At 40.4% G+C, this 72,089-nt stretch overlaps 1 protein-coding gene across 1 annotated transcript; it reads right to left on the bottom strand.

Annotated features, from left to right (window-relative positions):
- Positions 1-38,357: 38,357 nt before the first annotated feature.
- On the bottom strand, positions 38,358-71,333 carry LOC126455894 (glutathione S-transferase 1-1-like). Its single transcript, XM_050091652.1, has 6 exons — positions 71,316-71,333; positions 65,489-65,641; positions 49,399-49,457; positions 40,108-40,246; positions 38,776-38,937; positions 38,358-38,498 (listed from the first exon to the last, which is right to left on the bottom strand). The coding sequence occupies exons 1-6, from the start codon at positions 71,331-71,333 to the stop codon at positions 38,358-38,360; spliced, it is 672 nt and encodes a 223-aa protein (XP_049947609.1).
- Between the last annotated feature and the right edge of the window lie 756 nt (positions 71,334-72,089).

Genomic DNA, 72,089 nt, shown 5'->3' with positions numbered 1-72,089 from the left:
TACACAACAGGAGATACTTCAAATAATTTTTTCATTCTTTTTTTTGCTTCTGATTCATTCACCTGATATACATGTAGTACACGAACTAGGACAAGTTATATCAATACTCACTGGGAAACATTCGCTTAGTAATCTTCTACAGACAATGGTATATAACTGAAAAACAAAAATGAAAGTAATGATCCGATTTCGAACATGGGGCTCAAAATTACGGTGTCGTGATACTAGCGACTCAGTCACCATGTCGTCGGAGGATATCACCTGGTTAAATCCAGATACAGTACCTCGAAAAAACCTCGGGAACTCTGACCGTCGTTTTTTAAAAACCGACCAAGTATCTAGGATAAGCCGAGACACATGCTCGCCTAATTTGACCCCTCTTCCAAAGAACGATGTTTCTGGGAAATTGGGTTATGACACTTGCCGTGTTCTCCACGTGAGGAATTTCGTGTAATACATGCTGTGCGTGCACATGCTGATCAGTGGCAGGAAGGTGGTGTAAAAATTAAGTCTTCTCATTGTGTCCCCCCTCTCTGGGTGACACATCAGGAGACCAGGCAGACCACTGGAGGGTCCTCACTTTCCTCAAGATGTGTATGGTGTAAAATGCAGTATGGGGTCTTGCATTATCCTGCTGGAGTATGCTACTTCTGTACTCCAACCATGAAAGCTATGATAACAGGGTTTACCGTTCTTACCGCAGACTGTCGCGCATTCAGCCTTCCCTACGACTATGACGAAATCAATGCTGATGTCATAGCCAGTAGCTCCCAACACTACTTGGAGAGTAATACACCTCGAGAACCGCTGCTTCCAGTGATGTTTTAGTGGGTCGTCTACGGAGACGTTTGCGTCGTTATGGTTGCCATAAAAAAGTCTCTGTCGTCTGTGGTATGGTGTCAGCGGTAAACGATGCTTGGCAACAATGGATCTAAATCCAGCTTCCAGTAATCCGTTCCCGACCGTTCGTGGTGACATTCTGTCCGTAATATTTTCCTGTATATTACCCAGTTCACTTATCTTCTCGTCAGAGCCAGCCGAAAAATCCCACGGCCCTTTCGTCGTGATTCCTTCTGGAATGTCGCGTGCCTACTCTTTTCAGCACACTGTTGTCTTGAGCCCATTTTGTCACCACTCATTGTACTGTGACTGCAGTATACCTGTACGATGTCTGTTGTGTTGGTCACATGCCGCTCATACCAATGATGCCACCTTTCTGAACGTCCGAAAGACTGTGATGAGCTACTCGTACACGTCCTTTGGGCATGGTGTGAAGAAGCGATCCCCACCTGAAAAGTTGCAGTGCCATTAGACACTCGCAATATCACGTATTCTCGTCGTTCTTCATATCGGGAATGGTATTTTTTAAAATAAGCTTGCGTCACTTTGAGATATGATACTGGGATACAATAGTGGAATATCGGTTTGGGAGCATTGGGTCAAGGGGATACGACATGGCGTCGCCTGTGTTACACCAAATTACCATGCATCGTTCCGTCGGACAAGCATGCATGTCCGAAATAACAGACACTGCCGCGATTAAGGTTTTTGTGAAATACGTGAAATGCATTCGCTGTTGCGAATATGAACAAAGTAACAGTTGCATAATGGTGTGACGTATTTCACGCTTATCGCGAGCGATTGCCTTACCATTAGACTGTCCGAGCGCGACTCAGTACCAAGCTCAAATTTTCATACGTCATCAACCATGTCTCTATAGCCTGTACTGGTACATCCATTACGTACATTCCCATGCAGAGGAGACATTTTCCTTGAACTCAGCTTGTCCTGTGTCCCGGACAAATGCATTATTGCCGTGCCTGTGTTGTTCCGAATTAAGATGTAATGTTCCTTCTGACTTGCATATACGACAATATGGTGTCTACCCGCCGACACCCGGCAAGTGACTTTCAAGTAAAATGTTTCCCCTGTATGGAAATATACATAATGAACGTAAGAGTACTAGTCGTAGATACACTTGTAAGAGTCGAAGGACATGAAAGGTAAGCAGTAGTTGAGAAGGGAGAGAAACAGCACTGTATCCTATCCTCGAGGTTATTTAGTCCGTCCGTTGAGCAGGCTGTGAAGGAAACCAAGGAAAATTCTCGAAATTCACTGATGACTTGTATCAGATCGACGTTCCTTAATCTGCCATCAACCTGTCTCTCAAGCCAAACTGTAGAAGTTGATCAGTTTTCGTTGAGCTGCGTTGTACTCAACAGCTTTATGACGATTATTATTAATACAATTGAAACATCACTTTGCACTTTCGTGGCTGAATCTAAGTAATTGTCACTATCATCACTAGAATTACTTATATATGTTCATTTGTATGCGCATTTTTGCATTGGTATTGTGTGTTTTTAACATAAAAGAAAACAAGTAAATGTGTTATAATATCTTTCCACTGTCTGTAGCACAATTGTTTTACATGTATACAGAGTATATGTTGTGTAAACACAACAGAAAAAGGATCTGTGAGCACTAGAGATTTTTGTGTTTATATTTCTAATCATCTTTGCAATCAAAGACACCAACTACTTTATGTTTTGTTTTTGTGAGTGTTGGCAATATTAGTTTTCACATGTTCCCCGTAATCATGATGCTATTTCTGCTGAATGTAGTGTTTACAAAGTGTATGTGATGTTGAATGTGATACAATCGCGACAGAAAAAGGAGCCTTTGACCACTGGAAGTATTTTTACGTTTATATTTTTTTTCATATTTGCGGTTAAATATCTCCACGAACTTTGATTCATGTACTAAAACAAAGTTTTTTCGTCTTCTGCTACTACCCAGTGCTGCAGGTTACACCTAAGTCGTACTCCCAGTACACACACATCATAGTAATTCATGTCAATCCTCATGGTATTGAACGTGGAAACTTGTGAATCAAGAAATAAAATAAATCTTGATTTCTAACGGTAAACGTGTGTTTCAGTTGTTATCAGTAATAATTACGGTGAAGCCTAACTTAAAATGTTCGTCTTTAATGTTGATCACTAACTATAATCACAAGCTCTTTTCTGGAAAATAAAACGAGAAAGAAGTAAACTTATCACGTAAATAAATTTGCACACCGAAACAATTTTAGGGTAATTTTAGTACTGAAAAACATCATAGTACGATGGTTAAACTAATTTTACAATGCGATAATGCAGTAATAAATTTAACTCTTCATTCATAGGGTATGGTTCAATGATTTCAAAGACTGGTATGACTATATTGCATCATTGCGCTATGAGAGGAGGCTAGTTGTATGAGGAAATTGCGCCCATTTATTGCAGGGCGTGAAATTAAAAAGAATGGAAACTCACATGGAGCGGTGTTCTTTAATACAGGATTCTAGTAAGATGCCTGCTGTAGAGGGTCAGAAAGGATCAGAACACAGTACTTGTAGCTGTTTAAGAAGTTTCTTGGAAGTGGCTGCAGTTCGTCTGGAAGAGATCTGGTTCGTACTTGTTTAACTTTTTGTCTATGGAAACCATCTGAGAACAGTGATTTGTTCGGCTGCTACTGTTTTTCACTTCAGCAAACTAAAATTTTTTGTGAAGGAGGGAATGAGTAAATTCTTTTGTATATCAGATGCTTTTCTTATAACCTCCCAGAATCTTAAATTCTCTTCTTAGCGTAGATAACAGTGAAGAAAGGAAACTAAGTAAATGCATAATTTTTGTGAATATTTATGGATATTTACGTAAAATTTATCCAGTGAAGTTCAGCCAACAATCTATGATAGCATAGCAATCTACAAAAACAGAATTACAAAAGACTTTACTGGATTTCTTGACTTCTGGGTGAAGTAAGTTTGCTCTCTCCAGACTAGTCAAGCTTTTCAACAGCATGTTGCTCTCTACACATGTCACGTGTCTGTGTGAAGTAACTGAATGATGTTGAGGTACTCCCGTAACCAGCAAGATCTCCAGATCTGTTCCCAATAGAACTTGTGTGGAACCAGATTCGACGACAACACTATCCCAATGCCAGAATCCAGTATGTCAACGATCAGTTAACAAAATTGTAGTCCAGATTGCCTCAGAAGAGGATACATCTTTGCCAACCAAATCTGTGCTGGTATCTAAGCCAGAGAGGTCACTTCGTTATACCAACAACTGAGTTCATACTGTAAAGTTCTTTACTAATATTTTGTAAACACTGATACAAAGGCACATACCTTCTCAACCCATGAAGTTTCATTTTGCTGTCTTCTCCCTTTCAAGATACTTCACTTTATTGGTCAGGCAGTTCAGTTTGGCAGATAAGATGTGACCTTATGTTTTAAAAGTTCTATTACACTTTTGCCTCTTTAGGAAAAATGATCTTCTGAGATTGCTGAAAGAACCATGGCTATTATATTTAATTTGTTCATTTAACATGTTTTCAGAAAATGTTTCTCTGTGCAACAGATTTTTTTTTTGTTTGTTCTAAGAGATCACGTTTTCTAGCAGTGTTTTTTGTCTAGAGTTCTATTAGACCGTTTTGTACGTCACTGGTGTGTCTGTTCATGTACATTTGGTTAGCTACTCAGGATCTGAAAAGTGTTTAGACGTGAAAGCATCAGTGTGCTTTTCACAGAGTGTATGAAAAATTCTTCCAGTTTGAACTATGTCAAATACAGGTCAACTGTTACTCTGATTTATACATTGTGACATTTCATAATGATGCTTCTTATTAAGTTAGCAGTATTTTGTGACGCTCTGTGTAATCATGGAAAATCGTAAGAATATTAAAGTTTGTTTGTGTATTCTCAGAGTCAACAATGAGTCTTATTGGTGAGTAATGTTTGGGGGCTTTGGTTGTGTCTTGAATTTGGGATTAGTTGCATTCATTAGTTGCAACTTCTTGTTTTCGTAAGAGGAAGTTACAATGATTAATCATTTCCTGTGTGGTTTTTCTGGAATATACTGGTACGGCACAGGTTTTGGCTGGAATTATGCATTGTCTGAAGCCTGTCCAAGTGTAGGATTTGAATAAACCTTTGCTTTATTAAATAATTTACAGTGTCCAAGTGTGTGCATAAATAAACTCAACAAACCCTTGCACTCACCCTCTTACGACAATTAACTTTAGATAACAACTGACATAAGAAACCAAAAATAAGCAATCATCCCAGAATAACAAAATAACAATATCTCCAAAAACAGGCAATATGAACATACAACAAAAACATATCCTATGATATTTGTATACATGATATATACAAATGACCTTTCAAGGGTGCACCAGAACACAAAAGCAACAATCAGAATAGCTGAAAGGAATAATCCACAGCAAAGTAAAATCAACACTTTAACCATATCCTGGGCAGAGAACAGATAGACTAGCAGTCTATATCGTTACATAACCCATTACAAAATCCACAAAGACAGTGCAGAACAAACAATGTGGTTACCAGAGTGTATTGAATTTTAAAACTCAAGAAAAACTATGATCCACTCTGGTGGCACATTGGTCTCACTATGCAAGTACACTGCAATAGAATTATGACAAAATCAAAACTTTCCATAGCCTTACTGTGCTTATTTACTTGAAAGAAACTATGCAGGGTTGAAAGTCAGTAATCCTGGCACCTGGAGGACACAGTAGTTTAATCATTAAGACAACTCACAACTACCAGTGCCAAGAAAGTGAAATTATGGCATATTCCTAACCACAAGTACTTTATATGCTCTGCTCTGTATCATATTAGTGGAAACTCTCCTCCATCCTTGCTCTCTGTATGTCAGCTGCCATCTCAGCTGGATGGCAAAAGAAAAACACTGTCTGCTGCCTAAGCCCCATGATGACTGTAACAGTTGATCATACCCCATGTTGACCATTGCAACCTAACTGCTTTCAGCCTGCACAATGTTGATGGAACCACATCAGTCCACTTCTCCAGGGTGTGCATGCTTTCATCAGTGTCCTCATTCTGGCAGACTACTCTGCCGCCCATCAGCAGCCAGAGAGGCACCTGACAGCACTTCGCACGCCATACTGGTGACATCCTGCATAGTGCACCACAGCAAATAACTCGAACATGCCCCTTCAGTGGTGGAAAGCGGCAATGTGTTGCGATATGTAGCGATATGTTGGATCAACGTTCAGTTCATTAATGTTGTTTCGTCGTAGTCATCTATACGAAGGACGTCACTGGAGTTTCATGAATCAGCTAGTTAGTTAATTACATGTTCCATAGATAATTTGAATGATTCTTTTGTCTAAATGATGTAAATTAAGTAGATTTACAGGTATGCATGATACATAATTAGTGTTAACATCAGTGAAGACACTTTTTAGTCTTACTCGTGCTGCTACACTGAAAAATATTTCTTTTTCATCAAAGGCTGCCAATTTTAAATAGGAATCTGTCCATGGAATAGAAGGAGTTGTCCACGAGAAAAATATTGGTTAGAATTAAAACTTGCTATGCAACTTGTCAGATATTTAATACTACTGGGCAAATAATCAAAAATGTTTGTTTCTGCATACTGACCTCCTTTCTGAGCCACTGATGGCTTTAATAACGGATAATAAATGTCGTTTCTTCATTTAATGATGTAGGTATGGATATCACTATTCTTCTCAAATTGTGATGGATTATTTATGACTAATTTTATGAGAGAATATGTAGTATGTACTGTGATGATCAGGTAAAATGTCCAAATCATTGAAGAGAAGCCTTAATAATAATATCATCATGTTCATTAAGTTAATGTTTCAACTGTTTCAACACTCTCACTACTGACTGGCACATCGTTTTACTTTTCTTGTAGGATAATTGCATTCATAATATGCGCTAAGACAAGCCCGCTGGTTAGCCGTGTGGTCTAACGCCCTGCTTTCTGGGAGGGAAGGTGTGCCAGTCCCCGTAACGAATCGACACGGAGGATTAGTGTCGGGGTCCGGTGTGCCGGCAAGTCTGTAGATGGTTTTTAAGGCGGTTTTCCATCTGCCTCGGCGAATGCGGACTGGTTCCCCGTATTCCGCCTCAGTTACACTATGTCGGCGATTGCTGCGCAAACACTTTCTCCACGTTCACGTAGACCAAAATCACTCTACCATGCAAACATTGGGGTTACACTCGTCTGGTGTGAGACGTTTCCAGGGGCGTCAACCGGGGTCCGAACCGCACAATAACCATGGACTCCATGTGGGACGGCAGTGAGGTGAGTGGACTGCTGTAACCTGTTGTCTGGTTGTGAACCACTGAGCTCTACTGCCTGGACGAAGTCTTTCTGTGTCCCCAGTTCCATACAATACAATGCAACACAATGTGCTAAGACAATCTCTTCATTATGGTTCACGTTGGCCATACCTCCAACTTTCTTAAGGCTCACGGTGAAGTTTTTTATGTTATGGTGATGGAACTTTGGTTTGATGTTCTGCTTAAGGTCTTTGTTCAGTAATGTTTATCTATGTTTGCAAAATTACTATGTTCTTCAGTTGTAGACATCAACAAATTTCTGCTACCTTATGGAACTTCTGTCACTTTGTGATGATTCCATAACACAATTAAGTCGACTAAATAAAATTCCTAATGGCTTATTGAAATCACTTGACCGTAACAATAGACGAATCTGCCAAAATTTTGAGACTAGGCACAAATTTGATGCAGCAATAACTCTATGCAGCATTTATTGAAGAATATCGCTATGAAGAAATCCATTGCTACATTAAAAATGGACATTAAAGAACTCAGCTAACGCCAAACTCAGTACATCAAACATCCAGAATCATTACTCGCCAACTAGAATCATTGTTGACTCTGAGAATACACCAACATTCAGTCTTTCCCAGCTATTAAATAATATCCTTACGATATTTTCCACATTCAGATCCACATATTCGATAAAACATATACAAGAGCTATCATATATAGGATACAAATATTCCAAGGCAAGCCAGATTTGCCTCATATAATGACACTGTTAATTTGTTCACAAATTATCTGTCAATGCAACAACCGAAATTATTGGGAAGAAACTTATTAAGCTAAAAATTAACCTTTTCAGAGATTTTAGAGTTGCTCAGTTTACTTAAACTGATGCTGTCCCATAAACATTTCTCATTTTATTGTCAGATGTACCAACAGAAAGAAATCTTAGATATAGGTAACACGTCAAGCTAGCAGACTGACTTAATAATAAACCACTTAGAAAATTAACTGCTAATGGTAGAAATAAACTTTCTGAAAAAATAAATTATTACAGGGGATATATTGACGATAACCTTCTCCTGTTTTATGGAACAACAGATCAAAGAACTTCTTACAGTGTACAGTTCACTTCATAATAAAATTAACTTTACAACAGAACATGAAACAATCTCTTCCATAAATTTCTTAGGGATGACAACTATTAATGAGGAACAGGAACACAAGTGTTACTTTTACTGGACACCAACCTACACGAATACCAGAGTACACAAATCATCACACCATCCAAACACACAGGTATGCTCCATTGAAAACCTTTAAAACTGAAAGCACTAACATAAGACGTCGACAAAATCGGAGCAGTTGCAATGAATAATGAGTACCAAGTAAACAGACTGACAAAACTTACAGTAAAGACAACGGAACCATCCAGCATCTCACACATTGAAGACATCAAGAATAGCCGCCATAGTGCTTGAAAAACGCATTTGAGTATGGGAATCATTTCCCGTATCATATCGTGCAAGATGTATACAAAAACAAAGTTGTGACCTGAAGCAGAAAAAGTTATGTTACAAACAGACCTATAGTGTTCACAGTCGTAGGTTTTCACCAACCACTTCTAATGGATAAAGTAATATATAAAAGTTACAACCTTTTTACAACTTAAGGATTAATCTGAAGTCAGCAGACACAAACAGTTCTGCTAACGGCGTCTATATACAAATAATAATGTAACATCTTTGTATCAACTTAGAAGCAGTAATATCCACTTACGTTTGGAAATTTAAAATCTTTGAATTTGTATATTCTTTGAATTGTTTGAAGTTTCGTTGCAAATGTGCTGAGGTATATAAAGTGTGTGTAGGTATTAAATATGCCTACTAATTCCGTGCTTAAGGATTATGTAACCACTGGTGGGAATAATAAACAACTTTTCAGTTTTGTCTTGGTTTTATAAAAATAGTAGCCACCTTGTAATATACCTAGGTACTCCAATAGGTACAGTAACAACCTGTTTTCAAAACGTCAAGTGGCCAACTGGCTTGCGGAGGCTTGTAAATATTTGCAATTGTAGTGCCAACCATCTCTACAGCCAGAACAAAGGCATTTGCTATTCTGTCTTGATAACTTGCTTTGTATTCAGTGAGATGAGATTTGATATGTACTTCAACGCCGCATTGTTTATGATTTATGACCCCAACCATAACATACCCATATAAGCTTCCTCTTCTGTAATGATCCGTGTCATCCTCGGCGTGAGTTTTCTATATCAATATATCGTATACAGCACTTTCCAGCATCAGGCGTAAGATATATTGCCTGTTAGCAGATGAAATTGACTCATTGTGCAAGTGACATCTCCGTAAGTTGCTACCACTGGGAACTGAAAGGTGTTCTGTGCTTAGTTGGTCCTGAAAAACCTGTTCATAGATAGGTCTTGTTGCATACTTGTTGCTGAGTGCCATGTGTTGACGATGACATGAATGTGTGTTGGAGTAGCACGTTGTATGTGGGGCTGCCTGAGTGCTAAACTAAAAATAGATTACCGTTGTTCTGCAGACACTCATAAATAATTTCAGTAACTTAGAGAAGAGTTGTGCTAAAACAAAATATTTTCATACTTGTACCACACAAATAATTTCGGGATGAATCTCAGCTGAACATAAGAAAGGAGTGTGGAATATTCTGGCTGTTGTACAAAGTCATATACCCAATAAATGGAGCTAGATGCATGTAACTTCAATCTAATTTGGTGATTCAATGGACCTACACCGGGGTCTGACAATTTCTGTGACTAATTTGAGTATATTTAGCGATTTAGCGTTTGACTTTACGTTTTACATGAACCTGGCAGCCTTTTTATTACCGTATTAGAGGATGCTGGGGTATATTAACAGGATATACTTAAGGTGACATATCATGTCGAAAACAGTGCTGAGTGCCAGAGTTTCACATAAATTAATACAATAAACACACCTGAACAGAAGACTGGGAGTAAGAAAGTAGCCTCTGCTATCTATAGCAAAGTATGTGTTAGTGCCAGTGGCGTTTAGAAACAGCCGAAGCTGCTAAAACGAAGCAATGCTGCAGGGCCCTATATAAACCCTATCACATTAGCGGCAGAGTTGACCCCTCCTTCGATCATAACAAACTGTAGATCCAGTGAACATAAAACTTTACTGAGTAGTTGAAAGAAAGCATAAGTCACACTCGTCCACAAGAAGGATTGAAGGAGTGTCACAAAACTATCGTCCAATACCTCTGATATCCATCTACCGCGGAATCTTAGAACGAAAGTAATGAGGTATCTCGAACAGAAAGACCTACTATGGGCCTATCAAAAAGAATTTAGAAAATATTGGTCATACGATACACAATTTGTCTTTTCTTACTTGACATCCTAAAAGCCATGGACAGAGAAAATAGAATGAAATATATCTCCTATTCCGAAAAGCATATGACTCAGCACCACCTATTATCGAAAGTACGATCATATGGGATGTCATACGAAATTTGTGATAGGTTTGACGATTTCTACATAGAGAGGATGGAGTGTGTTATCTGGGTTGGAGAGTCATTGACAAATATAGAAGTAATTTCAGACGAAACCCTGTGCTGTTTATGCCGTGTATTACTGATGACCTGACAGACAATATTAGTAGTAGACACGTACTTTTTGCAGACGATGCAATCATCTACACTACTGGCCATTAAAATTGCTACACCAAGAAGAAATGCAGATGATAAACGGGTATTCATTGGACAAATATATTATACTAGAAGTGACATCTGATTACATTTTCAAGCTGTTTGGGCGCATAGATCCTGAGAAATTATTACCGGTACCCAGAACAACCACTTCTGACCGTAATAACGGCCTTGATAGGCCTGGGCATTGAGTCAAACTGAGCTTGGATGGCGTGTACAGGTACAGCTGCCCATGCAGCCTTAACACGATACCACAGTTTATCAGGAGTAGTGACTGACGTATTGTGACGAGTCATTTGCTCGGCCACTATTGACAAGACTTTTTCAATTGGTGAGAGATCTGGAGACTGTGCTGGCCAGGGCAGCAATCGAACATTTTCTGTATCCAGAAAGGCCCGTACAGTACCTACAAAATGCGGTCGTGCATTATCCTGCTTAAGTGTAGGGTTTCGCAGGGATCGAATGAAGGGTAGAGCCACGAGTCGTAACACATCTGAAATGTAACGTCCACTGTTCAAAGTGCCGTCAATGCGAACAAGAGGTGACCAAGACGTGTAATCAATGGCACCCCATACCATCACGCCGGGTGATACGCCAGTATGGCGATGACGAATACACGCTTCCAATGTGCGTTCACCGCGATGTCGCCAAACACGGATGCGACCATCATGATGCTGTAAACAGTACCTGGATTCTTCCGAAAAAATGACGTTTTGCCATTCGTGCACCCAGGGTCGGTGTTGAGTACACCATCGCAGGCGCTCCTGTCTGTGATGCAGCGTAAAGGGTAACCGCAGCCGTAGTCTCTGAGCTGATAGTCCATGCTGCTGCAAGCGTCGTCGAACTGTTCATGCAGATGGTTGTTGTCTTGCAATCGTCCAGATCTGCTGACTCAGGGAACGGAACGTGGCTGCACGATCCGTTACAGCCATGCGGATAAGATGCCTGTCATCTCGACTGCTAGAGCTACGAAGCCGTTGGGATCCAGCTCGGTGTTCCGTATTACCCTCCTGAACCCACCGATTCCATATTCTGCTAACAGTCATTGGATCTCGACCAACGCGAGCAGTACTGTCGCGATACAATAAACCGCAATCGCGATAGGCTACAATCCGACCTTTATCAAAGTCGGAAACGTGATGGTACGCATTTCTGGTACTTACACGAGGCATCACAACAACGTTTCAATAGGCAACACTGGACAACTGCTGCTCGTGTATGAGAAATCAGTTGGAAACTTCCCTCATGTCAGTATGTTTTAGGTTTCGCCACCGGCGCCAACCTTGTGTGAATGGTCTGAAAAGCTGATCATTTGCATATCACAGCATCTTCTTTCTGTCGGTCAAATTTCGCGTCTGTAGCACACCATCTTTTGGTGTAGCAATTTTAATGGCCAGTAGTGTATAATACGGTAATAGTGCCTTGACTGATATTCAGTCATATCTTGATAATATTGCAGAATGATTTAAGCAATAGGAAACTTCCTTTAAATATTCGTAAATGTAACACATTGTAAGGTGTCATGCAGATCCAACAACTTCCTTGAAAACCCTGACATGATAGCAAATCCAACAATATGTCTCATAACACCGAATAAATCCAGACATTAAATTAACCAAAGTAATACGATCAACGAGTGAGCAAATGGAATACCACAGACTAACACAAGAACGCCTAAATGCATGTCATACCTTCCCACCGTGAAACAGACGCAGTTCCGAGGGGAAAAACGAGAACGGAACCCGAGAGCAGAGTCGTGAAGGCTAGGAGGCCCTACGATAAGGGTCGGACACCCACGTCGCCAGCCGACCGCCAAGACCACCCCCAGCCCATGTTAAAAGATAGAGCCCTCCAGAAGAACAGTATAGATCTTACAATAACACTAAAATGGCCACACCAGCTGCAAGTTTTAGCGTGAGACTATACGCGTGTCTGTTACATTGCAAACATTAAAAACATTGCCCCCCACGAAAAGTATAACGTTTCTCATTGGATGGACAGAATTTTTGTAGGCGGAGCTTAAGGTTAACATTGAGACCCTGATTGGTCAGTTGAAAACACAGCCAGATAGCTTCTTTTCTTATACCAATTTTGGTAAAATGTAGTCAGGAGTAGTTAGAGAGAGTTGCTTCCGAGACGGCGAGGTGTGTGGAGCTGCGCCGCCCGCCGCCCCCTAGCAACGACAAGGTAATGAAGGCACACGATGCGGCATAAGAGCACATAAGGCTTCACTCAGAACTGCAGAAGTCTCATCTGTTACACCCCCTTTTTACGTAATAATTGTGTCAATCGTCAATGAAACTTCGTGGTATTAACATTTGCTACGAGAAGTTAAAAATCTGAAACGCGATGATTTTACTGTTATATAATTATTGAGAAGCCACATCAGCCACTGTAATTACAACAAGTTAAATAAGATATAAAAATAATTGAGGGTCACTGTAGACCATTTTTGATAGTTTTCTCTTTTATGAAACTTAATTTAAACCTAGATTATAGATGTGATATGGCGTAGGTCATCCTTTGATCCATTATAGAAGTTGAAAACCCATTCAGGGAATATTCGTTCACATTTTTGTTGAACACAGTTCGTTTTTATCATCCTGTACTAAAATATTTCCTTTTATCAATAGTGCAATTTATAAACAATGTTTTGTGAGTAGAATAAAAATTCCAATGGTAAACTTAACTGCTTTTTCGACGTTATTTTACCAGCTAACTAAAAATAGGAAAGCCTTGAACCCCTTCCACTAAATTTAGTTAGTATTGAGATTCTTTTACAGGGAGTGCAGTGGAGCTGATGCTGAAATCATTAAGTATTTGATTATATCATCGCTAGTCTCACTGAACTCTTCTGAACTCTACATGTCATGTGTGGTCTGGCGTCTCCTTACCAGCAGCAGGTCCCAGGTTCAAACTAGTCAATTCCCTAAAAAACACGCTCAGAGCGTCGTTGCGCGAAAGTTGTAGGGAGACAGGACTTAGAACAAACAGACACCACACAGAATGTTAGAGAATGGCGACCCTGCCAGGATGGTAAAATACCATGAGTGAAGGTCGACCACATGCCCTAATAGGTCAGAAAAATATCCTGTTGAAAAATTTTCGTAACATAAATTTTTTCTGAAAGGCATAAATAGTCGAAAACAGTATCTGGAGCGATAGATAGTAAGAAAGTATTCAACTGAAAGTGAGACATTCTAGCAGAGACAATAGCATAATTAAGTTATGAATTTTAATATTGTTAGAATTAAGTTTTCTCTCCAATGCAAGCGCACAGGTGGCGGATACATCGTTGACAAGTTGGTTCTGACCCAACAAGTAAGTCAATGGATTGTCAGTCTTGGGTATAATAAGCGTCAAGTCGTGTGAGCAAAAAGTGTATGAAACGCGTGAGATCGTATGAGCGCAGGTTAACGCGTAGTTGTTGTTGTTGTTATTGTGGTCTTCAGTTCTGAGACTGGTTTGATGCAGCTCTCCATGCTACTCTATCCTGTGCAAGCTTCTTCATCTCCCAGTACCTACTGCACCCTAAATCCTTCTGAATCTGCGTAGTGTATTCATCTCTTGGTCCCCCTCTACGATTTTTACCCTCCACGCTGCCCTCCAATACTAAATTGGTGATCCCTCGAGGTCTCAGAACATGTCCTACGAACCGATCCCTTCTTCTAGTCAAGTTGTGCCACAGGTTCCTCTTCTCCCCAATTCTACTCAATACCTCCTCATTAGTTATGTGATCTACCCATCTTATCTTCAGTATTCTTCTGTAGCACCACATTTCGAAAGCTTCTATTCTCTTCTTGTCTAAACTATTTATCGTCCACGTTTCACTTCCATACATGGCTACACTCGATGCAAATACTTTCAGAAACGACTTCCTGACATTTAAATCTATACTCGATGTTAACAAATTTTTCTTCTTCAGAAACGCTTTACTTGCCATTGCCAGTCTACATTTTATACCCCTCTTCTTCCACCATCTTCAGTTATTTTGCTCCCCAAATAGCAAAACTCCTTTACTACTTCAAGTGTTTCATTTCCTAATGTAATTCCCTCAGCATCACCCGACTTAATTCGACTACATTCCATTATCCTCGTTTTGATTTTGTTGATGTTCATCTTATACCCTACTTTCAAGACACTGTCCATTCCGCTCAACTGCTCTTCCAAGTCACTTGCTGTCTCTGACAGAATTACAATGTCATCAGCGAACCCCAAAGTTTTTATTTTTGCTCCATGGTTTTTAATACCTACTCCGAACTTTTCTTTTGTTTCCTTTATTGCTTGCGAAGTAGGGCGCGTGAATTGCTTTTAAAACAGAAAATAAGGGAATCGGAAAGACTAGCAGTGGCAGATCGAGACCTTGACCGAATTGAGGTAGAGACCCAGCATGAAGATGGACAGAGAATAGAGGACAGTACAACAGACGATGCAGTACCGCAAGAAATAGGACAGATAACGCACCATACCGAGGATAGTGTATATCAAGGCACAGAAAACATAGGTCAGCATACGACAGAGGAGCAGGAAAGGAGGGAGACAGTCGATGAGGATTCTAACTTGCGTCTTGAATACGTAGAAACCATAGTACAAGTAACCAGAGCTCCCTCACAACACAGTACAAGGAATTCGAGCAGAAACATGTCACCGCACAGTCCAATGCAATCGGTTGCAAACCAATACTTGGGCGAAAATACAGAGCGTAGGACGTCGGAATAAAACGCAATAGGACCCACCAACCTGGTAGAATTATTACAACAAATTACGGAAACCATGACAAGGCAAAATAAAGAAATAGCGAACCGAATTCAAATTCAGAATGCAGAAACCACGAGACAAATGCGTGAGATAAAAGAACAAAACAAAAAAATTCAGTTACATCTAAGTCATATTGAAGACGAGGCAAAATAATCTCGAGAAGTGATAGGAAACTTAATAACTGGTCACAATCAAATGAGAACAGACACTGACAAGTTACAAGTGGACGTACAAACATTGCGTGATGACATTCAGGACGAGATCAAAACATCACGTAACAACACCCAGGGAGAAGTCAAGAAACTAGACAAACAGATAAACGTAATTACTAGACAAGCAGCAGGTGCAACGTGTGAAATTGTTGAAAACAGTGTGATACACAAACGTATCACAAAAGCAGCGCTGTAAAGATAAGATAATTGCATAGTCACAATACGAGCGCAAACGAAGCAACAATTTCAGAAATTGCGAACAGAGTTGTTGCAAACCATTGAAGAGCGTAGTGAACAGAATCGAAAAGGCACCGAGTCTGCAACGACATCCGTATCTGTAACAGCACCGGAAAAACAAGCAATTAACGAAGATATCATGCATTTGCGATTCCAATCACAAGCGGAAAGTAACATACGTGAAATCAGACAGCCTGCACGGCAACAAACACGTTTCGAAACTCTTGATGAACAAACGGCACCACAAACACATGCGGAACCACAATTTTATGTTTCAAGACAGTTTGTATCGTGCAATGAAGCAGCAAGGTTAGCCAGACAAGATACCGAAGCAATACGTGACAATGGAAATCCGGGTCTCGAAGAGTACAGTGCAATGCATTCAGCTACACGTTCACAACCGATGGAAGAAAATTATTGCGTACCACTTCAACGATACCACGCAAGGGTAGGCGAAAGTTACAGTGGACAATATCCAATGGATCTACCACAACCTGAAAGAACGACGAGAGAAATGATAAGAAACAAAAGTGGCGAAGAATCGCGAATATCATATGGAACCATGACGAAGTACGACAACGATCATTTCCTCACAGTCAGAAAATTTCAACACTTTCGAGAAGGAAACTCGTTACATCCACGAACTTTTATTGATCAATTCCGAGTAGGATTACTAGAACACTGGACGCTAGCACACAAATTAGACTTTATATGTGCACACATATCAGGAACAGTCGCAGAAACCACGCAGAATGTTGCAGCGACATGCCGATCGTACGAAGATTTCAGAGAGAAGTTTCTCTCACGATATTGGTCCAGCGAAGCACAGAACAGAGTGAAGTACAAATTATTATAGATCCCATATTTTGAAAATTTAGGAGAGAAGAGTCCCGTGACATTTTTCGAAGTAACGGCAAAGAAAAATCAATGCTTAGATGTACCATACAGTGACGGGGAGTTGATTAAATTATGCGCGATGAAGTTGCCATTGAAATACCTGCAGTCATTAGTAGGTCGTGGAGGCAATGACGTCGAAGCATTTAAAGGAATTTCAAGTTTATATTTTCGGAAGATGACGCAAGAAATAGACGAAGCGCACGTGAAAACGAAAGCAAAAAGCATTGGAATCCACAAGACACAATACGAAGAAACAACGAACCACGTGATAACTTCGCACCAAGAAACGACAACAGATTTCAAGAAAGAAATGGTTATGGATTTAGAAGAGAATATGGCAATAGCTGTAATTCACCCAAGAACGGCAACAACTATTACAGAGGGAATAATGACAACCGGAACGGGTACTGGAGAACCAATAGACCGACAAGTTATCAACAAAGAAACCAGTATCAACAAGATGAATAAGAAAAGAGAATACAGATAGAAGAGACCACCAAACCCCGAAAAACGTTCGAATTGATAGCTATGCGTCCAAGCGAAAAAGAATGACGCACCGACCCAGGATAATTACAGCACCTTGAACAGATAAGTAAATACCTTATCACGAGAAGAGAAGAAGGAAGAAACAAAACCGCAGGGACCAGACGAAAACAAAGACAGGAAAATAACAATATCGTGTTGGGACGAAATTAATTGGGAGAATACTGATGAGGAAAATGAATTACCAGAGGCATGCACAACGAATGCAGGTTGAAAGGATGAAGTAATGAGTATTGCAGAGCTATTTGAGATGGAAACCAGGGAAAGCGAATTCAATGAGGATAATGCGCAGTCGACAGAGGTTGAAAACAAGTTACTAATAGGCACACAGCCCAACGTATATAATGAAGTTATGAAGCGATAATTAGAGCATTTAATGAGATAATGTGGAAGTAGCGACGAAGAAGGAGAAGATAAACGAAGATGAGAAAAAAGTAGAGGATGTTGAAGAAAGCGTAAATGAAGGAAGAAATAGAGAAGAGGAAATAAAAGAGAGAGAAGTAGCAGTCGAAGCTTATCCTACAGAAAGTTCGAATTCACAGGGGAAAGTCCTGAAAAGACTCATGTATGATTCGGTGGAAGATTCGTTGATGCAAGAAGAAGAAGAACAAAACCAACCCTTTCAAGTTCAACCAATTGTGAAGACCACGGTAAAACCTATCCCAGTCAATATTGTAATTGATAGCGGAAGTGAACTGACCGCGATCTCAGAAAATTTATTCATGCAGTGTAATGCCAATGAGGAATTCCCAGTTCTGAAAACACGTAAGATTAAAGTAAGAGGTCCTATTAGAAACAATGCTGCGGAAGTTACGAGACAAACAAGGTTAACTCTTTCATGCCAAGGTCAAAAGATCGAAGCCAACTTCGTGATTATACCTAAACTAACTGTAGATTTGGTTATAGGTACAGATTTTTTCAATGAGAGACGAGCGATTATAGATATGGGGAAAGGTAGCCTAACATTCGGGAATGTCACACTTCTCTTTGAGCAAAAGCTAAAATTAGAAGAAATACCAGTTATAAACAAACAATTAAGAATGATGCGAGATAAAGAGGATGAAGAATGAGAATGGTATGCACAAAAGGGGGAATAGCCTCAATTCAGGTTAGAAGTCCATAAAAAATCGACGAAAAATTGCAAGAAGGTCAAGATATTTCGGAACACAGTAAAAGAGAATTAGAGGGTATTTTACGGGATAAAGCAGAGGTATTTTTACCTAAGACTGGCAGTATTAAACACTTTCAGTACAAGTTTGAAGTAATACAGCACAAACCATTTAGAGTGCCACCCTATACAATCCCATTAAGGTATAGGAATAAAGTAGTCCAGTAGATTTCTAAAATGTTAGATGATGATATTATTGAACCTGCTACCTCCACATATAACAGCCCGCTCCATATTCTACAAAAACGAGATGGGAACATCAGGTTAGTGCTTGATTCCAGACAGATCAACACAATCATAATCACTGAGACAGGTGGCCCAGAAAAATTGGAGGAATTGATACAAAACTGCCACAGTGCTAAGATATTTTCATCAACTCATTAACGGAGTAGTTTCTGGCAAGTAGAATTGGCGCCAGAATGTAGAAAATTTACAGCATTTATCGTATTCGGTAGATGTTACCAATTTAAAAGTTTGCCATTTGGTTTAAACATATCATCAGCAGCGTTTATTAGGGGATTTAATACTATACTCAGTTCTGAAATTTTACAAAAAATTACTTGTTATTTATGATGTGATTATAGCAGAACCCGCTTGGGAACATCACAACGACACATTAAATCAGTTTTTACAGATCATGAAAGAGCATGGAGTTACAGTAAAAATAACAAAATCCAAATTTGGAAGGCGAGAGGTCAAATTTCCAGGACACATAATTTCAGAGAAAGGGGTAATGCCCGACCCAAAAAAACTAACGGCAATCTAAGAATTCTGTACACCATATAATAAGTAAACTCTCAGAGGATTTCTAGGTCTCACCGGATTCTATAAATAATTTGTTTGGATCCACTCTCTCGCAACACCACGTCTATGTGCATTGACTGGAAAAAACACACCATGGGTATGGGATCAGCAAGCCGATGAAGAATTTTTGAAAGTGAAAAACGCACTAACAACAGCACCGATTTTAGCACATGCTGATCTAACACAAATTTTTGTATGGCCACTAATAGCGCGAAAACAGGTTTAGGAGTTGTTTTATTCCAAGAATACGAACACGCAGGGCTAAGATCATATAGAACAATTGCATTTGCCAGTCGTGTACTCACAAAAAGAGAGAAAAACTATTCAGTCGTGGAGCTGGAAGCATTGGCCATTGTATGGGGCTTCCAACGTTTTCGATACTTCCTATTCGGAAGAAAAACAAAAGTATACACTGACCACAAAGCATTAGAATTTCTGTTATCCGCCAAACTAACTCATGGGAGTTTAGCCGGATGGATGTTAATACTACAAGAATTTGACTTCACTATTACACTATGTATTAGCAGATACTTTATCACGATGTCCACAGGGTGCATCCAATAACATAGGTTTGGAAGCAGCAGAAGACCAGTTTACAACGTACTATATGAAATAAGTACCTTTCGAAAACTACATTACGACAACATTGAAAAACATAGGCAAAGGACAGGACAAGGATCCCGAAATACTAGGAATCAAACACAAGTGGAGAAGTAAGGATTTTCCAGACATTCGACAGCACGATCTCCTAAAAAATAATGTTTTACTTTTTAGACGAAATGTTGCAACGAATGAATGGTTAATTTATATCCCAGATGAACCAATTAGTAAGTACATATAGTACACACATTTAAGTAATGGCCACTTTGGACTAAAGAAATGCTTTTTAAAAATAAAACAAACAAGCCATTTTACTAATATGGAAAGACGAATTAGGACAGTATTAGTCAAATGCAAAAAATGTATGAGGGCTAAACACGTCACTTTCCAAATTAAACCACCTATGTTTCCAATAATCCTTAAAAAATTAAAAGAAATAGCTGCAATGGATTTGATGGGGCCCCTCCCATGCACGAAAAATGGATATATTTTCATATCTGTGGATATGGAACTTACTTCTAAATATCTTAGCTTGACACCATTAAAACGGGCAACAGGTCTTACTATAAGCAAAGCATTTAGACAAGATTTTCTCAGACAAGTAGGTCGAGTGGTACCAATAATCTCGGATAATGGCCCACAATACAAATCAATGCAATGGCAGAACACATTAAAACAACACAAAATAAAATCCATCTACATATCTAAGTACAAATCCAGCGTAAATCCAGCCGAACGATCTAGGATGGACGTAGGGACTTTATGCCGATTATATGTAGGCAATTAGACACAACACTTGGGATATATACCTTAACGATTTTCAAGAAGTAATAAACGAAATGCCACATAGCACTACACTATTACCTCCTGTCACTGTACTTCAAAATATTGAACCCCCAAACATAACCAGAGAAAATGATAGACTTCCTGTTGTAACACGTAGACAGCACAAACAAGTCATAGCAACAGCACTCTCCAACATCAGAAAGGCAGCCATTAAAAGAAAAGACAGAGGAGGTAGAACAGCAATTAAAAGAACATTCTCAGTAGGCCAGAAAGTACTTGTAAAACCACACCATCTCTCTAGCAAACAGCAACACAAAATACATAAGTCTTCCGCAGCATACAAAGGATCGGTCATAATTAGCCGAATTGCTCATGATAATGCTGTGGAACTGTTGTTGTTGTTGTGGTCTTCAGTCCTGAGACAGGTTTGATGCAGCTCTCCATGCTACTCTATCCTGTGCAAGCTTCTTCATCTTCCAGTACTTACTGAAACCTACGTCCTTCTAAATCTGAGTAGTGTATTCATCTCTTGGTGTCCCTCTAAGATTTTTACCCTCCACACTGCCCTCTAATGCTACATTTGTGATCCATTGATGCCTCAGAACATGTCCTACCAACCGGTCCCTTCTTCTTGTCAAGTTGTGCCACAAACTTCTCTTATCCCCAATTCTATTCAATACCTCCTCATTAGTTATGTGATCTACCCATCTAATCTTCAGCATTCTTCTGTAGCACCACATTTCGAAAGCTTCTATTCTCTTCTTGTCCAAACTATTTGACGTCCATGTTTCACTTCCATACATGGCTACACTCCATACGAATACTTTGAGAAACGACTTCCTGACGTTTAAATCTATACTCGATGTTAACAAATTTCTCTTCTTCAGAAACGCTTTCCTTGCCATTGCCAGTCTACATTTTATATCCTCTCTACTTCGACCATCATCAGTTATTTTGCTCCCCAAATAGCAAAACTTCTTTACTACTTTAAGTGTCTCATTTCCTAATCTAATTCCCTCAGCATAACCCGACTTAATTCGACTACATTCCATTATCCTCGTTTTGTTTTTGTTGATATTCATCTTATATCCTCCCTTCAAGACACTGTCCATTCTATTCAATTGCTCTTCCAAGTCCTTTGCTGTCTCTGACAGAATTTCAATGTCATCGGCGGGCCTCAAAGTTTTAATTTCTTCTCCATGAATTTTAATACCTACTCCGAATCTTTCTTTTGTGTCCTTTACTGCTTGCACAATATACAGATTGATTAACATCGGGGAGAGGCTACAACCCTGTCTCACTCCCTTCCCAACCGCTGCTTCCCTTTCATGTCCCTCGACTCCTATAACTGCCATCTGGTTTCTGTACAAATTGTAAATAGCCTTTTGCTCTCTGTATTTTACCCCTGCCACCTTCAGAATTTGAAAGAGAGTATTCCAGTCAACATTGTCAAAAGCTTTCTCTAAGTCTACAAATGCTAGAAACATAGGTTTGCCTTTCCTTCTAAGATAAGTCGTAAGGTCAGTATTGCCTCACGTGTTCCAACATTTCTACGGAATCCAAACTGATCTTCCCCAAGGTTGGCTTCTACTAGTTTTTCCATTCGTCTGTAAAGAATTCGCGTTAGTATTTTGCAGCCGTGACTTATTAAACTGATAGTTCGGTAATTTTCACAACTGTCAACACCTGCTTTCTTTGGGATTGGAATTATTATATTCTTCTTGACGTCTGAGGGTATTTCGCCCGTCTCATACATCTTGCTCACCAGATGGTAGAGTTTTGTCGGGACTGGCTCTCCCGAGGCCGTCAGTAGTTCTAATGGAATGTTGTCTACTCCCAGGGCCTTGTTTCGACTCAGGTCTTTCAGTGCTCTGTCAAACTCTTCACGCAGTATTGTATCTTCCGTTTCATCTTCATATACATTCTCTTCCATTTCCATAATATTGTCCTCAAGTACGTCGCCCTTGTATAGACCCTCTATATGCTCCTTCCACCTTTCTGCTTTCCCTTCTTTGCTTAGAACTGGGTTTCCATCTGAGCTCTTGATATTCATACAAGTGGTTCTCTTTTCTCCAAAGGTCTCTTTAATTTTCCTGTAGGCAGTTTCTATCTTACCCCTAGTGAGATAAGCCTCTACATCCTTACATTTGTCCTCTAGCCATCCCTGCTTAGCCATTTTGCACTTCCTGTCGATCTCATTTTTGAGACGTTTGTATTCCTTTTTGCCTGCTTCATTTACTGCATTTTTATATTTTCTCCTTTCATCAATTAAATTCAATATTTCTTCTGTTACCCAAGGATTTCTACTAGCCTTCGTCTTTTTACCTACTTGATCCTCTGCTGCCTTCACTACTTCATCCCTCAGAGCCACCCACTCTTCTTCTACTGTATTTCTTTCCCACATTTTGACAATTGTTCCCTTATGCTCTCCCTGAAACTCTGTACTACCTCTGGTTTAATCAGTTTGTCCAGATCCCATCTCCTTAAATTCCCACCTTTTTGCAGTTTCTTCAGTTTTAATCTACAGTTCATAACCAATAGATTGTGGTCAGACTCCACATCTGCCCCTGGAAATGTCTTACAATTTAATACCTGGTTCCTAAATCTCTGTCTTACCATTATATAATCTCTCTGATACCTTCTAGTATTTCCCGGATTCTTCCACGTGTACAACCTTCTTTTATGATTCTTGAACCAAGTGTTAGCTATGATTATGTTATGCTCTGTGCAAAATTCTACCAGACGGCTTCCTCTTTCATCCCTTTCCCCAATCCATATCCATGTTTCCTTCTCTCCCTTTTCCTACTCTCGAATTCCAGTCACCCATGACTATTAAATTTTCGTCTCCCTTCACTACCTGAATAATTTCTTTTATCTCATCACACATTTCATCAATTTCTTCATCATCTGCAGAGCTAGTTGGCATATAACTTGTACTATTGTAGTAGGTGTGGGTTTCGTGTCTATCTTGGCCACAATAATGCGTTCACTATGCTGTTTGTAGTAGCTTACTCGTACTCCTATTTTTTTATTCATTATTAAACCTACTCCTGCATTACCCCTATTTGATTTTGTATTTATAACCCTGTATTCACCTGACCAAAAGTCTTGTTCCTCCTGCCACCGAACTTCACTAATTCCCACTGTATCTAACTTTAACCTATCCATTTCCCTTTTTAAATTCTCTAACCTACCTGCCCGATTAAGGGACCAGACATTCCACGCTCCGATCCGCAGAACGCCAGTTTTGTTTCTCCTGGTAACGACGTCCTCTTGAGTAGTCCCTGCCCGGATATCCGAATGGGGGACTATTTTACCTCCAGAATATTTTACCCAAGAGGATGCCATCATCATTTAACCATACAGTTAAGCTGCATGCCCTCGGGAATAAATACGGCTGTAGTTTCCCCTTGCTTTCAGCCGTTCACAGTACCAGAACAGCAAGGCTGTTTTGGTTAGTGTTACAATGCCAGATCAGTCAATCATCCAGACTGTTGCCCCAATAATTAAAAATTAATAATGATAATAGTATAAAAATATTCTTCTCTTGTCGATATAAACATATTTTTGAGAGTAATGTGGAAAAATATAAAAATATAAATTAGTACTATGAACTAGCATAGAACAAGAATAACGTGGATGAACAGTAGGCAACAAAATTTAGATAAAGGAATAATTTTTGACTGACTTAGACAACGATTCAATCATTGGCTAACTTCAGTGGAAAAATTAAGTTCGAAGTGTGGTGATATGTAAGGTGTCAGGCAAATCCAACACCTTCCATGAAAACCCTGACATGATAGCAAATCCAACAGTATGTCACATAGCTCCAAATAAATCCTGACATTAAATTAACCAAAGTAATACGATCGACGAGTGAGCAAATGGAATACCACAGACTAACACAAGAATGCCTAAATGCATGTCATACCTTCCCACCGTGAAACAGACGCAGTTCCGAGGGGAGAAACGAGAACAGAAGCCGAGAGCAGAGTCGTGTAGGCTAGGAGGCCCTACGATAAGGGACAGACACCCACGTCGTCAGCCGACCGCCAAGATCACCAGGCCATGTTAAATGATAGAGTCCTCCAGAAGAACAGTATAGATCTTATGATAACATTAAAAGGGCAACACCAGCTGCAAGTTTTAGCATGAGACTATACGTGTCTCTGTTACGTTGCAAACATTAAAAACATTGCCCCCCACGAAAAGTATAACGTTTCTCATTGGATGGACAGAATTTTTGTAGGCGGAGCTTAAGGTTAACATTGAGACCCTGATTGGTCAGCTGAAAACACAGCCAGATAGCTTTTCTTCAACCAACTTCGGTAAATTGTAGTGAAGAGAAGTTAGGGAGAGTTGCTTCCGAGACGGCGAGGTGTGTAGAGCTGCGCCGCCAGCCGCCTCCTGACGCTGCCTAACCAACGACAAGGTAATGAACGCACACGATGTGGCACAAGAGCGCATAAGGCTGCACTTAGAACTGCAGAAGTCTCATCTGTTACACCCCCTTTTTGCGTAATACTAGTGTCGATCGTCAATTAAAGCTCATGGTATTCACATTTGGTATTAGAAGTTAAAATCTGAAACGCGATGATTTTTCTGTTATATATTTATTGGGAAGCCACATCAACCACTGTAATTTACAACAAGTTAAATAAGATATAAAGATAATTGAGGGTCACTGTAGACCAATTTGATAGTTGTCTCTTTTATGAAACTTAACTTAAACCTAGATTATAGATGTGATATAGCATAGGTCATCCTTCCATCCATTATAGAACTTGGAAACCAATTCAGGGAATATTCGTTCACATTTTTGTTGAACGCAGTTGGTTTTTATCATCCTGTATTAAAATATTTCCTTTTATCAATAGTGCAATTTATAAACAATGTTTTGTGAGTAGAATAAAAATTCCAATGGTAAACTTAACTGCTTTTCCGACGTTACTTTAGCAGCTAACTAAAAATAGGAAAGCCTTGAACCCCTTCCACTAAATTTAGTTAGTATTAAGATTCTTTTACAGGGAGTGCAGTGGAGCTTACACTGAAATCATTAAGTATTTGATTATATTATCGCTAGTCTTACTGAACTTTTCTGAATGTGTGGTCTGGGGTCTCCTAACCAGCAACGGGTTCCAGGTTCAAACTAGTCAATTCACTAAAAAGCACACTCAGAGCGTCATTGCGCAAAAGTTGTAGGGAGACAGGACTTAGAACAAACAGACACCACGCAGAATGTTAGAACATAAGATTTTACGAGTTATGAAACGCCAAAATGCAGTGTTGTATAACTACACTGGTGTAGAAAACTTAAGAACTAAATTAACTTTTGTGTGATATGGAACCGCCAAGTAACATATTTCTATGAAACTTGAACCATATGTAGAACGAACTGTTACAGCACAGTACAGAAGATGACTGAAATTCATGCGCAATAAAACGAACAGACGTGACACTTTCGTTCATAAACAGTATTTCACTGAAGTCATCGCAATTTATGATGGTCCCGTGGACAACACAAATGGTGGGACATGGATCAAAATAGGGTGTGTGATCACCATGGACGAGAATGAAAGTTCTGCAACGTGCTCCCACAAGGCTGTTAAGGAGTTCTGCTGGTGGGGAGTTCCATTCCTCCACCATCGCAGTTGACAAATGTTGGATGGCCGTTAGTTTATGTGGACGTACTGCAATACATCTCCCCAACGCATCTCACACGTGCTCAATGGGATTTAAGTCAAGGGAAGGGTCTGGTCAGTACGTTCGTCGAGTATCCTCTCGTTCCAACAGCTCCTCCACCTTCGCAGTTCGAAGTGGTCACGTATTGTCATCCATAGAAATAGTCAGGGCCGAATAAACCTATGGAAGACGCCCGTGGGAATGGAGTACAGTGTCACAATAAGCTTGCTCAGTCCGTGTACCGTATTCAAAGGTTTAGAGGCCAGTACACCCATGCACCATTATGTCTTCCCACACCATAATACCTGAACCATCAAAACGATCATATTCGACAAAGCCCCTGCATGTGTTTCATGTTCCAAACTCTTACTCTGTGAGGGTAAGTAATAGGCCCAGGGGAGAAGGTAGAAATGGAAGATGTATATCTCGAATACATACAGTCCTTGCCACAGAAATAAAATTATTAATATAATAGGTAACCACTTTCCTTAAAAAAACACATACAGACACACACACACACACACACACACACACACACACACACACACACACACACACATGTTGTTGTTGTTGTCTGCAGTCCTGAGACTGGTTTGATGCTGCTCTCCATGCTACTCTATCCTGTGCAAGCTTCTTCATCTCCCAGTACCTACTGCAACCTACATCCTTCTGAATCTGTTCAGTGTTTTCATCTCTTGGTCTCCCTCTACGATTTTTGCCCTCCATGCCGCCCTCCAATACTAAATTGGTGATCCCTTGATGCCCCAGAATATATCCTACCAACCGATCCCTTCTTCTAGTCAAGTTGTGCCTCAAATTTCTCTTCTCCCCAATTCTATTCAATACCTCCTCATTATTTATGAGATCTACCCATCTAATCTTCAGCATTCTTCTGTAGCACCACATTTCGAAAGCTTCTATTCTCTTCTTGTCCACACTATCTATCATCCATGTTTCACTTCCATACGTGGCTACACTCCATACAAATACTTTCAGAAACGACTTCCAGACACTTAAATCTATACTCGACGTTAACAAATTCCTCTCCTTCAGAAACGCTTTCCTTGCCATTGCCAGTCTACATTTTATATCCTCTCTACTTCGACCATCTTCAGTTATTTTGCTCCCAAATAGCAAAACTCTTTTACTACTTTAAGCGTCTCATTTCCTAATCCAATTTCCTCGGCATCACCCGATTTAATTCGACTACATTCCATTATCCTCGTTTTGTTTTTATTGATGTTCATCTTATATCCTCCTTTGAAGACACTGTCCATTCTATTCAGCTGCTCTTCCAGGTCGTTTGCTGTCTCTGACAGGATTACAATTTCATCGGCAAACCTCAAAGTTTTTATTTCTTCTGTATGGATTTTAATTCCTACTCCGAATTTTTGTTTTGTTTCCTTTACTGCTTGCTCAATATACAGATTGAATAACATCGGGGAGAGGCTACAACCCTGTCTCACTCCCTTCCTAACCACTGCTTCCCTTTCATACCCCTCGACTCTTATAACGGTCGTCTGGTTTCTGTACAAATTGTAAATAGCCTTTCGCTCCCTGTATTTTACCCTGCCACCTTAAGAATTTGAAAGGGAGTATTCCAGTCAATATTGTCAAAAGCTTTCTCCAAGTCAACAAATGCTAAAAACGTAGGCTTGCCTTTCAAAAATGTTCAAATGTGTGCGAAATCTTATGTGACTTAACTGCTAAGGTCATCAGTCCCTAAGCTTACACACTACTTAACCTAAATTATCCTAAGGACAAACACACACACCCATGCCCGAGGGAGGACTCGAACCTCCGCCTGGACCAGCTGCACAGTCCATGACTGCAGCGCCTGTAGACCGCTCGGCTAATCTCGCGCGGCGTTCACCTTTCCTTAATCTATTTTCTAAGATAAGTCGTAGGGTCATTACTGCCTCACGTATTCCAACATTTCTACGGAATCCAAACTGATCTTCCCCGAGGTCGGCTTCTACCAGTTTTCCCTTCGTCTGTAAGGAAATCATGTCAGTATTTTGCAGCCGTGGCTTATTAAATTGCTAGTTCCGTAATTTTCACATCTGTCAACACCTACTTTCTTTGGGACTGGAATTATTATATTCTTCTTGGAGTCTGATGGTATTTTGCCTGTCTCATACATCTTGCTCACCATATGGTAGAGTTTTGCCAGGGCTGGCTCTCTCTCTCTCTCTCTCTCTCACACACACACACACACACACACACATATATACATATATATATATACGCAAGTGGGATTACAAATATCTGACCACGAAGGAAAGATCAAACTTTGCACCAAATAAAATTGTCTTATTTCTCAAAATAAATAAGATTTCGAGCAAGAAACACATGGCACTACTGTTGTAAATGAATTATTGTGTAATACCAAAAAGTTTACATAGTTTTCATAATGGCACTGTTTGTAAGACTTACGGGTTTAGCAGGACTTGTTGGTCACCAAAGTTCAGTGTCCACTCCAGAGTTTGAAACCACAATGGACCTTCAAATGAAACATTTCGACCTCTTTGTTTTCTGTGTAACTTACTAAAATTTACGCGGCTCACTTATTGACACAACTGAAGTAAACTATAGGTTAATAGATGAGCGTAGTTTGATCCCTGCACCACGCATTAATATCGTGCACGAATTCAATAAAATATATAAGAATTAGCTCTATAACACTGGAAAACACATATGAATACTACCGCTGATTTAACTTAAAGCTTGAAGTGACAGCGACCACATTCTCGTGAGACAGGTACCACGTAGCCAAGAACAAGGTCACTGGTACCACGGAATTTAGCTATGCAGTTTGATATGGCAGATTTCCTAAGTAAACAATGGTATTCCCAAGTGTAAATTCATCAAAAGAACTCGTCTCTAAAACGGACAGGAAAGTCCGCTAAACATTACAGTGATCCTATGCCAGGATATTAACATCGTCTCACAGTTCAATCGTTGTCGTCTTCTGTTGTCATTCAGTGGAAAGTACATGACACCTCACGTATTCCAACATTTCTACGGAATCCAAACTGATCTTCCCCGAGGTCGGCTTCTACCAGTTTTCCCTTCGTCTGTAAGGAAATCATGTCAGTATTTTGCAGCCGTGGCTTATTAAATTGCTAGTTCCGTAATTTTCACATCTGTCAACACCTACTTTCTTTGGGACTGGAATTATTATATTCTTCTTGGAGTCTGATGGTATTTTGCCTGTCTCATACATCTTGCTCACCATATGGTAGAGTTTTGCCAGGGCTGGCTCTCTCTCTCTCTCTCTCTCTCACACACACACACACACACACACACACACACACACATATATACATATATATATATACGCAAGTGGGATTACAAATATCTGACCACGAAGGAAAGATCAAACTTTGCACCAAAGAAAATTGTCTTATTTCTCAAATTGAATCAGATTTCGAGCAAGTAACACGTGGCACTACTGTTGTAAATGAATTGTTGTGTAATACCAAAAAGTTTACATAGTTTTCATAATGGCACTGTTTGTAAGACTTACGGGTTTAGCAGGACTTGTTGGTCACCAAAGTTCAGTGTCCACTCCAGAGTTTGAAACCACAATGGACCTTCAAATGAAACATTTCGACCTCTTTGTTTTCTGTGTAACTTACTAAAATTTACGCGGCTCACTTATTGACACAACTGAAGTAAACTATAGGTTAATAGATGAGCGTAGTTTGATCCCTGCACCACGCATTAATATCGTGCACGAATTCAATAAAATATATAAGAATTAGCTCTATAACACTGGAAAACACATATGAATACTACCGCTGATTTAACTTAAAGCTTGAAGTGACAGCGACCACATTCTCGTGAGACAGGTACCACGTAGCCAAGAACAAGGTCATTGGTACCACGGAATTTAGCTATGCAGTTTGATATGGCAGATTTCCTAAGTAAACAATGGTATTCCCAAGTGTAAATTCATCAAAAGAACTCGTCTCTAAAACGGACAGGAAAGTCCGCTAAACATTACAGTGATCCTATGCCAGGATATTAACATCGTCTCACAGTTCAATCGTTGTCGTCTTCTGTTGTCATTCAGTGGAAAGTACATGACACTTCGATGAAACGTCATACTGAACAGTGCTGATACACATTCATATAGGTAAGAAACGATGGTTGCTATGCTTTCAAAGTCACACAAACATTATAACAACTCAACGCTAGGGTATTCACTTTGCATAATGTTTACCATCTCCTGCTGATAATTCCAAACATGATAATATCCTCATGTAATTTTCTCTTGCAGCACAAAATGTCTGTCAACTTCTACTGGTAATGCCAACATGTGCTGTCGGTACCACAGTTAATACTATGGTTTAAATTTATCAAAATTAATAAAAATCTGTTCTATAACATTGCAAATACACATTAATGCTACTGTTGATCCAGCATACAGCTTAAAGTTCACTGTTTGGAGAGAAATACCAAAGTAAACAGTGTTATTCCGACGGCTTTGGCACTGGTAATATCTTGTAAAATATAGTTTCAGTTGGTTCACCATTCATCTTGCCATTCTTGGAATGCATTTACAACAGCAGCATGAACAGAACGCGTACCAGGCTGTGGCTAAGCCACGTGCCTGCAGTATCCTTTCTTCCAGAGGTGTTAGCCCTGCAAGGTATGCTGGAGAACTTCCGTGAAGTTTAGAGGCCAGGAGATGAGGTACTGGCGGAAGTGAAGCTGTGAAGGCGAGATGGAACTCGTGCATGGATAGCTCTGTCGCCAGACCACTTGCCTACGGAAAGCGGAGGTTGTAGTTTGGAGTCTCAGTGTGACATACGGTTTTAATTTACCACGAAAATTCAAATCAGTGCACACTCTACTGCAAAGCGAAATTGTCTCTGGATAAGATTTAATTGCTTGAAATTAATTAAGGTAATTAACAAAAATTCTCCATAAAAATATCATCTAGTAATCACTAAGATTAAACATTGAAGTTTAAATTCTCAGTCGACGGCTTGAAAATTTGTTTGACATAATAAACTTTTTATTGGGACATAGACGATGCCGTATGTCTTCTAAACCATTTTTCACTGGTAAACGCATACTAAATTCTTGACACTTCAGCAGGCCACTGCAGACCTTCACATAAAGGGAACTGGTAATTACGGCACTGCGATAATTTCCCAAGCAGCCATAGTATTCAGCGCATTTAACTGTTCCGTTGGAAGTAGTAAGTTTCATAATCTTTGCTGCTCGATTCGCTGTGCAGTCTCATAGCGTCATCGTCACTAATGGTGTATTTGACGCCATATAAGTTCCCTGTGTCTGGACACAGCTCGCGCCGATTGAGAAACGTCCGAAACATTCTACATTTCAGAATGCGGAAGTTTGTATTAACTACTGCAAATCTTTATATATGGCAGTAGAAAGCTTCAGTTTTGACAGTACCTCGCGAAAATATATAGGCACCTCAAAGCTTGCTATTATCCAGGTTTCAAGGCTTTGACTAGAACAGAGGATCGTGGAGTCGTTTAGGATAAGAAAAATTATAGTGGCCTCATTCAGTGGGAGAAGCAGTTTGTTCTGAAACGAGGAATGACTGTTCATCACGTAATAGCAGCAGAATTTTCGTGTTTCTATTTATAGTACCTTTTAGTGACACAAATAAAATGGACTTGAATTTCTTAGTGAAGAAAACAAGGAATTTTATTATAGCATTCTGAGTGGCTAGCAACTTATTTAACCACTGGGCTTGGATCACGTTCCACAACATCAAAGGGACTTTTCTGTACACAAATCCGTTTTATCTGATTTTCTCAAAATTGTGGCTCTACCTCCGTCTTCTTTTTCGTCATTCTCAACAGTTAATAAGAATAAATAAAGAATTTGTATATATTCTTGCCAACGTAGATTTCATCTCTACTGGAAATGAATTATTTTGGCACATAGGTTAAACAGCTTTACCATCTCCTTGCTGCTACATACATTCACACTTAGCTACACTGATGAATAATTTTGCATTGTCTAATCTTCATCTGACTGAACAAGACTTCACCTCTACCATAGACTCCCGCAGTACAGCTATTCATCCAAAACATTGTTACTTTCCTGTAGTAGCGTTCAGAGCTGCATACCTGTTTGTAATAAACAAATCTGCAATTTGTGGGCTGCGATGCTAATAATTCAATCCACACGTGTTCCAAAAAATGGTTCAAATGGCTCTGAGCACTATGGGACGTAACTGCTGTGGTCATCAGTCCCCTAGAACTTAGAACTACTTAAACCTAACTAACCTAAGGACATCACACACATCCATGCCCGAGGCAGGATTCGAACCTGCGACGGTAGCGGTCACGCGGTTCCAGACTGAAGCGCCTTTAACCGCACGGCCACACCGGACGGCACACGTGTTCCATCTTTCGTATAGAAAGTATCAGTATTTTCATTATATTCACTGATTTTTAAACAGTTCTTTATTTTAGTAGTACGTTATTCAGTGAACAAACATTACGAAGCACGCCATCGATTTGTCCATGTAGTACTACATGAAGATGCCTATACCATTCATCTACAGCACTTACAAATTTGACGTAAACATGCATTACAGAAAAACGTACGACAGATTACATTTGGTGTCGAGTGCAGGGAAGAATTAGTATGTTTGCACATCGTGGCTATATTTTTGTTTGTTGTTTGTTATAAAACAGGGAAAACAGGGGTTAAACGTAGCCATCTTTATAGCTGATGTAACAAAGCTGAAGATGGCTAGGACTGCAAGTAGTACTCTTAATCAAATGCATATGTAATAAACGACTCAAAATAATTGTGATAATGACTCTCAAATTGTTTCTATGTTTCGAAATTGGCAGTGTATAAATATGGCGTACGGAAACTAACAAATGAGGGCGATTGTCCGGTGTGACAAGTTTTAAAAAAACTGGCCATATGCGAGCACTGTGGGTTCGCTACAAACTTAATAATGTATACAGGGTGTTCAGAAACTCCCGTTACGAACTTCTAGGGCTTTTAGAGGGGAGTGAGTACAGAACATTTTGAATAGGAACCCATGATCGGAAACCGACCGTTTTCGTTCTACACCGTTTTCAGCTCAGATGTTTAATCCACCCACTTCTGCTTGAGGAAATGAATTAGGGGTGACGCATAACAGTTATTAGCTGATTGCTCAAAAGGAAACATAACGAAACATCCATTTATCACGTAAGCGCGTTAGTTTGTATTAACACTTGAACGTTACGTGTCTATACAATTCTGCTTTTCTGCTTTTATTGTACTTTGAAACCTCGCCTCTTGCCAAATTTCAAGATCCTAGGCCAACTGGAAGTACCATATAGCGTTTGATGAGTGATTTTGTATCAAAATATATTACCGCCGTATCTTTTGACTGCATTGACGTAGAAAATTCAATTTCGTACACCGCCAAGGGACAGTAGATCACAGTATTTGACATAAATTTAAACATTTATGGCTCTGAGCACTATGCGACTTAACTTCTGAGGTCATCAGTCGCCTAGAACTTACAGCTAATTAAACCTAACTAACCTAAGGACATCACACACATCCATGCCCGAGGCAGGATTCGAACCTACGACCGTAGCGGTCGCTCGATTCCAGACTGTAGCGCCTAGAACCGCACTGCCACACCGGCCGGCCTCCAAACATTTATGAAAAATATGCTTTTTTAAGAGTCGGACAGACAGATAGATGATTCTATAGGGGTTCCGTTTTTACCAGGTATGTAATCCTAAGAAAAAAAAAGGTACCTTATCCTGAGTTAGCTTGGTTTATTTCGCGTTGGGAACCAGATAGCAACGCTGTGGTTTAATTTTAGTTCCTGCTCATGTTTGACACATGAGGTATGTAGAGTGTTGGGCGTTTCCGTTGTGCAACAGGGCACAGACGGAAGTAAACGTGGAGGTGATAGTGCTGGAGCAGTAGGAAGCAGATCAGTCTGCTGGATTCTTCAGTGTTCGGAATCGGCATGCGCAAGCACAATAAACACCGTTTTAAATCCCTAATGTACAAGCCGTATAACATTGCACGTAACGACCCTGTCAGGACGCCCGTACATTAACGGAAAAGAGCAACATTCATATGCAAGACACGACACCCTGTGTGGAGTATGTGATGTCACATCGACAGGGGTAAATCGTCTTTAAAGAGAATTATAGTACGAAAACAAACAGAGATTTATTAAGAAGACCAAAGAGTTTAGAATATGAGCCATTTCAACAAGTAACTATAGATGTGTTTAATTGTACGTCGTTGTTTTGAGTGTCTTATTACTTGCGTTTGTTTTGGTGGGACATTTATTTAACTGTGAGTTGCCATGCTCTCTTTTTAAAAGAAAAATTTTGACTTTCTGTTTCTGTGTGGCATTTGTGACAGGGATGTGTGACTGTTGTGGGTGACTATTTGTTGTATGTGTGAGATTCAGTAAAGAAAATCAAAGAAAAATTTAGAGTAGGAATTAAAGTTAAGGTAGAAGAGATAAAAACTTTGAGTCTTGGCGTTGACACTGTTATTTCACCAGAGACGGCAAAGGACTTGGAGGAGCAACTGGACGGCATGAACATCAACAAAAGCAAAACAACCATATTGGAATGCAGTCGAATTAAATCAAGTGATGTCGAAGAAACTAGATTAGAAAACGAGATACTTTAAGTGGTAGATGAGTTTTGCTGTTTGGGCAGTAAAAGATCCGATGATGACAGGAGCAGAGAGAATAAAAAGTAGACTCACGACGGCAAAAAATGCGTTTCTCAAGAGAAGAAATTTGTTAAAACGAATATAGATTTTCTGAAGGTATTTGTATGGTGTGCAAATATGCATGGAAGTGAAACATGGACGATAAACGGTTTAGACAGGAACGGAATGCAAGCTTTTGAAATGTGACGCTACAGAAAAGTGCTGAAGATTAGATGAGTAGATGTCGTAAATAATGAGGAGAGAAACGGGGAGAAAAGAAATTCATGGTACAACTTTACTAAAAGAAGGCATCGGTTGATACGACACATTATCAGTCATTAAGGGATCACTATTTAGTACTGAAGGTAAGAGTAAGAGGCGCCAAGAGATGAATACAATTAGCAGAATCAGAAAGATGTAGGTTGCAGTAGTTTCGGAAATGAAGAGGCACGCAAAGTAGACTAGCACGAAGATCTGCATCAAACCAGTCTTCGGACTGAAGGCCGCAACAACAACACATATTAAGCACTGGGGATATAGTTTTTGAATATTTTTGTGTTGGTGCGCGTTGCAGAGTAAATCGTATGAAGATAATGGGAGCCAGAAAACATTTGAACATATATTTGTGCGTTTTGGAAGTCTTCCGGTTAATTTAAAACTGGAAGGGAAATTACTATCGAGAACGATATGAATGATACCGCAGAAAACCTCAAAGAGGAACAGAATAGTATTCATTACAGGGAAGGTAACTTGATCTCCACACGATCTTCCTCACGGCAGAATATTAACAGTAATATAGAGGATGTCCCATCAAGTGACAGACGTACTTTTGAGAATTTATTCCCGAACATCATTATAACGAAAGAGCTTGGCGCAAAAGAAACAAAAGGAATTGCCTGAAGACAATGCAATACGTGAACAGAGGGAGTTGGACTGAGATCAAGCCCTGACTCAACGATTACCTGATATGGAAAGAAAACTGTAGAACCAATCGCTTGAGTTTCGGCAAACGGGGTCAGATGTTGGTGGTCGCAAACAGTAGTTGAACACGAAGAGGTCGGTTTACCTACTGAACTGTCAGTAAAGAAATGGGCTGAATTGCAGCGTCAGAGTTAAAGGAAACAGAACGGAATTCAACAGAGCTGTGAAATGAGGTGACGGTAGCCAATTCTGGCTTGCAAACAGCCCGTATGGAGCTTGCAACACAACAGACTAAAGGAATTCATATATTGGAAAAAGCAGTATCAAATGAAGTGGGCGAAAATACAGGCCATTTAGGAAGAAGGGTTGGTGAAACAGCCGAAAAGGATCGAGAAATAACTGAGCATCCCAGACAGATCGTACTAGCGATCGTCGTCTTCTCAAATAATTACCGAAGTAAGGAGCCACGAGCGTGAAGACGCAAATGATTCAGCAAGGTGACAGCACCACATCCACATAGCTCATGGGAAAAATATACCTGTCTGTTTTCATCAAGCAGTTCGAAGTGTTACTGCCAAACCAATGGAATGAGAGAAGGAAAAATAGCTCCTTTGTAATTAGATTAAATGAAAGTGCGCTTTCATGGAGCCAAGTGAACTCTGCCCGTCAATAATGGAATTACAGGAGAAACATCCGTATAGAACGTCATTCGCCATGAGACATTGCAGGAGTAGGCGTTCACAAGGAATAGCGACAAGAGTTTAACGGGCTTCTAACTTAAAAACTGCGAACTGAATCGGTATCTCAACGATCCGCGTAAACCTGAAGATCTGGCCACATTTAATTAACTTCAAGCTACCAGGGGTTATTAGACAACAACTTGTAACAATCACTAAAATAGTCAGACAAACTTGGGGCTTCATCGCCTGTCAAGAAAATTACAATGGGGTGGTTGTCAAGCGTAACGCCAACAAAGTAAAATTAATAGCGATAGATAATGGAGACGAAAACAGCCGCTGTAGTCGCGAGCGTTGCAAGAACAGCGGCAGTGACAGGCCAAATGAGTAAATGGAACAGCGTCCGGAAGTGGTGACAAACGCGGGACATATAAATGGAAGGCGCGAGCACGGGTAATAGACACCTACGATGCATGTGTGCTTCCACAACCTAGCACGTGGTCTCCGTAACTGCGTGGTATTCTGTAAACTCCTGCTCTTTCCAGTGATTGTTGATCTTTCGTGGCCGAGCTAAGACATGTCATCGCTCATATGTGTTTGTACACTACGGCAATGTTCCGTTTCTTCAGGATCTTCCCTACAGCGTCAGCTGCGTCTTTAATAAAGACAGGAAAACTTAGGCTTTTGGAGACAGTAGTACACCACTATGATCTTTACGTGTTGGTCTCAACACTTCTTTCAACAGATGAATAGAAGATATTCAGTAGCGCATGAACCAGATAATCCACTTCTACGTCGAGCTGCTCTGGTTCACAAATCTTCCTGACTCCCTCTATCTGCAAACGTTTCCATAACACTACACTATTGCTGCGGATGGTAATTTGAATCCCAGCGTAAGTAACGGTCCGTTCGTGAGGGCCCAAGCTACCATTTTATTTCATGAAGACTAGTGCAAGCAGAATTTTCATTAAATTTACATTAATTTGCCATTTGCCTCTCCCTGCTTGACGAGCTGAATCTTAGTACTAATTTTATTAAGGCGTATATGAAGACACTATCATTTCTCTTAGCCATTGTCTGCAAAACACGAAGGTATCGTTTACGTAAAACAGCCGGACGTTCGTTCTTTTTGACAGCGTTTCTCTATGCCTGTTCTTAGAATTTTTCCATAAAAACGTTTGCTGGAATTGGGCTTAAGGAGCTCGTCATGGACATATCATCACCATCTTCAGCAGAGGCGAACAGTATAGGACTTTGTTGTACCAAATGTGAACTTATTCGCCTCAGCACAGACAACAGTTAAGACCACTGTGAGTTACGGTTGCTGATAGACACAGACAGGTCTTAAATAGTTTTAACCTGTAAGGAATTTTCGAAACAACGCGCACTCCGTACGGTGGACATTTAAAAATTCATTCTAGAAAGTCTTTCGCTCTTTGCATATAATGTGTACATATTGTCAATAAATTTTATTTCACTAGATAACTGTTAACGTTTTATTACATAAATACACAATCTGTAAATGGTAGGTGCTTTTACTTCTGCGCCATTTTCTTAAAGCCCTCACGTAATTCTTTGAGGCTTTCTCCGTAGTTTGGGTGAGAACTTTCAACGCGTGGAAGCCACTCTTTGATGTTAGGCTGCTTCGTAGGGTCCATTCCACTTTCTGGAACAAACTGAAATGAGAGATAACATCAGCACCCAAATAATTGTTGAACATAAGTATTTTGGTTGTCTAAATTAAATAATTTTTCTGAGTTTCATAGGAATTGTGCCTGATGGTGTCACTCAAACTTCAAGGATATTTCTGCTGAACTAAGGTGGGAAAGTTTCGACGACATCATCTGTTGCAACCACTCAAGGCGTTTGGAATCAAAATTAACTAGTTCGTATTAGATAGATTGATCGTCTATTCTTAACTTCTTGAAAGTTGAATAGAAAGCTTTACGTTACCTCTAATGTCGACAAAGAATTAGCGACAGCGTAATCAGCAAGTGTGATCTTGTCTCCAGCTAGCCACTGTTTGCCATCGAGCATTCTGTTTAGGGTTTCCAGACCGTCAATTACTTTATCGATGCTGCTGGGATCCGTCCGTTCGCTGTAAAATTTTGGCCGCTGTTGACAGGAAATTAACTTAAATGCAGATCTCAGTAACTGCAACGATATAGTAAGAACGTGGGTTCTAAAAAGTACAAGACATAAAAATACACGGAAGGTACACAAAATGAGATACTGAAAGTAGAAAGACATTAATAATGTAACGTTTACATTATACATTGTGTCCACAGAATCAACCACGTAACCGAAACGATTAAAACTGTAATTAAAGACGTGTTTAGCAATCCAACTAATGACCTATTTACTGTGCTTACAGCATAGTGAGTATGGTCTGGCGCAAAATACATAATCACATACGATAAGACAACATTCTTCGGACTGCAATTGATTCAAGGGGAAACTTGTTTTGTTTAGACAAGGAAAAATCGAAGTTTAGAAAATTGATACTTAAAGAGGAAATCCACCATGAGGCCTTTTCTCCAAATACAACGCCTCCTGTTTCATTCAGAGTTGATTCAATGTTAAACGTTAGTAGTACAACACAAACTATGGGGACAAAGTATAACGTTAATTAGGCTGTACCCCACCACTACTACGAAATGAATACGTATAAAGTAACTCTGAGATCAATAATGAAATCTTCACTGCTCCAACTGAAGGCCGAGACTTGAATAATTAAACCTAATGATTATCGACTTCCAACAGGCAGGAGGGGAGATGGGGCCGTGTTTTGCTAAAGCCCGTTTTTCGAGTCTTTGCTCAAAATCGACTACCCTTGATTTGAGCGCGTCACGTGACTGCATGTAAGTCAGCCGCCAATCATGTCGCTAGTGGGTTGGTGACGTCAGTGACAATGTGGCTGTGGCGAGTGTGTTGTCCTAAAATGCATAGCATGCCACATATTGCGCATGCTCACAGAAAAGAGATTGTTGTATCAGTTGCTAACTTGACAGTGAACATTCAGTTCCACATTCGACAGGTTACTCTGCAATTGTAACAAATGATCTGAAGATGGGTAGCTGGTTCGCCACCAGTCATATGAAAACAAAGGATAGAGATATGACGACTGAACTTGGGTACTTTTTTAAAATTAAGGTCATTTATCGAAAGAAAACCATGGAACTAAAAGTAAAAGTATGTCATTTTCCTTTTCTCATTTTGACGATACTAAACAAAAACAGAATGTGATTTGTTTCTTTGTATGAACGGCAATAATGCGATACTTACGAGAACATTCAAAATTCTGTTGTACAAATCTTGATCAAAAAACAGCCTCTGATCGACAAGAACACGTTTGTTGACATCCTTCGGGTAGAGAGAGTCTTCCTTCGCGTACTTTGAGATGAGGTACACGGCAATAGCACGGCTGTTAACAGACCACCAAATTATTAGAAACATACAAGCTCAGATATAAATTCTATGCTGTCGCCGCACATTCAGGTACGTAGTGAGATCGTGATGTTAATTTATTACGTCTGTATGATTCGCTACCGAATATCTAAACAAACATTCTGTGAATGTCTCTCTGAAGACGAGAAGTTTCATACTTGTTTCAGCAGCAGGCTTTAGATTATTAGTTCTATCATCTTGCGGTAAGGTAACCATAATTACAATGACATCACGACAGTAAGCCGTCTATGAAGTCAAATGGTGTTGACAAATAGCCCTAAGCTGCAACCATCTGCTGATCATGTGTCTCAGCTGGAAACCAAATATGTTGACTCACAGTGAAATTATTTATACAAGACATCTGCTTAGTATCCTGTAACTGTAACTGATGTATCAACAACTTGCATCAGGCATAAAACCTGCAATATTTTGTGAATGATTCAGCATATATATATATATACAAGATTTTCAGCAAATGACAGTATACAGAGTGAAACGTAAATTTGAAATGCGGGCAAATGTTGTACACGTTTCGTAATTTAAATGCTAATCTAAGAGGAACTAATATCAACATAAAATCAAAGGAACAAGGGATGGGAACAGTTTTTCAGTGTTGTGCGAGAGACGAGGAAAGGCGTATGCTGGGCTGATTGGTGGAATGACACATGAAAGGCACGAAATAATACAGTAAAGGGCACTAAGTACTTATTATCATTGCGTAATGTGGAATAAACTGAGACAGATGCAGTTGAAGGGGCGAAGTCCTGACGAGAGACCAGTAATGGTTTTTTGGAAACTGGCTGATGACAAGGTGAGCGCGACCTAAGTGAACGAACAGTACAAAACGTTAAGAATCAATCACCTATGTGGAAGCTGGTTTAAAGTGAGTAATTAAACTGTGGGGCACAGAATTTTGAAATAAGTGTGGTTCATAATCAACAAGCCATCGCCCAGTTTATTCCAATAAAAACTGAATATGCGATCTATAGGGTCGTCAGAACCCAACGGCCTTGCTGCAGTGGTAACACCGGTTCCCATCAGATCACCGAAGGTCAGCGCTGTCGGTCTTGGCTAGCACTTGGATGGGTGACCATCCGGTCTTCCGAGCGCCAAGAGGGGTGCGCTCAGGCCTTGACGCAAACTGAGCAGCTATTTGACAGGTCTCGGAAACTGAGATACGGCCGGGAGAGCGGTGTGCTGACCACATGTCCCTCCATATCCGCATCCAGTAGTAGTAGTGGTCAGAAACAGTCTGAAAAGTTTGTAAGGATGTTGCAGGGTAGACTCCTTTTTTTTTTTTTTTTTTTGGTAATCAGTCTACCGACTGGTTTAATGCGGCCCGCCACGAATTCCTTTCCTGTGCTAACTTCTTCATCTCAGAGTAGCACTTGCAACCTACGTCCTCAATTATTTGCTTGACGTATTCCAATCTCTGTCTTCCTATACAGTTTTTGCCCTATACAGCTCCCTCTAGTACCATGGAAGTTGTAAGGGGTCCGTAGGCCCTTACTACAAATTTGCACTCGGCACAGGTCGATAGGGCGAACAATCGATTGTGTCGTGTTGCGAGAGCGAGTGTAGAGTTGAACCAGTGCCATGTTGCGGGTAGAGATGTATGGAGGCCAGTTGTTGTAATGCAAGGCTTTAACGACAAAGGGAGTTGCCATCGCCGTGGTTTAACCCTTCTGTACTAGAATAATACCGGGAAAGTGAAGAAGTATAATTACGAGAGTGATCAGTGATATTTCTAGTGCCGATATTTTGGTTTCACGTCTACCGCGCCGGCATCACTTTGGATTGCAGTGTTGGATTGCAGTGTTGGATACAGTGATGAATTAGCGTGTGACGATAATGGAAAATGAAGAAGCCTGTGCTGAGATTAGCCGTAATTAGATATGTATGACGAAGGCAGTGGCTGTCTCCTCCTTTTTGTGTTTTTGAGACGAATATAGGTTCGTAATTAGTGAAACTGTGTTGGTGTTTTCCTTGTTACCAGACATTTCATTATTACAGCATTTGAGAAGGACGAACTGGAAAGTAACAACTTCCGTAGCAGTCAATTCCGATTGCCAGCCCCATTAGGTACACGGTCACATTAATAATAATTATTGGGCTGCTATTCGATCAGATCAGCTCGGGATAAATAAACGGAGGTATTACAAAGTCATTCCCTCATGTCTTAGCAGATGTCATATCATCCTGTCCCTTCTCCTTATCAGTGTTTTCCACATATTCCTTTCCTCTCCGATTCTGCGTAGAACCTCCTCATTCCTTACCTTATCAGTCCACCTAATTTTCAACATTCGTCTATAGCACCACATCTCAAATGCTTCGATTCTCTTCTGTTCCGGTTTTCCCACAGTCCATGTTTCACCACCATACAATGCTGTACTCCAGACGTACATCCTCAGAAATTTCTTCCTCAAATTAAGGCCGGTATTTGATATTAGTAGACTTCTCTTGGCCAGAAATGCCTTTTTTGCCATAGCGAGTCTGCTTTTGATGTCCTCCTTGCTCCGTCCGTCATTGGTTATTTTACTGCCTAGGTAGCAGAATTCCTTAACTTCATTGACTTCGTGACCATCAATCCTGATGTTAAGTTTCTCGCTGTTCTCATTTCTGCTACTTCTCATTACCTTCGTCTTTCTCCGATTTACTCTCAAACCATACTGTTTACTCATTAGACTGTTCATTCCGTTCAGCAGATCATTTAATTCTTCTTCACTGTTACTCAGGATAGCAATGTCATCAGCGAATCGTATCATTGATGTCCTTTCACCTTGTATTTTAATTCCACTCCTGAACCTTTCTTTTATTTCCATCATTGCTTCCTCGATGTACAGATTGAAGAGTAGGGGCGAAAGGCTACAGCCTTGTCTTACACCCTTCTTAATACGAGCACTTCGTTCTTGATCGTCCACTCTTATTATTCCCTCTTGGTTGTTGTACATATTGTATATGACCCGTCTCTCCCTATAGCTTACCCCTACATTTTTCACAATCTCGAACGGCTTGCACCATTTTATATTGTCGAACGCTTTTTCCAGGTCGACAAATCCTATGAAAGTGTCTTGATTTTTCTTTAGCCTTGCTTCCATTATTAGCCGTAACGTCAGAATTGCCTCTCTCGTCCCTTTACTTTTCCTAAAGCCAAACTGATCGTCACCTAGCGCATTCTCAATTTTCTTTTCCATTCTTCTGTATATTATTCTTGTAAGCAGTTTCGATGCATGAGCTGTTAAGCTGATTGTGCGATAATTCTCGCACTTGTCAGCTCTTGCCGCCTTCGGAATTGTGTGGATTATGCTTTTCCGAAAGTCAGATGGTATGTCGCCAGACTCATATATTCTACACACCAACGTGAATAGTCGTTTTGTTGCCACTTCCCCCAATGATTTTAGAAATGAGGTAGACTATATTGAGAAAAAATGGTTAAGAAACAACTTCGACACGTTGCTCCGTTTCCGAGTTAATTAGGATTGAAATTATCCAATCATGACGTTGCGCGCGCGCGTATAAGCGACCCGCTAGATACAATTACTGTCAGTTGTTCTCATAGCGTAGGTGACAGCGCGCGGCACAGTTCAGCCTTTAGATCGGGTTTCATACTTACTACAGTCCCAGTTTTTGTATTGCTCTTTTGTCCGGTTTTAGTAACCCAAACGCAGAACATGTCTGGGGACACCTTCTCTGGAGGGCTGCTTGAATTTGCGGGCGCAACGGGATTGTGGCTCCTTTCAATGCTAATTCACTTGGAAACGTTGCAACGTATCGAATTTTTTTCTTAACAATCATTTCTCAGCGCAACCTAAGCTGCAATACCCTTACAAGCTTTTCATACTGTTTCCGACCGCCTCGTATACTAATTAAATTGATGTTTGTGTGAATTTCATACTCAGCCCTACTGAACATCCTCCCATTAATTGCAATACGTGTAACAGATACTCCTAAACTGACAAATTATTGTGATTTGTCACTCATTTACGACTCATTAGCAATTTTAATGGAGAATTTCCTGATACTCAAGAAGGAAGAGTGCGTGGCATCAGCTTCAGAAGTAGATACTGCGAAGCCGGCCGGTGTGGCCGAGCGCTTCTAGGTGCTTCAATTTGGAACCGCGTGACCGCTACGGTCGCAGGTTCGAATCCTGCCTCGGGCATGGATGTGTGTGATGTCCTTAAGTTAGTTAGGTTTAAGTAGTTCTAAGTTCTAGGGGACTGATGACCACAGATGTCAAGTCCCATAGTGCTCAGAGCCATTTGAACCAGATACTGCGAAAAGCAAACAAAAAAAATTTCAGATGAGGTGTTAGAGCGGTTTCCCTCACCTGTAAGGTAAATGCTGTGATTATGATTTAACTGTTGTGTCGGTAGCTGGGCCGACACCGTGAAGTGAGATGGCTGAAAATGCACGCAAGACTAAAGCAGACGGGCGTGAAGTCTGGAACATGAGAACTTATAAATGAATAAGAAGAAAAGTATGTAGATGCTTATTACTTATCTTTTTATTAGTCCTTGGAATACATCTCTCTTGAATACTCGTAAGCTATAGGCACTGATACCAATGGCGCCTTGCTAGTTCGTAGCCATTAACTTAGCTGATGGCTATTCTGTCTCTCGGCTAATGAGAGAAAGGCTTCGTACATCTGGTCGGTAACTCGGTTCTCGTACAACTGGGCGGTAGCTAGGTTCTCGTACAACTGGGCTGAGTGCTCTCTCGTATCACAAGACCTGCCTTGGTGGTGGCGCTAGGTCTGCGATTACACAGTGGCGACACGCGGGTCCGACATGTACTAAATGGACCGCGGCCGATTTAAGCTACCACCTAGCAAGTGTGGTGTCTGGCGGTGACACCACATTAACCCTTTAAGCCGAACCCGAACAGGAAAAGAAAACGAAAACAGGCAATATATTCAGAATTCTCCTCTTCCTCTTTATAAATAAATGGCGCTAAAAGAGACAAAACTAGACCTGTCGGTGAAAGGAGTATGAGGTTTCCCGTTAGTCCACTCTTTCCTTCTCATGAGTGAGAATGAAAGATGAAAAAAATGAGACGTTTCATAGTTCATAAAGAGGAAGTAACGCCGTAGGTGGCATTATCCTAAGGGTAAGATCTTTGGAACGACTGATCAACGCATTAACGGCGTTTGTTATTTCTAGTTTAGCAGAGAAAACTGTTTCATATTATAAAAAACTTACAGGTGTCGATTTTGGGTATTTGGTTGAATTTAGATGTGCGTTTGGAATTTAGTTTTGAAGGCGAATTAAAGACAAATGGTGGGAGGTTAATAACAGCAGTGAAGAATAATAATTAAGGTACGTTTATTGTATCACCAAATATACTGAAGCAACTGCGATTTCTTAGCAGCTTTGGATTAGACAAAGACCTCTGTGCTCGCTGAACGAGGAGAAACGCCGTCGGTCGGACAGTGGCGGATAGCTAGACTCTGCCTGTTGTGAGGCATAAATGATCTGAAAATGCTCTTTGTCGTCTTTAAATAGAAAGGGGTAGAGTTGGACGAATAGTGGGTACATAACGTCTAATTTTTAGTACTGTGTATTCTAGTACATTTAATGTCTCAAAAGACAATCCTCTGTATTTATTACACATGGGATAATTATATCTGCGAAGATAGATATCATCATCTTCCTCACTTTTCATAAGTTTAAAGAAACGATATTTTGTAACACCTCACTCTTGATAATTATGTTTCATTTAGATATGACTAAATGAAGCAGGCAAAAAGGAATACAAATGTCTCAAAAATGAGATCGACAGGAAGTGCAAAATGGCTAAGCAGGGATGGTTAAAGGACAAATGTAAGGATGTAGAGGCGCATATCACTAGAGGTAAGATAGATACTGCCTACAGGAAAATTAAAGAGGCCTTTTCAGAAAAGAGAACCACTTGCATGAATATCAAGAGCTCAGATAGAAACCCAGTTCTAAGCAAAGACGGGAAAGCAGAAAGGTGGAAGGAGTATACAGACGGTCTGTACAAGGGCGATGTTCTGGAGGACAATATTATGGAAGTGGAAGAGGAAGTAGATGAAGATGAAATGGGAGACACGATGCTGCGTGAAGAGTTTGACAGACCACTGAAAGATCTGAGTCGAAACAAGGTCCCGGGAGTAGACAGCATTCCATTAGAACTACTGACGGCCTTGGGAGAGCCAGTCCTGACAATACTCTACCATCTGGTGAACAAGATGTACGAGACAGGCGAAATTCCCTCAGACTTCAAGAAGAATATAATAATTCCAATCCCAAAGAAAGCAGGTGTTGACAGATGTGAAAATTACCGAACTATTAGTTTAATAAGTCATAGCTGCAAAATACTAACGCGAATTCTTTACAGACGAATGGAAAAACTGATAGAAGCCGACCTCGGGGGAGATCAGTTTGGATTCCGTAAAAATATTGGAATAGGTGAGGCAATACTGACCTTACCACTTATCTTAGAAGAAAGATTAAGGAAAGGTAAATCTAAGTTTCTAGGATTTGTAGACTTATAAGAAAGCTTTTGAAAATGTTGACTAGAATACTCTCTTTCAAATTCTGAAGGTGGCAGTGGTAAAACACAGGGATCGAAAGACTATTTACAATTGGTACACAAACCAGATGGCAGTTATAAGAGTCGAGGGGCATCAAAGGGAAGCAGTGGTTGGGAAGGGAGTGAGACAGGATTGTAGCCTCTCCCCGATGTTATTCAATCTGTATATTGAGCAAGCAGTAAAGGAAACAAAAGAAAAAATCGGAGTAGGTATTAAAATTCACGGAGAAGAAATGAAAAGTTCGAGGTTTGTCGATGACATTATAATTCTGTCAGAGACAGCAAAGGACTTAGAAGAGCAGTTGAACGGAATGGACATTGTCTTGAAAGGAGGATATAAGATGAATATCAACAAAAGCAAAACGAGGATAATGGAATGTAGTCGAATTAAATCGGGTGATGCTGACGGAATTAGATTAGGAAATGAGACACTTAAAGTAGTAAAGGATTTTTGCTATTTGGGGAGCAAAATAACTGATGATGGTCGAAGTAGAGAGGATATAAAATGTAGACTGGCAATGGCAAGGAAAGCGTTTCTGAAGAAGAGAAATTTGTTAACATCGAGTATAGAGTTAAGTGTCAGGACGTCGTTTCTGAAAGTGTTTGTATGGAGTGTAGCCATGTATGGAAGCGAAACATGGACGATTAATAGTTTGGATAAGAAGAGAATAGAAGCTTTCGAATAGTGGTGCTACAGAAGAATGCTGAAGATTAGATGAGTAGATCACATAACTAATGAGGAGGTATTGAATAGAATTGGGGAGAAGACGAGTTTGTGGCACAACCTGACAAGAAGAAGGAACCAGATGGTAGGACATGTTCTGAGCCATCAAGGGATCACAAATTTAGCATTGGGGGCAGTGTGGAGGGTAAAAATCGTAGAGGGAGACTAAGAGATGAATACACCAAGCATATTCAGAGGGATGTAGGTTGCAATAGGTTCTTGGAGACGAAGAAGTTTGCACAGGATAGACTAGCATGGAGAGCTGCATCAAACCAGTCTCCGGACTGAAGACCACAACCACAACAGTAATACTGTGATGATTTCATAGGTGGTACTATTTGTAATTTTGAGTACTTAATTCTGAGAATTCCATAGTGTGTTTTATCTAGTTAGGTGGATCAAATAAAACATTTTTGCTTAAGTACATGGAGAGATAAACTATGTAGAACGAAGTCTAAAATTAGACCTTATATGTTATTGTGTTAGATAAGTTAAAAGAAAATAGAGATAAAACCGTAATGGAGGATACACATCACATAACCAAGTAATTAATAAAGCTACATTTCTGCCAGAAGTATTACTCGTGTACTTGCTGCATAGGTCCTCGAAGAATCCGTTACGCCGGCCGCGGTGGTCGTGCGGCGCTGCAGTGCGGAACCGCGGGACTGCTACGGTCGCAGGTTCGAATCCTGCCTCGGGCATGGATGTGTGTGATGTCCTTAGGTTAGTTAGGTTTAAGTAGTTCTAAGCTCTAGGGGACTGGTGACCACAGATGTTAAGTCCCATAGTGCTCAGAGCCATTTGAACCATTTGAATCAGTTACGGTTAATTACGGGTTAGATGCTGTCGGGCATGTATGATTCGAGCTCATCTGTGCTGTAGTGAATGCAGACTTTTTGCCGTTAGAGCCCTTCGTACACCACGGCTTGCTTGGTATTACATAGTGATATACTGGCATAATGTCAGTCTATTGACTTCGAGGATTGTGCCCGTTCATTATTCCATTAATATCTTCTTAGTGGTCTACATTTTTATAGAAAGTCCTTAGCAGGTACTTTAGGATGCTTTTATTCGTTGCTTTTATTCGCCTATATATGTTTCCTGTTTGGATTGACTATCTGCAGTTTTGATCCAATACATTTCGGCTAGCCGCGTATTTCTTCGAAATTCTCTCAGTACTGCTACTATTCGGCCTGCTAAAGGGTGATTCATTTTTCCGCGTTGATGTTCTTTAGCAAGACAACAGCTGGTTTAGAACCAGATAGACCTTCTATAGTTCCTCCTTTTTTTATCTTAAATCAGTACATGGTATCTTGATGGTAACAAATGTGAAGTTTCTTTCTCATAAAACTTTCTTCACTCCTTTATATGCGTCTGTTTCGCTCTAATGCACAGTGTATTCTTCTTTATAAGCCTCTCTGTTTTGCAGGTTTGGTGCAGCTTCCCAAGCATATTCTTTGTTTTTCAGAATTTTTAGAAAACATGGAGCTTGTACCTACTATGTCAGTTTGTCCATGCTGTTTTCATATTTATCATATGTAATATGTGAATGTAGTTCATTCCTCGGTCAAACATAAATATTGCGGTTAAACGTCGTGAACTATAGAAGCCGTGTATGATTTCCTCCAATATACTTGCCAGATTGAACAAGAAATATAAATATAATGCTAAAGTTATCACTGAAACGCTAAAGCAAACATTAATATATGTTTTTTTTCAGTTTAATATTATTTTTCATCAGTATCAGGTGCACTTCTCATGTAGAATGTATTGTTTTTCTCCATGTGAGAAAATTATTAGCTAGTGGTCACTAAAGACTTGATACATAATTGTAATTAATAATTATTTCTTACCTTTCAGCAAGATACAGACCGTTGTCTTCCAGTGCAGGAATGGTATGTTGAGGAATTTTCTGAAATGATCGAGAAACACATAGTACACAAGTTTGTGTAAACAGTATCTATGACGACACAGAAACTAAAATGTGGCCTAAGGAAGAAAGCGTACAATTCAGTTATTCATACATCCTATACATGAATCGTCATATCAAAAAATGAAAACTTAACCACTGACAATTTCTGGTTTGTGTATTCATTGTAACATTTGTCGTTTTCATAAATGACAAAATGTTATACTGACAAACAAGAACTGACATTCAGATGCCACGGTAGGCTATGTGCTACGTTATACATACTTGGCTCATTTTCCATAAAATATATTATGCACATATGACAACCTGAACTTGATGTATATATCCAATTGTTGCATACTCTATGGAGGGGCGGTTCTCGATGTACGCTTGGCGTTGGTATTTTGACTAATATCAGAATGCAAAACATCATGGCAATGTCTGAATTATCATTTTTTTTTAATCGTCGGAAGTGAATACCCCGTGGTCGTGCAATAGGGAAGACTAGATTGTACGAAAACCTGGTTGTTGTGCAATCTAGTCTTGCAGCACCATGGGAAATTCACTTCCGATGACTTTTTTAGAAAAATAGCAATTCTGAGATTGCCATGATGTTCAGCATTCTGATATTAGTCAAAATACCAATTTTCAGACATTGTTATCAACAAATGTACTAGCTATTAACAATTTATCAAAATCAAGTTAAACTCCTATCATTGGTCTTATGGAAGAAAACTTCCATCGCTTTATCTCAGCCTGTGACATCATCAATATGGCCGAGTTTCAGAACGCCAGGCGTACATCAATTCAGCGTACAATCATGTCGAAGAGGAAACTGTAGTTCGAGATGTCAGTCGACCAAGAAGTAACTTGCATGACCTTCCCACACAGATAAGATAATATACGGTATTTCAGTATATTTTATCGGACCAAGACGTATATCACACTTCGTCTCCAATGCCACATAGGCCCTGAGTATTTCACGGGCAGCAGATCACTGGTATGCTACGAGTACGTGGACCTCAGTGAAGTCGTTGCTGTCAGGATGAAACGATGTGGTCAAAACAACGCATACACCTGATTGTGGTCATCGTCGAATTATGTTTGTAACGGCAGATGCGAGAGCTACTGATCAACAAGTACTTCATAAATTCTCTGACAGCGAACATTGAAATTCAGTCTAGATCTCATCACTATGGATTACAGGAGCCTTCGCACAACACTTAACCTGAAATCTTGAACCAGCGAAGGTAACAGAGGCTCAGACGTCGACTGCGAAACGACAGAACGAGGGAACCACTTCAGCGGAAAACTTATCGACGTTACGGAGAAGTCGGTCTGCGGTGGAACTACAGAAAGGTGCACAACTCGTATTGCTTGGGCCAAAGCCAGGATACAGGAACGTACGATACAAGCAAAGTAGTCGGACGCACCTGGTCCATTCCCATGGCAGTTTTAACAGACTCCCACTTCTTGACGTCTATGGCTCCTATCAGATTTGGCAACTTCAGGGTTCCTCTGCCTCCCCATCCCTCTGTTTTCTCTCCTCGTCTTGACGTTTACCTGGCCTCCATCCGATCTATGCATTACGCGAACCCCACTTTCCTACCTTTCTCCAATATTGCACTTATCCCACAAGCCAACCAACCTGCACCCAGTAGCCTCATCAACACCAACTAGCTGAAAAGAACCGATCGAAACCCTTTCTTCACTTTACTAGTCCAATATGCAGGTCCCTCTCATACGAGTGTAATGCAGTACATTTTTTTTATTTTAACTTCCTCGCAAGTAATTTTTTTAAACATTTATAACAACGTTTTCCTATGTGTCATTGTAAATGCCATCAATGAAGTGCGTCGTTATATGCATTTTTTAAAAACGTTCCACAATTCAACCTTTTAAAATTCTTAACTCGCGTTTGTATCCAAACTCTTTAGGCTGAAATGTGGAGTATCCAAACTCTTTAGGCTGAAATGTGGAGTATCCAAACTCTTTAGGCTGAAATGTGGAGTATTATTCCGCTGCCAGCCCACCTTCGCCACTTGGGATGAGGGAATGAAATTACAGTAAAGAAATAAAAAACTGAATTGGCTACTTAGGTTAAATACACAAGGTGAATCACCTAAAACTTACACAGAAAATACTGCAGATATGGAAAGTGCTATTTATGAGCAGGTTTCACAGAATGAAATGGTAATCAGGGGCTATTATTGTTAGGCAATCAATAAATTGTAATAATAATTCGAAAGTGCATTTTTTTGCAAACTACACTTCTAAATAGGACAATTTCTGTTGATATTAACAAAGTAAGTTAAATTATGAACTTAATGATTTTCATTGCAGGATTCTAGTACGAGTCTTTTATGAGGCATGGTATTTCGGAAAACCAGTCTCAGGACTGAAGACAACAACAACAACCTTTCGGGATGTTCCCAAACCGAGGCTTTACTATACCTGTGGTTGTTGTTGTTGTGGTCTTCAGGCCAGAGACTGGTTTGATGCAGCTCTCCATGCTACTCTATCCTGTGCAAGCTGTTTCATCTCCCAGTACCTACTGCAACCTAAGTCCTTCAGAATCTGTTTAGTGTATTCATCTCTTGGTCTCCCTCTACGATTTTTACCCTCCGCGCTGCCCTCCAATACTAAATTGGTGATCCCTTGATGCCTCAGAATGTGTCCTACCAACCGATCCCTTCTTCTAGTTAAGTTGTGCCACAAATTTCTCTTCTCCCCAATTCTATTCAATACCTCCTCATTAGTTATGTGATCTACCCATCTAATCTTCAGCATTCTTCTGTAGCACCACGTTTCGAAAGCTTCTATTCTCTTCTTGTCCAAACTATTTACCGTCCACGTTTCACTTCCATACATGGCTACACTCCATACAAATACTTTCAGAAACGACTTCCTTCCTTTCCATTGCCAGTCTACATTTTATATCCTCTCTACTTCGACCATCATCAGTTATTTTGCTCCCCAAATAGCAAAACACCTTTACTACTTTAAGTGTCTCATTTCCTAATCTAATTTCCTCGGCATCACCCGATTTAATTCGACTACATTCCCTTATCCTCGTTTTTCTTTTGTTGATGTTCATCTTATATCCTCCTTCGAAGACGCTGTCCATTCCGTTCAGCTGCTCTTCCAGGTCCTTTGCTGTCTCTGACAGAATTACAATGTCATCGGCGAACCTCAAAGTTTTAATTTCTTCTCCATGGATTTTAATCCCTATTCCGAATTTTTGTTTTGTTTCCTTTACTGCTTGCTCAATATACAGATTGTATAACATCGGGGATAGGCTACAACCCTGTCTCACTCCCTTTCCAACCACTGCTTCCCTTTCATGCCCCTCGACTCTTACAACTGCTATCTGGTTTCTGTACAAATTGTAAATAGCCTTTCGCTCCCTGTATTTTACCCCTGCCACCTTCTGAATTTGAAAGAGAGTATTCCAGTCAACATTGTCAAAGCTTTCTCTAAGTCTACAAATACTAGAAACGTAGGTTTGCCTTTCCTTAATCTATTTTCTAAGACAAGTCGTAGGGTCAGTATAGCTTCACGTGTTCCAACGTTTCTACGAAATCCAAACTGATATCCAGCGAGGTCGGCTTCTACCAGTTTTTCCATTCGTCTGTAAAAGAATTCGTGTCAGTATTTTGCAGCCGTGGCTTATGAAACTAATAGTTCGGTAATTTTCACATCTTTCACCCCTGCTTTCTTTGGGATTGGAATGATTATATTCTTTTTGAAGTCTGAGGGCATTTCGCCTGTCTCATACATCTTGCTCACCAGATGGTAGAGTTTTGTCAGGGCTGGCTCTCCGAAGGCTATCAGTAGTTCTAATGGAGTGCTGTCTACTCCCGGGGCCTTGTTTCGACTCAGGTCTTTCAGTGCTCTGTCAAAGTCTTCATGCAGTATCATATCTCCCATTTCATCTTCATCTACATACTCTTTCATTTCCATAATATTGTCTTCAAGAACATCGCCCTTGTATAGACCCTCTATGTACTTCTTCCACCTTTCTGCTTTCCCTTCTTTGCGTAGAACTGGGTTTCCATCTGAGCTCTTGATATTTATGCAAGTGGTTCTCTTTTCTCGAATGGTCTCTTTAATTTTCCTGTAGGCAGTATCTATCATTTCTCTAGTGATATACGCCTCTACATCTCTACATTTGTCCTCTAGCCGTCCCTGCTTATCCATTTTGCACTTCCTGTCGATCTCATTTTTGAGACGTTTGTATTCCTTTTTGCCTGCTTTATTTACTGCATTATTATATTTTCTCCTTTCGTCAATTAAATTCAGTATCTCTTCTGTTACCCAAGGATTTCTATTAGCCCTTGTCTTTTTACCTACTTGATCCTCTGCTGCCTTCACTATTTCATCTCTCAAAGCTACCCATTATTCTTCTACTGTATTTTCTTCCCTAATTCTTGTCAATCGTTCCCTAATGCTCTCCCTGAAACTCTCTACAACCTCTTGTTCTGTCAGTTTATCCAGGTCCCAACTCCTTAAATTCGCACCTTTTTGCAGTTTCTTTAGTTTTAATCTACAGTTCATAACCAATAGATTGTGGTCAGAGTCGACATCTGCCCCTGGAAATGTCTTACAATTTAAAACCTGGTTCCTAGAGCTCTGTCTGACCATTATATAATCTATCTGAAACCTGTCAGTATCTCCAGGCTTCTTCCATGTACACAATCTTCTTTTATGATTCTTGACCCAAGTGTTAGCTATGATTACGTTACGCTCTGTGTAAAATTCTACCAATCGGCTTCCTCTTTCATTCCTCACCCCCCATTCCATATTCACCTACTACGTTTCCTTCTCTTCCTTTTCCTACTGTCGAATTCCAGTCACCCTTTTCGTCTCCCTTCACTATGCCTGTGGTAGCACACACTATGAGCAGCACAAGTGCATACACTAGTTACGTGGATTTTGACTAATAACGAGACAGTTGACTATAGTAGGTTGTATTGAAAACGACTTCCGACACTGGCAATACACGCTTCCAGTCTGAAACGGAACGACTGTTGCACACATGCTAGTATTTCAGTGGAGATTTCGGAGCAGGCTCCACTAATACGTCGTTACATATGATCAGGTGAAGTCGGTATGTCCTTGTAGACAGCGTCTTCCGGCTTTTCCCACAGAAAACAGTGTACAGGCGTCAAAACCAGGGAACGGACCGGCCAGGGTACAGGTCCTCTGCATCCAATCCAACGATTTGGAAACAATTTACGAAGACATGCTGTCGTACTTTGTGCACTATGGGCTGTACAGCTGTCATGCTGGTACCACAGGTTCCTCCTAGACTGCAGAGGAACGTCTTCCAGCAGCCGTAGAAGATGGGCTGTTAGGAGGCTGCGCGTTTAGTGTTCCGTCTATGAACCACGGGCCTATGAGCTGAGGTTCACTGTCCCACACCATACGTTTACACTCCACGGACTCTGACGTTCCACCTGACGAAGCCAACTGGGTTTGTCAGCAGACGTCAGCAGACAATGTATGTTTCGGCGGGTTAACTGGCCATGATTCGTAAAAGGGGCTTCATCACTAAACAAGATGCATGATATATGGAGCATCCTGTCTTAATGCCGAAGTACAGAAGTTACCATGAGTCTCATAATGGTGGCTATGCAGCTCTAGATGGACAGAGACGGAACTTGTATCGACGGAAAATGAGTAGGACACTTGCCTGATTCTGCCACATCCTTTTGCGATTGCGCGGGAACTAACGTGAGGGTCAGCTTCAACAGCAGCAGGAACATTAATCTCCCTCTCTTCTGGCGTCACTTATTTGCTTCTCTCCAGTTGTGTAGGTGTTACACTACCACTTTCAAGTTGAAAACGTCGATAAATAACTGCCGAGATGGTTGACGTCTATTGGGATATCTTACTGCATACAGCGTACAAGAATGCACTGCGTTCTTCCTACAATCTCCATACACTACGAGCATGTCGGCTTTCTCTGCACTGGTAAATACGATCGCCCATCCACGACTTACTGCTTAGATTGTCACACTCTAACTGACTAGCAAGTCGCAATGCACTCAAGAAACACACAATCGCACTGTAAGCAAACATAACAACGTCGTACCTAGCAACTACGCAAAGTAGAATGGCACAAACAAGTAGTGGTGTGGAAACTTTTCGGAATACGGTTATCTCGTAAATGACTTGCACTACAATCCTGCAACAGACACCACTGACATTCCAAATTACCCCACTTTTAGTTTGTTAATGTCAATAGGTATTGCTCCATTCAAGAAAGTGCATGATTGCACAAAAGTATACTTTCTAAGTATTATTACGATCTGCTTACTGGCTAAAAATACAAGCCCCTGACTGCCAATCCATTCTGTGCAAACCAGACATCCATTTCCACAAAATTTGCAGTGTAAGCATAAAACCTTTGGCTGGGGAGTGGTTTTATCCGCTGACAGCCCGCTCCTTCGCGGGGAAATAAAATAACAATAAAGTAAAGAAACAAAGCTGGCAGTTTGAAGCTGGATCGGAAGTGGCGTACGCGTGTCGGACCTTTTGCACCGGTGTGCTTGCGTGCTGCGGACTAACGCGGCTTGTGATTTTTTACTTGAGTGGAACCCCTTCCTCCCCGTTTCGTGTTAGCCTGGGTCGACTAGGCCACTTTGCAGAGTTTTCAAGTGTTTTTACACTATCTGATCAAAACTATCCAGACATCCCCGTATAACGCAGAAGAGAATATAAGCACCGCTCCTGCCAGCCTCGGCCGGACAGTAGAAGACGGACACTAGAAGAAACCACATTGTATATCGCGAAAGACATTGATTGTTTGCTGTCGCCATTCGCTTTCGACACGATCTTGTAAACGAAATTTAAGTATTGTCAATCTACTTTATTGTAGTAAAAACCATTAATGTGGTTTGCTTGAATTGTTGTACAGCTATCCGAGAAAGCAGCATCCTTTAGGCACCTTATAAGAGACGAGTGGGCAGGAGCCCACACTGGCAGCGAGGAGTTCCGCAGTAATCCCGCGCCTGACAGTCAAAGCATTTTGTGTTTGTTGGCGCCTTAATTCTCTCTTGTCTTTTCTTTGCAGGGGCGTTCATTTGCTTTAACAGTTTCTTGTCGTTTCTGCTAATCAGTGTTTTCAGGTGAACGTTGCAGAAATTTTCTTTGCTTTGTCCTTATTTTGTCTGCTTGCCTTGTCTGTTTGTTGCCTTTGTCCCTTCCAGAATGCCACCCCGCCTATCCTGCCCCCTGCTCAGGCACCACAGCAGCAAGCGTTCGATGCCACACAGCCAGTTCCAGAAGTAGCAGATATCTACTCTACTCAATACGGTGCGGTAGTTACTGGCCAACGCTGCGAGCCCGACGGAACAAGCACCACCTACTACACAGTGAATGACTGTAAATGAATGGTTTGCAGTGATAAATCACGCTATAACTCGTGGAAATCCCATGGTAGTCTTAGAGTTTGGTGAATACCTGTAAAACGTCACTTTTTCATGGTTAGGTTGTGATCTCTTTCTTACGCCTAATAAAATGCTTAAAGCGGATTGATATGAACACATTTTGCAGCATTGTGTATTGCGTACAATAGTTCAAGTATTTGGAGACAGCAACTGTTTGACCGAGCATGACAGTCCACCCTATCATAAAGCAGCAACTGTGAGACAGTGGTTTGTGGACAATAACAGTCTTGAAATGAACTGACCTACCCAGAGTTCCAAACTAAACCCAATGGAGAACCTTTGAAAAGGGGCAGAACGTGGATTAGCCGCATACCTCAGTCTTCAATAGCACTTCTTTCTCTGGTTTCTACTGTTCAGGAAGACTGGGCTGCCGTTCTCCCGCAGACATTCAGACATCTCACTGAAAGTGTCCTCGAACGTCCACTAATACACCGAAGGAAAACAATCGTAACACCAAGAATAAGTTGCGCGATATAAACGGAACGTAACATCCACGAGATAAATTTTAGCTACAGTGTGACGAGAGGAAATTATGCCTCGAACAGTTATAAACATTATCTATCCGGCATATGAAAAAACAGTGAAATAAATATTAATTATTTATATAATATTTTATGATGTAATTGGACGTATCGATGTGTATCATACAAAGACAATGATAATTATGAAATCCTTTTATGATCTGCGTTTGTCTTCCTTTGTTTTTACCTTTTGTTCGTTGGCTTTTGTAGGTTGCGGACGCAAGACGCATATAAAACTGAGGTCTGTTAAGAAATTGTAATTATTTGTTAATTATTACTTGAGAATAGATTTCATTATTATTATAAATATGAGTGAATAATTATTTGTAACTTTAATTCCTCTCTCAATAATCATTATCTGTGTTAATTCTTTCTTTCCGCTGGCAGGAGCGCAGTCATTGATGATAGCGATTTATATCGCGCTTTTATCTGTGTTTTCCTTAGAAAAAAATCAAAGGTTTGCTTGATGAAAATTAGTCTAAATAGTGCACAATATGAATGTAAAGGTTAATAAGCATTTCAAACACTTATCCTGTTAAATTTTCTCTAACAATAGAAAGTCTCTATCAATTGTCTGCCGCCATCTTAACAATTATCTCAGCGGCAAATTCAAATTACGCAACTCTGCAGACGTAAATGCCGAAGGTAATAAAAATGTGTAAAAATAAATGTGCACCGGTGGTCCCGAACACATTTTAATGAAAATAATTCGAATCAGATTGGGTCATTAAAAACTGTGCTCATAGCGCTATCCATATAACAAACTTTTCTTGCTGATGTATGGAACCGAAATTAATGACGCACGCGTTGCGCGTTGCGAAGAATATTGTTTCAGGTAACACACGTCAGTGTTGTGCGCGGCTGATATTCGCTAGTTTTAATGATCATTTTGCTGAAGATAACTGTTTCCAAAATAATCAATAGTTGTATAGAATCTGTTGTATGAAGTGTGATTTAGAGACACTTCACAACTTACAGACAACACTTTAACACAACGTTAACTTGGAGTTCTTTAGCAACTTGATGAAATCTTCAGCCGGGAGAAAAATTATTTAGTAATTACTCAATGTAATAAAATAAAATTATCATTTTCATTTACAAATTAGTTAAATACCAAACCACTGAATATCACGGCGAACGCCACAGGAAGTTGGCAGGCATGTTTATACATTTGAAAGATGATGTCTGTTCAAATTTCGCACCGGTCGTATAAGAGTGGCGCTGGTAACGCCTCTATAAGGATGTAAATCAGCTTTGCTTCAGATACAAGCTGTAACGGTCTTGAGAATGGAAGTGCTGAGTTAATGTTAGTCAAGAATCCCTTTAAGGCGACAACGGTACCATTATCAACACCTCACTGAGTTTGAACGAGGTCGTATAATAGGGCTACAAGAAGCTGGGTTTTCCTTCTGCGATAATGCAGGAAGGCTTGGGAGGAATGTAGCGGCTGTACATGACTGCTGGCTGCCGTGATAGAGGAAGACAGTCAAGTTCAGAGTATGGCTCTGATTTATCGTAATGCATCTGCAGCAGCAATTTGAACAGCAGTTGGCACCACATTGACACAACGAACTGTTATAAATCGTTTACTTCAAGCACATCTCCTAGCCAGACGCCCTGTAGTGTGCATTCCATTAACCCCGAACCATTGAGACTTTACTGATGTCAAGCGAGAGCTCTGTGGTATCGATAGCTACGATGCCACAACGCAGGTAGCTCTGCTAGGTTGGCACTACGACAGACATCGACGACAGCGCACTCTAGCCGGAGCGGAGAACTCTACGAGCTCCGCTCCAGATTCTGCCCATTTGATCAAGAGCAGACGGCCGGGACACTTCGCTTGCTATTGAGACTATGTGCTACTTACAACGGGTCTAAGGCTTCGCACCTCAGTGCAAAGTTATGTATTCAGTTAATATTGTGATATAGTAAAACCATTTCTAAGAACAGTGCCGAGAGATCTTCTGCTTTTCCAGCTCCTACTCACTTCCTACATTCGGCCTACCCTTCAGTTTACAGGAGCAGACCCACGCGCCGCCTTCCAGGCGGGATACAAAAAGTTCGTTGGAGGGCAAGGTGGAGATCTGTTTTATGAATGCTTAATTAGTTTCCATTAATTACTTTTTGGTGTTGTGATTTTTTTCGTTTGTTGTTGTTTTTTTTTTTTCAATAAACGCTGCGCACTGCGCGCCCGACAAGAAAATCTACGGATTCATAACAAAATTACTGCATTCAGAAATAAATAGAGGATGCTAGAAAGTTAGAGAGCCTGCTCGGTAGATACGTTACGTTTAGATACAGGGTAACGGCGGATGTGAGTAAGTCCAAAGAATAGTGAGGCGGTCGACCTCTTAATATCTGAAAGCAAAGGATGTTTATGTAGAATAAAGTGCAGTGGGATTTTACAAATCCCGAGAGAAGTAGTTGGTATCATTTATTTAACAAATTCTTTTTTGTTATTAGGCATGTACACGTTCTTTTCAAATTTGAAAATGCAGTGTACAGTGAAAACGCAGTGCACTTATTAGTAGTGAAGAGGGTGGGAGACTGTTAGCGCTACGGCCGCTGTGGCCGAGCGGTTCTACGCGCTTCAGTCCGAAACCGCGCTGCTGCTACAGTCGCAGGTTTGAACCATTCGAACTGTTAGCGCGGTAGTTGGCTGGTTCTTCGTGAGCAGGTGCGAGTGAGTGATTGTGAGACCTTTGCAGTACTGTCGAGTGATTCCACTCACGCGTTTCTGCTCAAAGCTGTGAAAATTTCTTGGGAAAGAAACTTATTTGCGGAGAATGTTGCTGGAGCTTTGAATATATATCTGTCCGAATATTAGAGAACAACAATTTGCGGCAGTTAATAGAGACAGGAAATTGATGCGTAATAGACCTATCCTCTCAAGTAACCTACGTTTGAAGAGTCACTTCTTTATTATTTAATAAAATGGGCCTGTATTATTTCTCGAATCCTACTCCACTTTTACCACAATCTGAATGCAGTAGAACTGTAGTTTCGTCACAGTTTGAAATCAGTGTTGATAAATTGGGAAAGAACAGTGAGTCAAACCAAATTACTATCCCATTGGGAAAGAACAGTGAGTCAAACCAAATTACTATCCCTGAAAGGCCACCGATTCTTGGTAATCAATTCTGATACGTATCGTAATTTACAATAAAGTTTAAATGATCACACATAAGAAGTAGATATCATTAAGTTAAACCTTCAGCTGTGAACAATGTTAATATTATCATTTCTCGAATTGAAAGCAGCGAAGAACATTAGCTGAATTTCGGACTGCTGTCTCTCTGACGAATACTGATATTTTATTAGTTGGAGAAAGCCATTGATAAGGAACTGCCCCGACTTCTATTCGGTCGTGCGCGCTCTGGGGGATCATTGGTACCTGACAGAGATTTGCGTCCTCTTTATGGCAGTTGCTCGGTCCCTGCTCTATGTTAACAGCTCATGGCACTGTCCTCTTTTCCTCTCTCTACCATTATGACTCTATGGTTTATCATAGACCTTTGCCATTCGCGGGCAAGTGCTCTACCAACTGAGCAACCCAAGCACGACCCATGACCCCTCCTCACAACTTCAGTTCCGCCAGTACCTCATCTACTACCTTCCAAACTTCACAGAAGCTCTCCTGCGAAACTTGCTGAACTAACACTCCTGGAAGAAAGTAAATTGCGGAGATATGGCTTAGCCACAGCCTGGGGAATGTTTCCAAAATGAGATTTTCACTCTGCAGTGGAGTGTGCGCTGATATGAAACTTCCTGGTAGAGCACTTGCCCGCGAAAGCCAAAGGTCCTGAGTTCAAGTCTCGGTCCGGCACACAGTTTTAATTTGCCAGGAAGTTTCATATGAGTTTCATATCAACGCACACTCCGCTGTAGAGTGAAAATCTCATTCTGAAAACATCCCCCAGGCTGTGTCTAAGCCATGTCTCCACAATATCCTTTCTTTCAGGAGTGCTAGTTCTGCAAGGTTTGCAGGAGAGTCTCTGTGAAGTTTGGTAGGTAGGAGACGAGGTACTGGCAGAATTGAAGCTGTAAGGACGGGTCGTGAGTCGTACTTGGGTAGCTCAGTTGGTAGAGCACTTTCCCGCGAAAGGCAAAGGTCCCGAGTTCGAGTCTCCGTCCGGAACACAGTTTTAATTTGCCACGAAGTTTCATTGTGAAATGGCTCCTCGGTCCGTATATCTACCGCTCTTATTGTCAACCAAGGAAAGTTAGTGTGTCATGAGGGCCCACTACACTAATTATAGTATAGGGTGATAAGTTGGCAGCATTTCTCTAAGCTCCGATCGTTAAAAGTCGGCACCATTCGTAATACTTTATGTCGACTGTTCTCTGATTCAGACTGCTGCCACCCTCATCGACCCCAAAAAGTGTGACACAATAATTGCTTGATGAAGTGTTGCTGTTAAGCCGTGTGACTGATGATTAATTGACTAATAACAGTAATCGTGCTTATATTTAAATGCATTATGCTGCTAAATGTTTGGAATTCATTTTTCTTCTACTCATTGAGTTGTATTACAACAGCCTTAATTTGATATAATTTTCCTTGCTACAAACATGTACCGCATTTGTAGAGACCGTCTCTATATTATGCACTCATGTTACTTCAGTTTGCTATTTATTTTTCTTTTACGAATCAGGAAAACTACACACTTTAGAAGCTCGTAACGTCAGCTAGGGGTTTTGGGTTCAGCTGTTAGCTGCCAGATGCATATTATCAAAAAATACGGCTGAGAACCGAGGGTAGCACTAATACGTGATTCGGGTCGAATTTTGACGGCCACTGAGCTAGAGTCAGTGATAAAGATAGTCTGATATTTCTCTGACATTAGAATGCAGCAGTGGAAATGATAAAAACCACAACACAGTAAGAGTTTATGTTGTTGGGTATAGAACTGAAAGAGGGGAGAGACTCACTGAATTTCATTCGTGCAAATTACTTGTAATTACTGACACTCTTTTCTAACAACCAAAGACAAGAATGTACTCAAGTCTAATGCCTGGAAATGGGGAAAGATTCACATGAGCTGAGAATAAATGTATAAGTAAAACTAAAAAAAGCAACACTGTTACAGAAATGAGTAATTAGTTTGCAAAAGTATAAGAGGCTACGCAGAGTACTGAATACAAAGTACGAGCGGTCTTAACGGAAGTAAAATACTTAGTTCTTAGATGCAATGACTGTAGGAGATATATGAAGGACAGCCGAGTCGGGAATTCCAAAGGCAGGGAAAGCAAACTAAATAAGGGGATGAACTGAGACCAGTAATACTTTGAAATTCAACGAAGCGTGAGGGGAGATTAATCCACGATAAGGTTTAGGAAAGTGTCAATTTTCAGGTGGACTTCTGCCAGCTTTAGGAAATAAGGCAAAAGGCTTATACTTAGTATATAATGACATATACAAATCAGGAAAGCTACCAAAGACTTTGAGAAAACTATCCTGATAGCAAACCCTGCGATAAAAGGAGTTAAAAAAGAATATGAGGGCCACCCTACATTGAACATTGTGTCATACGCTCCAGAGTATTAACTAAATATCACTATATGCTGTTTAGAACGAAAATAGCTGTTAGACGACTAGCTCATGTTTAGAAGACACAGAGAAAAGCGAGGAACTGTTACGACAGTACACGAGAATATACCAAGTACATACAGAGCTACTAATCCCTTCCCTTGATATCGAAAAACCGTCCCTTCTGTTCAGAGCTCTCAAGAAACCTTACAGTATGATACAGAGACCGAAGATTAATTCATCATCCATACAAAAATCGAAGAGCAATTCCATGTTAACACAAAAAGAATGAAACGATAAGCAAAGGAATAATGCAAGAATGTGGACTCTCACCACTGCTGTCCAGTATCTACACTACTGGCCATTAAAATTGCTACACCACGAAGATGAGGTGCTACGGACGCGAAATTTAACCGACAGAAAGAAGATGCTGTGATATCCAAATTATTAGCTTTTCAGAGCATTCACACAAGGTTGGCGCCGGTGGCGAAACCTACAACGTGCTGACATGAGGAAAGTTTCCAACCGGTTTCTCATACACAAACAACAGTTGACCGGTGTTGCGTGGTGAAACGTTGTTGTGATGCCTCTTGTAAAGAGGAGAAATGCGTACCATCACGTTTCCGACTTTGATAAAGGTCGGATTGTTGCCTATCGCGATTGCGGTTTATCGTATCGCGACACTGCTGCTCGCGTTGGTCGAGATCCAATGACTGTTAGCAGAATAGAATATGGAATCGGTGGGTTCAGGAGAATACACGGAACGCCGTGCTGGATCCCAACGGTCTCGTATCACTAGCAGTCGAGATGACAGGCATCTTACCCGCATGGCTGTAACGGATCGTGCAGCCACGTCTCGATCCCTGAGTCAACACATGGGGACGTTTACAGGACAACAACCATTTGCACGAACAGTTAGACGACGTTTGCAGCAGCATGGACTATCAGCTCGGAAACCATGGCTGGAGTTACCCTTGACCCTGCATCACAGATAGGAGCGCCTGCGATGGTGTACTCAACGACGAACCTGGGTGCACGAATGTCAAAACGTCATTTTCTCGGATGAATCCAGGTTCTGTTTACAGCGTCATGATGGTCGCATCCATGTTTGGCGACATCGCGGTGAACGCACATTGGAAGCGTGTATTCGTCATCGCCATTCTGGCGTATCACTTGGCGTGATGGCATGGGGTGCCATCGGTTACCCATGTCGGTCACCTCTTGTTCGCATTAACGGCACTTTGAACAGTGGACGTTACATTTCAGATGTGTTACGACCCGTGGCCCTACACTTCATTCGATTCCTGCGAAACCCTACATTTCAGCAGGATAATGCACGACCGCATTTTGCAGGTCCTGTACGGCCCTTTCTGGATACAGAAAATGTTCGATTGCTGCCCTGGCCAGCACAGTCTCCAGATCTCTCACCAATTGAAAATGTCTGGTCAATGGCGGCCGAGCAACTGGCTCGTCACAATACGCCAGTCACCACTCTTGATGAGCTGTGTTATCGTGTTGAAGCTGCATGGGCAGCTGTACCTCTACACGCCATCCAAGCTGTGTTTGATTCAGTGCCCAGGCGTATCAAGGCCATTATTACGGTGAGAAGTGGTTGTTCTGGGTACCGGTAATAATTTCTCAGGATCTGAGCACCCAAACAGCGTGAAAATGCAATCAGATGTCAGTTCTAGTATAATATATTTGTCCAATGAATATCCGTTTATAATCTGCATTTCTTCTTGGTGTAGCAATTTTCATGGTCAGTAGTGTACATAGAGAAATAAAAACTACATTTTCAAATTTATAGTAATTAAAAGTACACGTAGATAAACAACTATAGCTAAGAAAGTGGAGGTCAGAGATTGTTATTGTGACAGAAAATAATTGGAATAAGTAAGTAATACTCTCCACAACCTAACGGTTGAGGCAATACTTAATTGGGGAACGTCTTGTTGCAGTTAGTATGCCCTTGTCTTCGAACTGACTTACGCAGAACCCAACCACGGGGCAATTTGGCATTTTTCATGTACACATATAATTGTCGTATGCTAAAGGAGGCAGAAAAAATCCGACTGCTGTCTCTGTGTTGAACCAGAGGCTTTTGGTCTAACACCTACCCATTTACCTATCGAGACACTTTCTTACTACTAACTCATTGTTACAATGGCAATGACCTGGCATTTGCACTATGAATGTCCAAGCCAAAATTGAATCTGTTATCAAGGGACTGTTGAACTTTAGCAACGATTCCTACTGTTTCAGTGATAAACGTTAAAACTCAAGACAATGGACACCACGAAATCGTCCCCTGACTCCACACGTCTGGAACACACCTCTCATGACCGCACAGAAAGCAGACCACTGGTGTTACATCTGGGGATAGCGTGTACAGGCTCACCAGGGTCATAACAAAGCGTTCCCAGTACTTACTTTCTCATTCAAAGACAGTTTCTCGTGTCTCAAGGTACGTAAAAATATTTTGCACCCTATAAGTATACTAATTTTGGTAACAGTTAACACATACATTACCTCCAACACATCGGTCGACTTCATGTCAATACCAGAGTCCTTTACATCCACTACCTCCAGGTCAACTCCGATGATACCAGCCACCAGACGCACCAGACGACATGGAGGACTCATTGGATGGTCGTAAAAGAGTCGGGGGAGCCATTGTCGTATCTGAAAAATGAAGTGAACGTTAAATAACTAATTTCTACAACGGTAGCCACAATCCTCAGAAAATTTGTGAGTTTTGTGTATTGTCTTCTACATAGAAAATTGGAAGTAGTGATTCTGGTAACAAAATATAAAAATTAAGGGCAGATGCTGTGTGGAGTAGTTTGTAGTAGCGTCATTAATTGTGGAAAAAGTTTCAGTTTGATTTAAAACACAGTGTCTTTTGTAGTTTGCGACAAGTGAACAACCTCTATTCGTACGCTAATTATACACTAAATTATTTTCTCAAATAGTATTTAAGTTAGCAGCACTGCAGCAATTGTGAAACACACGCACAAGAGATTGTTTTATGTACGTCTCATTGCGAAACAACAACTTGATTATTGTTTTAAATTAATAAGTATGTTCTTCTCTAGTAATAACTTTTGCCAAAGTGTAGTAAAAGGTAGTTTAATTTAATCTTAAAGTAGTTTTGACTGTGGCAGGAAATGATTCCAGTAATGTAAAGAAAGAGTGCTAAAAGGAAATTTAAGATTAGTCCGGCACGTACAATCTGTTGCCTAATGCGTTATAGTAACACGTGCGTAAAAAATAATGTACATCGGCTCCGTGCAATTTAATCTGGCCTGAAGTAAGGATGTCTCCAAGGGCACTAATCTGCCCAGAGCAGTCTCATGAAGAACGAAACAGATAATTAACACAAATGCCATAACATTCCTTACCGTTAAACTGAATTCATTTGATAAAAACGTTATCTGTGTATTTCAGTACTTGTACAACTAACCTAGAGTAACAGCGAACGTTAAAAGTGATTTTCATACTGAGCCTTGCCGGCTAGTGTCGAGTCTTTGGCTCGTTTATTTTTCTGACTTACTGGCGTCTCAGCAGATGGTGTGATTGTAGTGTACACTAAAAAGCTTGCTTATCGTTAAGCACGTGAAGGAAAGCACTGCTCGCCCGCCTGGAGTTAGTAAGAGCCGAGTCCTGGGGTACAACGCTGTCTGACGGTGGCCAGTTTTTAAAACCATCTGCGCGCTGATGAGCCAGAATGTGTCTTTGACGAATCGTCGCCGTTATTGGTGATGGGAGCCGCCCCCGATTGTATTGGGCTGCTGTAATTGCAGATTTGGCCTTCCGTTGTTGACTGCAATTTCAAATGTTTGGAATGGACAGCACTTCTTGTGAAACGGTCGGTATTATTTACCTGTCTGCTTACTCGGTTCCTGCCTTGCATAGCTCTCTGAGATTTTTTGCAGTTCATTTTGATGGAGCAGTTACCATACTGTTTATTCAGAGTCCATTGGTGTGTGTGTAGTTTACCGTGTATGATTTTGGGAATTATGAGACTTTATAGGCCAAGTTGTGACTTAAAATCGGAACATACATTAGTACTTACGGACAATTTTAAAATTTGTTGGATCTCATTTATTATTTTCTTCAGATATGTGTTTTTCTCAAAATGTGTGTTTTAATTGCTTCGGACCTTATTGTGCAAGCTTAAGACTTCGATGTATTTCTTGGTGGCTAAAAGGTTATGTTAAATACCATCAATTATAAAGGTGTAAGGCTTATGCATCTTCTAAGACACTGATTGCACTAACGGCCCTCTACCGGATCTATATTGGTAAGGCCTTACATTTAAAGTATGTTTACTGGACTTTCGTTTGTTCACTTCTTTTTGTCTGGCTCGAATTAACTTTGGACTTTGAGGTACATTGACGAGTGGTGTTGTAAATTTTTCTTGTTTTAAACTCATTGTTATGTTAAAACGTGTAAACGTATTTGTAGATGCGCATCTGAATGAATAATTTTCTGGTTTCTTAGGATTAATTTCTAACGGCGTCTTTTGGCGAGTAACGTTAGAAGAGGTTTAGTTATGTTGGCTTAATTTATTTGTGTTTAGACTATGGTATTCTTTCTGACAGCTTTTGGAAATCGTGTTCCAGAAGTTCGGGCTCTCGCGTGGTTGTAGAGCGCCTGCCGCGACCGGGAGGCCTGTTGGTGTGACACCTCTGTGTTCGTGGTATCGGCTTGTGTTTGGGCGGCGCCGCACCGTGGTGCAGAAGTTTGTTCATGTCGCCTGTCTACAGATAAAGTTGAGTTTTATCAGACTTTCGCTGTGCCGCCTAAAGGTTACTGTCTTAATGCCTCCCTCTGTATGTAGACATCATGTTTTCATGTTGTTGTGCGTTTTAAATTCAGTCAGTTATACTTGTTTCACTCAGATTATTAGTGAGCCTAATTGTACAAGTTTCCTACGGCAGAGTCTTGCATACAAAATTTTCCCTTAAACTGAAGGTTATTTTTTAAAATCCTGCCTTTCAGTAAATAATGTTTTAACAAATGTCACTTTGTATCATTCAAATATTTCTTCATTTTTGTTGTTCGACTTGTCCAGATGTAGATCGTTCTTTAAGGCTATTTATGTCTAGCTATCTTAATGTCAAAATTGTCTGTTGATGGTTTGGCGAATTTCTTTTACGGAGATCTTTTATTTACCTGTCATTAAATATTACCTGTAAATTTACAGCCTCAAGGGGTGGGATAACTTGATAATTTTTTCTTAATTACAAAAAATGTTTTCAATTCCACAATGGTGCCAGTGGTTTTAATTGTTGGTTAATCGTATGTGGTGAATTCCAGAGCATATTTAAATTGGCGCGTATTGTTCATGCACTTTGTTCAAATAGTTGTTGTTGTGGTCTTCAGTCCTGAGACTGGTTTGATGCAGCTCTCCATGCTACTCTATCCTGTGCAAGCTTTTTCATCTCCCAGTACCTACTGCAACCTACATCCTTCTGAATCTGCTTAGTGTATTCATCTCTTGGTCTCCCTCTACGATTTTTTCCCTCCACGCTGCCCTCCAATACTAAATTGGTGATCCCTTGATGCCTCAGAACATGTCCTACCAACCGATCCCTTCTTCTGGTCAAGTTGTGCCACAAACTTCTCTTCTCCCCAATCCTATTCAATACTTCCTCATTAGTTATGTGATCTACCCATCTAATCTTCAGCATTCTTCTGTAGCACCACATTTCGAAAGCTTCTATTCTCTTCTTGTCCAAACTATTTATCGTCCATGTTTCACTTCCATACATGGCTACACTCCATACGAATACTTTCAGAAATGACTTCCTGACACTTAAATCAATACTGGATGTTAACAAATTTCTCTTCTTCAGAAACGCTTTCCTTGCCATTGCCAGTCTACATTTTATATCCTCCTCTACTTCGACCATCATCAGTTATTTTGCTCCCCAAATAGCAAAACTCCTTTACTACTTTAAGTGCCTCATTTCCTAATCTAATTCCCTCAGCATCACCCGATTTAATTAGACTACATTCCATTAACCTTGTTTTGCTTTTGTTGATTTTCATCTTATATCCTCCTTTCAAGACCCTGTCCATTCCATTCAACTGCTCTTCCAAGTCCTTTGCTGTCTCTGACAGAATTACAATGTCATCGGCGAACCTCAAAGTTTTTATTTCTTCTCCATGAATTTTAATACCTACTCCAAATTTTTCTTTTGTTTCCTTTACTGCTTGCTCAATATACAGATTGAACAACATCGGGGAGAGGCTACAACCCTGTCTTACTCCCTTCCCAACCACTGCTTCCCTTTCATGTCCCTCGACTCTTATAACTGCCATCTGGTTTCTGTACAAATTGTAAATAGCCTTTCGCTCCCTGTATTTTACCCCTGCCACCTTTAGAATTTGAAAGAGAGTCTTCCAGTCAACATTGTCAAAAGCTTTCTCTAAGTCTACAAATGCTAGAAACGTAGGTTTGCCTTTCCTTAATCTTTCTTCTAAGATAAGTCGTAAGGTCAGTATTGCCTCACGTGTTCCAGTGTTTCTACGGAATCCAAACTGATCTTCCCCGAGGTTGGCTTCTGCTAGTTTTTCCATTCGTCTGTAAAGAATTCGTGTTAGTATTTTGCAGCTGTGACTTATGAAGCTGTTAGTTCGGTAATTTTCACATCTGTCAACACCTGCTTTCTTTGGGATTGGAATTATTATATTCTTCTTGAAGTCTGAGGGTATTTCGCCTGTCTCATACATCTTCCTCACCAGATGGTAGAGTTTTGTCAGGACTGGCTCTCCCACGGCCGTCAGTAGTTCTAATGGAATATTGTCTACTCCGGGGGCCTTGTTTCGACTCAGGTCTTTCAGTGCTCTGTCAAACTCTTCACGCAGTATCATATCTCCCATTTCATCTTCATCTACATCCTCTTCCATTTCCATAATATTGTCCTCAAGTACCTCGCCCTTGTATAGACCCTCTATATACTCCTTCCACCTTTCTGCTTTCCCTTCTTTGCTTAGAACTGGGTTTCCATCTGAGCTCATGATATTCATACAAGTCGTTCTCTTATCTCCAAAGGTCTCTTTAATTTTCCTGTAGGCGGTATCTATCTTACCCCTAGTGAGATAGGCCTCTATATCCTTGCATTTGTCCTCTAGCCATCCCTGCTTAGCCATTTTGCACTTCCTGTCGATCTCATTTTTGAAACGTTTGTATTCCTTTTTGCCTGTTTCACTTACTGCATTTTTATATTTTCTCCTTTCATCAATTAAATTCAATATTTCTTCTGTTACCCAAGGATTTCTACTAGCCCTCGTCTTTTTACCTACTTGATCCTCTGCTGCCTTCACTACTTCATCCCTCAAAGCTACCCATTCTTCTTCTACTGTATTTATTTCCCCCATTCCTGTCAATTGCTCCCTTATGCTCTCCCTGAATCTCTGTACAACCTCTGGTTCTTTTAGTTTATCCAGGTCCCATCTCCTTAAATTCCCACCTTTTTGCAGTTTCTTCAGTTTTAATCTACAGGTCATAACCAACAGATTGTGGTCAGAGTCCACATGGAAATGTCAAATGACGAAAGTTGTGGGCCTGCTCTTCCAAATGTTATTTTCCCATGTGGTCATGTGTTCAGTGATACCACATACAAATAAAAATTTATCAAGCTCATTAAAATGAGAATTATTTACTACAACGGCATCCGAGCGTCTCTTAAACATTATAGGTCTTATAGTACAAGTAGCTCACAGAATGTTAGAACAAAATAATTCCTTAAGTAGTAGCTGTAGTAATTTTTATAGTCGTTCTGTCGATATGCTTAGAAAATAACATGGGTGAAATTATTGTAATGTATTGCGTTTGTAGATCGCGCAAACATTTATAAACGTAATCTATCCACTGTTGCAAGGAAACCGTTCAACATCTTGGAGCACATAATGACAGCAAAGTAAAGAAATATGGTGAAAAACCTTTCTCGATGTACTGATACAATACAGTCTAAAATTAAGTTTCTCAACTCAATTGCTTTATATGCGACGTGTCTTAAACATTCCGCTTCAAATCATTTTCAAAGAAATATGGTTTTGTAGATATCGTACCGTATTAAATGTATTCCGTCAAAAGACGACGAAAATACAATCACCTTCATAACATTACGTTTTTCTTAAAATATGCTTAGCCGTTATACACTTATTATATTTAGAGGATATAATTTTACGTGTAACAAAGTTAAGAAAAGGCTAAACTAATTGTCTCCCAGCAATTATAGTTTTACTTTTTAATGAAGAGTATTTGTGACAAACGAATTATTGCTTTTCGGAAGATTATACTCGTAACATAGGCATAAAACGTCAATAGGAGGAAATTAATTACCTTTCGCATCAGTACCATTTAGTCGACCATATTATACTTGTCTTACTATCTGATTTACATTCAGATTTCAATTTTTCAATCAATTGGGCTGTTGCAACTTCCCAGTCTATACTGCTGAAGAAACCGAACTCTTCAATTCTTTATTTTTCGCAACTACATATAGATACGGAGTATCTCTACGAGCGGTGAGACGCGTTTTCTCCGGTGTTTTGGCATATATTTGCAGTTTCGTTTTTGCGTTGCGTAGAGGCCCATACAAACAGTGCTTATGACTTCTTTCATGCATTAATCAAAGTTGCCGATTTGTTGCCCGCTACAAACAAAATTATTTTTAAATCGGAATTTAACGTGCCCCTGCCGGCCGCTGTAGCCGAGCAGTTCTAGGCGCTACAGTCTGGAACCGCACGACCGCTACGGTCGCAGGTTCGAATCCTGCCTCGAGCATGGATGTGTGTGATGTCCTTAGGTTAGTTAGTGGTAAGTAGTTCTAAGCCTAGGGGACTGATGGCCTCAGATGTGCCATGGTACTTAGTGCCCCTCAGACAGAGTGATCCCAAATAAGTCCAATAGGATACTTGTTCTTTCTGTAAGTATTAAGAGGGCAGTAAAACGAGAGGAAAACCCGGTACTCCAGCAGCGGCAGTAATGCCCCGGCCTGTGCAGACTGCTACTGGAGAGCATGCAGGACAGCTGAGTCGCTGCTGGATTTCTGTCCATTGCTCGTGTTTTACTGTACCTGTTACTACATATCGATAAAAGTAATATCGGACTAGA

The sequence above is a fragment of the Schistocerca serialis genome, chromosome 2 (genome assembly GCF_023864345.2).
Source record: "Schistocerca serialis cubense isolate TAMUIC-IGC-003099 chromosome 2, iqSchSeri2.2, whole genome shotgun sequence".
Classification (NCBI taxonomy): domain Eukaryota; kingdom Metazoa; phylum Arthropoda; class Insecta; order Orthoptera; family Acrididae; genus Schistocerca; species Schistocerca serialis.
This window is presented reverse-complemented; position numbering and strand designations above follow the sequence as displayed.

What these genes read in the sequence shown, in the direction of transcription:
- LOC126455894 (XM_050091652.1), bottom strand. An exon ending in GGTCTGTATCTTGCTGAAAG is followed by an intron (nt 40,247 to 49,398) that starts GTAAGAAATAAT and finishes GTCTGTTAACAG; the next exon opens with CCGTGCTATTGCCGTGTACC. An exon ending in ATTCTTTGTCGACATTAGAG is followed by an intron (nt 38,499 to 38,775) that starts GTAACGTAAAGC and finishes CTCTCATTTCAG; the next exon opens with TTTGTTCCAGAAAGTGGAAT.